A 71,689-nucleotide genomic window follows, 5' to 3' on the forward strand; every position below is an offset into this window, starting at 1 on the left:
GAAAGCCTGTACAAAACGACCCTGGAATAGTCAAATGCAGCTTTACTGAGGATGAATTAAGCCAAATTGCATAAACATCCAATGGTAAACAGTATACAAATGCAATCAAGGTTGCACTCACACTAGGCCATCTGTCCGTGGGCGTCACAACTGTGGCCTGGCAACGGTAGGCTCTTGTACATACGCCATCACGTGCGTATCCAAACAATTCTACCAAACCTTAACCAACTAGTGAAAAATTGAACAAAACTTTAGCACACACCCAGTGACTAATCACCTTGTCCAGGGGTGTTCCAACGTGGTTTACCAGAGGGCCTTGTGGACTTAAAGCCACACATTTGACAGACAGCACGGAATGACGTTAAACTAAGCTAATCTACAGGTTACTAGTGCTAGTGCAATTACATGAGCATTTTGCACAATATTTGTACTCCAATGCTACGTAAAGCAGGCTTCTTCAGAAACCCGTAGCCTGCTACATTGAAGGGCAGCTGTAACAAATCCTGACCCAAGACCGAAAGATGGCTCTGGAAGCCACTACGGCCCACGCAGCAGATTACTGCGTGGACCGTGGTGGCTTCCAGATCAACCCTTCGGTGGACCATTCATACACATGTATTCCGAGGATGTTTTGAAGACACTGGAGTCCCATGGCACTAGATTTGAAGACTAAGTTGGTATGGGGGGGCCCAAAGGGGGCCCCCCCATAGATCTTGTCAGTCATCTAACACCTGTTAAGAAAAACACACACACATCACAAGATACAAATCAGCAAAGCTAGGTTAACAAACAGCGGCGACATGCATGTCAAGGTGCAAAGAGCAGGGATACTGATGGCTTGTGTCTGAGGAGACAGCCCAAAAACATCAACAATTAATAAAGGAAAATAACTTTTACTCACTGCGGTGGTCTGTTTCGAAGTGCCATGTTGGTAGCAATATTTGTCTGGGCTGTTCGGTCAAATGCCCACAAAAACAAACAACAACGCATACTTACAGTTTGTATAAAGTGACAAAGTGATCTGTGATCTGCAATCTAGATCGAAAACGTTCAACCCTCACCAAACTCAACCTCGATTGACACAGGCCGAGGCGAAAAGTAAACCAAACCCATTGTGTTCAGCTTTAATAAAGGGGTGCTTTACAGGTGATCTCAATTAAGAGCTAATCAGATTGAACACTGATCGGCCAGAGACGTTCTTCTTCTTCTTCTATTTGGTTTTATTGGCGGTTGGCAAACAAACATGTGCATTACCGCCACCTACTGGTTTCTTTATGCATCTTTATTTACTATTGTAACCCTGAATGATGTTCTATATATATCTATGGTTTCACCGAGCATGCATCGGAGGTAGCTCGTGTGTGCTTGCAATCGCTATAAATCCCAGGATGCATTTCGCACTCGCAGCAGTACGATGGCGGACAATATGGAGAAGACGCACAACTGTAGCTTAAGTTACTCTTAACTTATATATATATTTATATAATATATAATATAATATATAATATAATAATAATAATATAAGATAATATATAAATATATATATATATATATAAAGTCGTGTGTGTATAGCTTATACACATGACAGGACACGCATATCTTTTCAATTTCTATTCATTCAGAATATTTACATACTATTTGAAAATGAAAGAGGCTGGGATTTTGTTTTATATCATTTGTTTATATTGTTCAGTAGTAGTAGGCCTATATGCCTAAATGAGGCCGTAGCACAGTTAACGGAGGAGCAGAGGTGGTGACGTCATCGAGTCTGTGCTTGAAGTACGGACTTGCCAAGTACGTACTTGCAAGTCATCGAGTCCGTAGTACGCGTGCTAGGAATTGAGAAACGGCCACTGATCGGCCATGAGTCAGACGTTCAAAACGGATATTGGATAGGGTATGATATCAATGATTTGGGCTTTGAGTAGGCCTATATTTCTTAAATATATTTCTTAAATGTTTTCACCCCTTCGCCTTTTGAATATGAAATCTATAATCTCAGCCTCTATAATTTGCCCAACACATATTTTATTGTTCAAATAAAATCTCATCCTTATTTTTCCATTCATATTGAATCTTTACTGTCTTTCATTGTACAACACAATCATCTAATAATTATTCATAACGCTCTTCCATCTCCTTGGCTGCATTAAGACGAGGCTTGGGTCAGAGCAAAGATCGGGATCCACACATGATAAGGGATAAAGTTATTTATTAGAATAAAGTAAGTATCATGAAATCTGTAAAGGGATTAGTGTAGCGTATGGAAGATTAGAAAATGTGTGATTATATGGTTTGGACAGAAAACCAGTACCAAAATCACAAGGACCGACCGAGCCAGAACGGAGGAAACTTACCCAGACAGACAAAACAAATACTGGGAACAAAAAAACATCTTTACCATGTTGGAAATACCCAAACAAAATGCAACAAACCAAACCTGAACAGCAAACCAACATATGTGACCAACCAACTGAACTACTGACCAAACACACAATTCTTTCGACTAGCCTATGTATATGGGCAGTGGAAAGTGTGCTGTGGGGATGTTGAATAGTGTTAACATAAAACAAAACATGGAACCAATCCAAAGGTCCAAAACCTTAAGGAACCACCCTAAACAGAACCCAAGCCCACCTGCCTCTGTGGAAAGAGAGAGAGACTGGCTAAAGCCTGCGTGGCAGACCTGCACAGGTGCACCTCATCAGCTGACAAGCCTCTCAGCCCCGCCCACTGGCTACCTGTAGCAGGTAGGCAAACACAGAGGACCCAGCAGACGAAGGAGAGAGAGAGAGCAGTCACAGCTGTCACAGCTGTTGCCTGAAGATTCTTTGTTTGTCTCCAACAAAACCTTCCAAACAGATGAATCAATGGCTCATCCCAGAAGTGTCAAATTACTTTTGTGTGTTAAAACGGGCAGGCTGGTCGTGGACTCCTGAAAAATACTATGGTTGTTTTGTATGTAGAATAAAATGCCATTGTACATTTAAAAAAAAAAGGGAAAACTTTCACAATGCAGGATTCTGGGAATGCAGTGATGGAATCCCAATAACACCTGTTCCCTAATAAATGGGCTCAAGATTCTGAGTCTGCCTGCAAGAGGTTGTGTGTGTGTGTGTGTGTATGTGTGTGTGTGTGTGTGTGTGGTTGAGGTGACACATTTCCCTTAATGAGTAAATTCGAACCAGTCTTACAAAAGATTAAGAAAAAGGGCCGAACTGAAATGCCATATATATAGCTTTATTAGAAATTATAATGTAAAGATACAGTACAGTTTTAAAGCATAATTGCGATGTAAAACGTCAAAATGTGAATGATGTTTCAAAAACTTGGCACGTTTGAGATTTTATTATATTATATTTATGATCTTCCACCAGAAGGTGATGCTGTTGGACCAAACATTATTTTTCTGACTCAAGAACATTAATATCTTAATATTTCCCTTAAAATATCCACTAAAAACTAGTGGGTTGAACCATATTCATAAAAAATAAACCAAAACTCGACTTTAAAATATTGATTTTTAAAATGATACAGCAAACACCAAAATCAAATTTAACATGCATACGAAACAATGGTAGTGTCTGTTAATACCGCAATACATCTAGTTTAGATTTTTGATTCAGAACCAGGGGTATGTGTTCCCTAGGGGGAACATGAACAGGCTCCAGGGGGGAAATGTACCCATAAAGTCAAGTCCAGAAAACCAGTACGCCAGGCTGTTTCAGTTTGAAACACCTCAAAGCCTCTATAATATTGATCAAGAGACGAAATGCTAATATTATAATACAAGTCTAAAGGGAAACAGTTCTAGGTTGGTGATGAGGTTGGAGGGTTACCTGGGCCGTACTGCTGTGGGGGTACAGGAGAGTGAAAGGTTGGGGAACACTATGTTAAAATAAACAGACAACAACTTAAACAAGGTATAGGAGCGATTGAGGATGACTCATGGCCCCGTGTAGTGTTTCTGCTGCTAAGGAGAGAGAGAAAGAGACGGCTACCTGGTGGTCTCCATGCACACTATATTTGGAACCTAGCAACAGACCTAGCAACGACACCGCCCTGGTGATTAGATGATGTCACTCCCTGAATGCGCTGGGTTAGTGCTGGTGATGTCGCGGTGGCTGTGGATTGGTTGGCCACGTCCATCAGTGTCTATGCTTGAAGAGCGCCTCCACTGTAACAAGAAAAGCAACAGTTCAAAGGTGAGACTCCTGGTCTCGGCTTCCTGTGTGGCGTTTGACGTCACCGGCGGCTGTAGCTAGCGCTGGGCTACCAGCTAACAAATATATATAAGCTCGTAACAAGCTATCATTAACAATCAGCTAACATTGAGCAGCCCACTGTAAGCTATCACAAGCTACTATTAAAACATTAAGCTAACAGCCAGCACCCAACTACCAGCTCGCACCCAGTGACCAAGTAACACCACCTCAAACCGAAAAAAGAACTCATAAACAAATAATTAATAATAATAATAATAAATCAAAACATAAATATAATAACAAAGGGCGAGGTGAAGGAAAGCGTTCCTACTGGTGTACTCCTGGGGCGACATGACGGCGCTGAGCACGGCGGCAAACTGCCGCAGCCAGTCCTGCTGATCGCTCTCCGTCTCGCAGGTGAACAGGAAGCAGCGCTCCGGCGTTACTATGGTGATGCCGTGTTGCCAGGCGCCGTTACAGTAGGCGGTGGCAGGCAGGCCGGCCGTGGCACTGTAGCCGTGGTCCTTGTTGCCGAGGAACACCTCGCCCTTCGCAAAGGCGTCCTGCGGGTGAGGAGGTTAAAGGTCACGTTTGGGGTTTGTTTGTTGGTGCTGCGTCTGCGTTTTAAGCTCTTAAAATTTGTGTTGTTTTTTTTTTACATCCATGACTCCACCTCTCTCCTCTTGGTCACTCAGAATGCACCCTTTTAAAAATCGCTCTTAAAGTCTTCACCCTCCTCACTACTCTGTTGCTCTGCTACTGTATTTCTATGCTCTTAAATGTTTTGGTAACTTTTTATAATATTACTTCTTTTTGTATTGCCTTTATTGTGAGTGAGAGAAGCTCAATATAATGTAAATGTGTTCTGATTAGTTTCTATCCAACACAGACTCTTCAATAACTAGAATGAATAAACAAATTAAAGCTAGTTCCAGTCTTGAGAATAACTTCATAACATTTGTAATATATAATGTGTTAACTGTGAGTGCTTGTGTGACCTACTAGGGGATCTTTGAAGTACATGAGCCGCCTGTGATCCAGGGTAAACCAGCGCTTCCTAAAGCCTTCCGTTTGCTGGATGGAGAGAGACAGACAGACAGACAGACAGACAGACAGACAGACAGACAGACAGACAGACAGACAGACAGACAGACAGACAGACAGACAGACAGACAGACAGACAGACAGACAGACAGACAGACAGACAGACAGACAGACAGACAGACAGACAGACAGACAGACAGACAGACAGAGAGGGACAAAGTTAGAGAGTGACAGACACACACAGTTGTTTGAAAATAACCACTTCATTAACTTTAATCATCTGATTTGATCCATTTATTTTTTCTACAGGTAGATTCTCTCGCTCTTCCACTGTGACTTCTTCCAAAAATAAGTCTAGTAAGGCGTATTCTATAAAGCCCTTCATTGGAGTGACAGTCTCAAATGATGAATCCTTAGCCCTCTAAAGCTCAAATTATCCATTGAACAGCAGCCATAACTACATCCTGGGTCTCTACGTCCTGGGTCTCTACGTCCTGGGTCTCTACGTCCTGGGTCTCTACGTGGTAGGTTTCTACATTGTGGGTTTCTACTTGGTGGGTCTCTACCTGGTGGGTCTCTACATCGTGGGTCTCTAGGTGGTGGGTCTCTACGTGGTGGGTCTCTAGGTGGTGGGTCTCTAGGTGGTGGGTCTCTACGTGGTGGGTCTCTACATCGTTGGGTCTTTACGTCGTGGGTCTTTACGTCGTGGGTCTCTACGTCGTTGGATTGCGGTGATGTGTCTACAGATATACCATATATGCAGACCTCCTCAACTGGTCTTTCGTCAATAAAACAAAAAGCAAAGCAGGAAAGATGAAGCAGTGGTACGTAACCTACGACGACGGGCTCAATGGGAGACAGTGACGTAGCAAAGAACCGTTATATGTAGGTGTCGTGTGTATGTAGGTGGCAGAGGTATAGTTTGGTCCCAAAGAAGGAAAGGAAAAACTCCCTCAAAACCAAAAGGAGAAAACTTTGAGAAGAAGCGGGATCCGTCTTTCTAGGGACAGAGAGTAGAGATGAGGAGGAAAGAAATTAATGAGACACGCAGGGAAGAGATGAACAACACACAGCTGGTCACTGCTGCATCTCCCTGCCTGACACAGATTAAACCAGACCTGTGTGTGTGTGTGCGTGCGTGCGTGCGTGCGTGCGTGCGTGCGTGCGTGCGTGCGTGCGTGCGTGCGTGCGTGCGTGCGTGCGTGCGTGCGTGCGTGCGTGCGTGCGTGCGTGCGTGCGTGCGTGCGTGCGTGCGTGCGTGCGTGCGTGCGTGCGTGCGTGCGTGCGTGCGTGCGTGCGTGCGTGCGTGCGTGCGTGCGTGCGTGCGTGCGTGCGTGCGTGCGTGCGTGCGTGCGTGCGTGCGTGCGTGCGTGCGTGCGGCCGTGCGGCCGTGCGTGTGATTGGGCTGGATAGGACACCAATGCCTACTCAACATATGTGGATATGTGTGTGTGGGAAAGTACTGTGTGTGGGTTACCCCGAGGATTATGGGGCGGGGAGAATGGAAGGATAGCAAGAGGAAAAAAAGGAAAGGAAGAAAGTGAGAGGAATGGACAGATGGGGTAGATAAAGAGAGATTGAAAGAGTGATAGATAGAGAGATCGATAGACAGAGAGAGTGATACAGAGAGAGGGATTCATTTCAGAGCTGCTGAGCTGTACCTCTGATTTGACCGTTTATTAATCCACCATACTCCACCACCTCCACCCTCTATTAAACCAGGAGGGAATCGGATAAAGGATCTCTGGTCTAGGACAGCGATAGGGTTGTGCCATTGTTCAGTACAGTTTCGATCCATCAGCAAAATAAATGCCAAAACAATATGGATAAATGGGCAAACGGAAACATAAACCAACCAGTGAACATAACTTCAGAGAAAATAATAAGGAAGTCAAATATAAGCAGCATAGGGCAAAGTGTGACTGTTCTTTTAAACTCCCAGTCTACCGTGATGTAGTGAGTAAGGTTTGTGCAAGATAAGGCTTTTCTGGCCTCATGTCAATGTGTTATTTTTTTGTTGTTGTATAAAAGGCAGCTAAAACAATCGGGGCAAAATGTGTGGGGAAGTAATAATAATAAAAATAATTATACATTTAATTTAGAGGCGCCTTTCAAGATACCCAAGGTCACCTAGGTAAGCTAAGTAATAGTGTATCGCGGCTCAAGCACATTCTACTTGTTCTCTACCACAGAGAAGGGTCTTGTATCGGCTGTGGTGCCCTTTCTCTTTCTTTAACGGAATTTTCTGGTTGTAACCAATGAGGGACCTTGAATCAAGGCAGTCATACACATTCATGATGAGGTTCTGTCAATGATGACCAACAACAAGGCGAGGGAGTGTTGTGCATCAATGACTGATGCAGGCTTCTACGCACGTGCCACACACGCGTTTCAAGTACTTAGGTATGCCTTAAAGGAAATTATGTGAATGAATTGTGAACGAGAGTTGTGGTTTAGAAGAAGCTGGGGAAGTTTAAGTTTAAAGAAACTTTTTGATGGCGCTGGAGAATTTTCTGTCTTGTGTAACCAGAAATTTAGAGAATTCTTTCAACTAGCAACATCGGACGATGAGGAACAATCCAAGCAGTTTTGGCAAGGAAAGCTACATCGCTAGCTTATGCTGCAATCTTGGACACCCCTGGACTATAATAAGGAACCCATTAGCTGTGACAGACCATTTGCACGTGTGTGTGTGTGTGTGTGTGTGTGTGTGTGTGTGTGTGTGTGTGTGTGTGTGTGTGTGTGTGTGTGTGTGTGTGTGTGTGTGTGTGTGTGTGTGTGTGTGTGTGTGTGTGTGTGTGTGTGTGTGTGTGTGTGTTCTTACCTTGGGTCCAGTCTTCTCCATGTAGCCCTCCTTCAGGAAGTTGCGTGTGAGTTTGGGCATCAGCTAAAGAAAAACAAACCCAAACTCAGGTCCTGAATCGTCCAATGGCGTGCATCTCGGGATGGTGTGTGCGTGTGTGTGCATGGTATGCGTGCGCAAGGTATGTGTGCATGTTTGTGCATGCTGCACGTGTTTTCGTGCGTGTCTGCATTCAAGCGTGTATGTGTGTGTGCGTACAGACCTCGACATCTGTGGCCCCAGGGAAGGCTACTTTTAAATAGTGCAGCTGAATCGCTCTGATGGAATTGAACCAGTCGACGATCTCCTGCAGAAGGAAAATCATTAAAAACCCTTACACCCGTGGTGGGTGTCTTTAACCTCATTTAGAGAGCCCAATCAGAGGAAACACACAGATGGAGGAACGAGACAAGATGCAGTGACAGGGGAGGGGGAGAATGAGAAGAGATTGGTAAAAGCTCAGTGAAGTAAGAACATCAAACACTCAAATGATAGGAACACTCACACATACATATCTCTCTCACTGTTTCTTCACACAAATGCCTTTCAGAAACACAATACAAACACACGTATCCTGAATCACAAACACACACGTAAACGTGACGGTAGCGGGTAATGTGGGAACCTTGCCGCTGTCATGGTAGAGGAAGATGTTTCTTGTGCTGTAGTCCTTCAGGTAGGTGATCTGCAGGCCGTTCAGGTGGCCGATCTTTGCCGGCTGGAAGCTGGCGTTGATGGAGTCCACCTTGATCAGCGCCTTTGGCTCCTTGCCCTGCGCGGAAGTCCCGGAAAACAGTTTTGCTTTGTGTGTGTGAGTGGATGGGGGCGCACGGGCATACAGCCCAATACACAATGGCCTGAAGTTTGTTACATTAATTTGGCCCTTCCCCCCCATGACACATTTAAAATTCCAGGTCAAGTCCGTTAAACCTCTTTACATTTGGTAAAACACTGATAGATCCTGTTACATTTCGTTAAATAGAGAAAAAAAGCGTTTTTTTTAATGTTTTCATTCAATCAATGCTGATTAGAATAAATGTATTCTATTGATTAGTTGTATGGTGTCCAGATTTAAGAGGAAAACAAACACAACAATTCAATAAGGAGGTGTACATGGAGGTCATAGAAGCAGAACACAGAACTAAAACAGTTAACTCAATGCAAAGAAAACTACAGGAATCACTAATGGTTGTCATGTGCTACTATCTGACTTGTCCTGTCCTGCCTAGATAAGGTGATCTGCCGGGAGACAGACACGGCTCCTACTCACGTCAGACTTAATGAAGTACTTCAGAGTCCCCTCCCTCTCTGACAGGACGAATCGTCTGTTGAGGAACTGCCCATTGTCCCGCCCCCTTTTCATCAGCATTCCATCTCTCGTTTCTGTTGGGAAGTTTAAAGTTTTCATGTCTCTGTATGTGTAGGTGTGTGGTTTGACTTTCAGGCTTCAATTACAAGGGACAAAAGCTGAAAACAGTCAACAGAAAAACAAATAATCGTAAATACGTCATTGTGCGTATTTAAGAAATAGTGTGCCAATATGTAAAACTGAAGAAAAATGCCAAATCATCATCATGCTAACAGGAAGTGAGTACAGGAAGTGAGGTACAGGAAGTGGTCTCTGCGGCTCACCTTCCTCATATGTTAGCTTGGTCCCAGGGTCGCAGAACTCCCTCCTCTGATACTTGGCTCTTATCCACTGCTCCCTCAGCACCCTGCGCGCGCACACACACACACACACACACACACACACACACACACACACACACACACACACACACACACACACACACACACACACACACACACACACACACACACACACACACACACACACACACACACACACACACACACACTGAATGAAAGAGCCTCATAAAAACCATGTAACTTTCTCTACGTTCCCCCAAAACGACAACTGTCTGAAGATTAAAACCCTTCTGCCCAGGGATGTTTCCTCTCCAAATCGTTTCAGTCTGATGGGCGAGAAGACAAGGACATAATCTAGTTCTGAACAGAAAAGATGACTGCTCATAAAAAGTTTGCAGATTTAAAAATAACAAACAACTTTTTATCACTTGCAGAATAATCCCCAGAAAATCGAATCACACACACACACACACACACACACACACACACACACACACACACACACACAGGACTAAAGTGCTTGTGCCTGTCCAAATGCACAACTCCCAGTTGAAATGTGTGCACACCTTATTTGAACTATTTAAACTTTGACGTCCTTGTCGCTGACCCACCGAAAGTAACACTGAAACAATTCAATGACCTATTTATACGTTACATATTAACAGAATAACAAGATAACATATTGCGCCCTCACTAATGTACTTGTTCTCTTTCTCAAAAGTTATGTCTTGTGAGTCCAATAGACGCATCAATGAAAGTCCATTGTCTATCTGTATCCACTAGGTCTCAGGGGACTGGCTTACACCACTCTTCCTTGTCCCGTTGGTCAGTTAAATAGGGATGAGGAGAACTGGAAGCACAACGTGGAAGCAATGGGCTTTAAGACCCTGGGTCTCTCTCTCTCTCTCTCTCTCTCTCTCTCTCTCTCTCTCTCTCTCTCTCTCTCTCTCTCTCTCTCTCTCTCTCTCTCTCTCTCTCTCTCTCTCTCTCTCTCTCTCTCTCTCTCTCTCTCTCTCTCTCTCTCTCTCTCTCTCTCTCTCTCTCTCTCTCTCTCTCTCTCTCTCTCTCTCTCTCTCTCTCTCTCTCTCTCCCTCCCTCGCAACAGGGTGGCTTTACGCTGCCTATTGCGCTGGTGGTAAGGCCACATGCAAATGAAGGATAGCCTTATGCTAACAGTAGCCAACTATCAGGAAGTTGCTTCTTGTCCTACTAAGAGTAACTTATAGAGCACTATAGAGCAAAATCAATTATTTTTAAGGAATTCAACCACACCAGGAAGTTGTTGACTCAGACTCCCTCAATCTGAACACAAGCTGCTGATGTGTGCGCAAGATCAGGGAGTGGCAAGGAAAGGACGCCAGGGCTCCCCTCTCGGAGTGGGACGGACACAACCTCCTCCACCATGAGATAGGAACCTACTTAGCAATGTCTCCTAAGCGCCTTGCTAATCTAAACCCACCCTCTGCCTACTGTTTGTGTAACTGTGACTAACAGCAACTTAAGACCATAGATAAAATTGTGTGTGCGCGGCGCGCCTGTCCCATGCGTGCGGGGGCATTGCCATGGCTACTCACTGACAGTCTCTGTAGTTGGGTTTGTAGTAGTACACCGGAACCGCCGCTTCGTATTTGGCCCTCATTAGCTCGTTGCCACCCTCTGACATGAACTAACACACACACACACACACACACACACACACACACACACACACACACACACACACACACACACACACACACACACACACACACACACACACACACACACACACACACACACACACACACACACACAGCAAAAGGGTCAGCCAACTCTTCAGTAGATGTGAAATATGATTCATCACAATAAGAAATAGCTCATATCCCAGCCACAGTAAAGCGTGGGATATTGAATAATAACATCATTTTTATTGTAAAAAACACTTCTCACACTGACCGACACCCAAGCAGGGAGGCTGACAGAAAGCTACGGTATAGAACATATAACAATACTATAATTACACTCTGGCCACTGGTCTAAACGTACAATTACATTCAATCATCTGCTCGACTTCACCAGGCTTAAGATCATTACATGACTTTCTGGATATATTATCCGTATCATATGTTGATATAGCACACTTTTATTCAAAGAAACTTCCCAGTGAGGCTGAGAACAATTAGGGTATATAATCAAAATTGGAGCCACATCAAAATAGAAAAGGCCAGGTTAGCATGGGCTATATATCTCCTTCTACACGTCTGTCCTTCAATTATGGAATATAAAGTAGAAGAACCAATAACCAGGCGAAATATGAATTTGGTTACATGGCTTATGAACTTCAAACTGATCAATGTCAAACTGTTTATCAGTCATCTCGTCCGTAATGTAGACCTTACACAAAAGTTGCTAACCTCTCAACAGCTAAATCAACCTAGCTAGGTACAATATACGCCTAGCAAGGTAGCAGGGTAGTGGGGGGCTGTATAGGCCAATGTTCTGTGGTCATATTGGTCTGGCTAGGTGCTATATGAGCCTAGCTCGGAACCAGGGTAGCAGGGGTCATCTCACCTCCACCTCGTGGTCCTCCCAGCGGGACAGGCTGAGGGACTTGACCTTCCCGATGTCGGGAAGGTTGCGGTGGACCCCCGAGCAGTCCAGACAGATGAACACCCCCAGGGAGCAGGACCCCCACTCTGGGTCTGGGGAGGGAGAGGATGGATGGAGGAACATAGGAAGGAATGGATGGACGACGGATGGATGGAATGAAATATAGATGGAGGGATGGAGGGAGGGATAATGGTATGATTATGACTGGAATATGAATGGATGAATGATAAAATGCATAATATTATAACAGTCTAACAATAATACATTCATACACAATTGCATGAATATATAAATACATACCATACCTGTATACAAACAGACATATGGACATAGTATTGTGATATTGATACCCATATGGTGTAGACTTGGTGTGTTTTTGGAATTGCCTTTTGAAATGTCAAGTCAACAGAGGTTTGTGCTTGCCGAATCGATCCTATCCTTTCACACAGTGTGTGTGTGTGTGTGTGTGTGTGTGTGTGTGTGTGTGTGTGTGTGTGTGTGTGTGTGTGTGTGTGTGTGTGTGTGTGTGTGTGTGCGTGTATACGCTATATGAGGTGTGAAATGTTTTAAGTCTTGACAGACCTAAGCGTTCAGTTTTTGTGCACAGGATATAAACACTGCGAGTAGGGTCGGTGCGTCTGAAGCAGGCCAGCTACTCTCCAAACAAGGCCTCACACAAACGCACACGGAAAATAAACCAGCTCCTACTCAGTGTTCAAACTCACCTGGCGCCCCGCAGTCTGCACAGGTATCGTTCCCCGGCTTGTGGAGCAGTTCCCGCAGCTCCCGAACCGACCTCTCATTCGACGACATTATCAGCCTCAGATAGCTGGATCCCGCAACGCCGCTATGAGCTTATAGTTAAAGGTGTGTCTATCTACTGGGCACTTTGAGTTTATTTTTCCCCCTCCCTTTGACCGCGCCGAAGACGTACGGGGTGTGGGCAAGTCCTCACAGGTAGGCTGTGAGCTGCGAGGGGGAGGGATACCTTTGAGGGGATGAAAAAGGAAAAATAAGGAAAAAAAACATGGGTTCGCGTCAAAGGTTTCTTAACACATACCAGACTCCATTGCTTTCGCTTGTCAATCTTGCATTGATAGGCGTCCAAATAACAACTTAACAACGCATCCTAAAATAGGATCCACATGCATAGTGTCGCCCGGAGTTGGGTTAAATCACTGCCAGCCCCACGTGAGGGAAAGAAATCTCCACTCGGAAGTAAAAGCTATAGATTTGTCCAAACTTGCTTTTCCGCATTGTTGGTGGTTAGACTGATCGTTATTTATTTTACCAACATAAGGTTATAGCGCAAGACGTAGCCAACGTTGATAATAATTGTGGTTTTACGGCCATGTGGAGCTTAAAATGTCCCAGTAGGCCATTTATTGTTTGAGGTGTATAGAAGGTAGCATTCAAGTTGACCCATACATTAATCAAATTCATTTATCAACCCCTGGTGTTGCAAATACACCTACAAAAAACGGTGAATTACACTTAAAACAGAAAATTATTTAACCTTAGACGCACTACTAAATTGCGTGGCTGAATTAAAATCGGTATATGTGTGGTCGCGCCTGTCTTGGTGCGGGACTACCGTGTTTGGCCGCTAGGTGGTGCAAGTTCATCATTGTTTTCAAGACGACTTGCCAGTAAACCGTAACCTCCCCCCAACTTCAACTTCATGTCCACTCAGCATTGAACACCTTTTTGTTCGTCTGATTTATTGAATTAAAAACTAAAAAAGCGACAAACCCTTTAGGCTCCGACATTATGGGGCTGAAATGCTTGTGTGCGTGTGTGTGGGTGTGTGTATGCGTGCGTGTGTGCGCGCGCGTGCGTGTGTGTGAGAGACATGATGCGTGTTCCTGTCCGTCATGCGCGTTACGCGTTTCGTGTGGTCGTACCTGACCATCATTCACCATTCATTTCATGGTGAAGTAGTGTTCACCATAAAATTAACTTAAGTCTAAAGTCAATATAAGTAAGTGTGTGTGTGTGTGTGTGTGTGTGTGTGTTACGCGTTTCGTGGTCGTACCTGACCATTGCATTGAGTTTGAAGAGATCAGATTCAAGGGGACACGCAACGATCTCAGATATTCTGAATCGATCCCAGGCATAAACACAAGGTGGTAATGTACTGTAATTTATCAATTAACAATTATTTATGTAGGCCTACTATTAGAGACAAACACACATTGTAGGCCTACGTTCTCAACTATTTTGAAAACGCGTTGCACCCTAAACTAGCCTATAGGATCAACCCCAAAACAAAGACCTTTAGACAACGTGATATTTCAGCTTTTTTATTTCTAGGGGAAGAGGCTACGAAATGGGGAAACGATAAGTAAAAGACCGTGGGTGCACATCCAAAAGGTCAGCACGCTTTTTGGCTCATCTGCATTTTCTCCGAATCCCCCGCCTCCATGTTTTTCACAGAAACAGCGACATTCTGAACAGCAGATCATATAAAACAACCCGACATGGAAACCTCCACGGGTCAGTTTTACTCACTTCAATCGACTGTACTTTGATAATTGTTATTTTCTATCTCCAATCACATGATTAGTGAGTATTCGACGAGGATGGTGATATAGGCTGGATGTGTTATTCCATTGATGACGTATGAAGTATGACTATCGATGATGAGATGATTTGAACGATTATTTGACCAAGATCGAGTATCTAATAAACATCTGTATAACATGTAGATTTGAAACAGATTTTTCAGAGTGGATTTTGACGTCATTCAGTAGGCTATATTATTAATTAATTCAGTCATTTGGAAAAAAAAATCTTCTAAGAACAGTAAAAAGTCAATTTCTTAATGCATGTGTGCTATTTCATTAGTGAATAGTGAAGTTTAACTATTTGGTAGATTATGGTCTTTCAGGACGTCAACTATGTTCGAAAAGTGTTCCCAACAGTCGCAGTCTGTATGTCAATCTTTGTCACATTGAGATTTTAACACAATTAACACACAATTTAAATGTGGAAAAATTTCGTCGTAGGCTCACGCATATTTGTGGTTGGAAACACACTTTTTTCCCATTACGTTGACTGAATGTTGACGGGACGTGACTATACCGAGAACTGTGACTCTACCGAGAACTGTGACTCTGAGGTCATGCAACTCCCCCTGACAAACATTTTTACTTCCACCTTGATTGAACTCGTAAGCAACATGAAGTGTGATTGCTTAATTCTTTATTAATGCTTACATTCTTACAAATATATAATTATTGTAAGTCGCTTTGGATGAAAGTGTCTGCTAAATGCCCTAAATCTGACCGGGAAGGAAAGTTAATGACAATCTAAAGCGATGGGTGTTTTTGTGCTATGCATAACATATATATATGTAAATATTAGAGCTGTCAAGCGATTAAAATATTTAATCGTGATGAATCGCATTAATGTCATAGTTAACTCACGATTAATCGCAAATTATTTTTCTATGCTAAATATCCCTTGATTTTTTTGTCCCATAATTCTTCTCATTTTAATTCTTTATGTGCATCGGCTTGCCTTGTGCAAATGATTTTTTATTGATAACAACATTGGCATATACTGATCAAAACAGGACGATACAAAAAAAGAGCCTATAGTGCAATTACATTTTTTTTTATTTATTTTTTAAAATAAAATAATTGCGTTAATCGCGCGATAATTGTTTTAACGCCGTTAAAATTGGTTTGCGTTAACGCCGTTAATAACGCGTTTAACCGACAGCTCTAGTAAATAAATATATATATATATATATATATATATATATATATATATATATATATATATATGTAATTGACAGAGCAGCAAGTGGTTTTAGAATTTGTACATTTGTCAAGAGGCAAAGTGATTCATAATCATACATGCAATACTGTATGGTCCATCTACATTACACTTGGCATGACAAGGCAAAGGACCGTAAGTCACCTACATGCTTCAGACATAGACAACAGCAGTGTTAATGACAACAGAGAAAGATGCGAAGGTCTGGTGTTACAAAATAAGGCATAACATGTGATGTGATACAGAAAGCTTTGCAGGTAATAATATTTTTTCGCCTTTTAAAGGCCAACAAAAGACGAGTGTGAAAGGACGTTGCGGTCAGAACAAGACAAGAACAAAAAAAAATAGGTCTGTGGTGCGACGGCAACATTACAGACACATGATTTCATGACCCGAAGGGTCACAATTCTGCTTTTTAGTTCACCTGTTGCGGGGGGACTCTCCCTGGCTGCGTGTCAGCATACACGTGAGGCGTGGCGATACTGAAAATAACAGGAAGGCGGTTTTGGTGGTGAAACCAGCAGACACTGCTCCTCTAACGGGTATCTCTTTGTTCTCCGTCGTCTAGGATGAGGAGGAGCAGCAGAGGTATTTGAACGGCAGTGCTACCGAGCCACGCAGCCTTCTGCTTGGGCCACTGAGGACCTACCTAGGTGAAGACTCCCAGAGGGCCAGAGACATGGGGAAACGGGGATGGCGAGTGGACGCCTCCCGTTGGTCCCTTCAACTGCTGCTGCTCCTGGCCTCGTCACTGTCTCTGGCCACCCACCTTCCCGGTGAGTGATTCATCCTGCGCTCAACAAGTAAACACGGCCCCTTCTGTTGAGGGACTGTGGTGGGGATATGAACAGACACTGTTTTTGGGTTGTAGGTTCTGTTTTTTGAAAGAAACTATGATACTGTGCATTTTTATCGTCCTCCCCCGAGAACTCTTTGATCATAATACAGTTATTAATGATCCATTCTAACTAGAAGGTTAAATACATAGTTAAACAAGTGCTTAAAGACAATGGTTTTAAGAGGGGCTATTTATGAACAAAATATGCATGCATGTTGTCCTTTAAAACAGGACAACAATATTCATAGACTAAGTGCCTGTAAGGGATTAAAATCGACATCTTGTAGACCGAATATTTGAAACAGGAAAATCATATTGTTAGACAAAGGGTCTGTAAGGGATTAAAATCAACACCTTGTAGACCGGCCGGCCACACTAGAAATCCTCTTATGAAAGGTCAATCGTAGGCTACTGCTCGCAAACATTTTCTCGTAGAATATATCTAACTAAACAGAACTCACGGCATAATCCCAACCAGCTTCAGGTTCTGGATTCAGCTCAGGTTCGGTGCGTCTCTGGATAAGCGTTTAATCAAAACAGCCCCAGCGTCCCGGGAAAGCTGTAAAATCACCTTTCTGTCTCCATCCCCCAGGTCTCAAATGTCTGTGTGACTTCAACACCACCATCTCCTGTGATTGGAACAGCTCTTCATGGCCCCAGTTTCCTCCCATCACGGCTGCCACCTCATGCAAGCTCAAAACCGAAAAGATACGCCACGGGTATTCACACAAGTCCCCTCTGGATCATTCGTTTCCACCATTATGATGATATGTTTAACCGTATGAAGGTGTAAAAAACCTGCCGTGTCCTGAGTCTCTCCCATCGGGACGGAGAGTTGAGCGTAATTTATAGTTGCGATGCACTGTTTGCGAAGTGACAGGCAGTCACACACAATCATGGCATTTATATCGGGACTTGGCTATGGACTGCAACTCTATGCTTGCGGACCTTCAAAACTTCAGAAGTGCGTGACACATGACAAATCACTGTGTAATCGATGCGCCAGGGTAGTGATTGCGTCTTTTTCACATCAGCTCATGCCGTTAATGTACGGCCCGTATACATTAGGTTTTACAAGTCCAAGGTACAGTATGTAGAATAAATCTGACCGACAATAGTGAATTGCTACTTCAGTGTAATAGCCACTATGTACAAACAAAGCAGACCACACTAGAATAACATTGAGTAGAATAGTATGGCATAGAAAAGAACATAGAACCTAGAGCTAGAATATCATAGAAACAAACAGCACTTGAACTGACAGAGCTAGAATAACATAGGCCATAGCAAAAAACAAAAAGAACAGGATTAGAATAGAACAACAGAAATTACTATAATGAAACTCTGACACTAATACTGCTTTCATTACAGTGGTAGGCCAACTCGCTTTAAATCAGAATGTGATATGAGGCCCCGGGACCCTGCTCACCCAGCCTTACGAGCATGCAGCCTGGTCTTACCACCACCTCTGAGCCAGGTAACCCTAACTCTCTTTTCTCCCAACCTACCCCTCAAGGTCACCCTAACCCTCTTCCCCCTACCCCTCAAGGTAACCCAACCCTCTTCCCCTAACCCTACACATCAAGGTAACCCTAACCCCCTTCCCCCTACCCCTACCCCTCAAGGTAACACTAACCCTCTTCCCCCTACCCCTACCCCTCAAGGTAACACTAACCCCTTCCCCCTACCCCTACCCCTCAAGTTAACTCTAACCCTCTTCCCCTACCCCTACCCCTCAAGGTAACCCTAACCCCTTCCCCCTACCCCTCAAGGTAACCCTAACCCCTCTTACCCTAACCCTACACATCAAGGTAACACTAACCCTCTTTCCCCTACCCCTACCCCTCAAGGTAACCCTAACCCCTCTTACCCTAACCCTACACATCAAGGTAACACTAACCCTCTTTCCGCTAACCCTACCCATCAAGATAACACTAACCCCCCCATCCCCTAACCAAGGTATCCCCTAACCAAGGTATGTTACGGTGAAACACTTCACCATCACATAATTAAAAGGGACAACAACAGAATTAAGTTTTAAAGCAAAATGCAATTTATTTAGCAAAGCAAACAAACAAACAAGGAGTAACGTGTCTAGGGTATATGTTTAAGTGCGAGATATGGTTGTGGATGAGTGGATGCAGTGAATGCGTCTGTATGTTTAGAAATGAGACTATAACTAATAAGAGTGAGGATGAGGGGAAAGAGTTAAAGACAAAGAACAAAGCAACATGCCCAAGTGAAAGTATACCTAGTACCTGCAACAACCGAAAAGAGTGCCTAATGAGAGAGAGACCCAACCTGCTTAAATACCCCGCCCATTAACCCAGGTGTGATCAATACTGTGACTATGATCACCTTCCCCAAGTAGTAGCCCTGTAGTGGCATCAAAGAGCCTTAAGGGGTGCAGGGGGTCGTCACAGAACCATAATCAGCCAATTACCCCTAACTTGCCAGGTAACCCTAATACGCAAACCCTGACCCTAAGCAAAACTCGAACCCTCAAGGGCTCAAGAATAAGTGTTCTCCTTGTTGACTTTGTTCCCCTCAGGGGTTTAGACACAGTGATATGTGGAAAATGATTCTGGACTGTGAGTCTGTGAACACCACCATCATCTACAGGCCAGCAGACTACAGTAAGTACTAAGCATTACCTAACCCTTTATTCCCTTTACTGCTCATAGCCCAGGGCCAACTTTAACACTGAAAACGCCTTTTTCTTGTTTGGTGTGTGTGTGTGTGTGTGTGTGTGTGTGTGTGTGTGTGTGTGTGTGTGTGTGTGTGTGTGTGTGTGTGTGTGTGTGTGTGTGTGTGTGTGTGTGTGTGTGTGTGTGTGTGTGTGTGTGTGTAGTAAAGCTGAAGACACCCAGCACGCCTGAGGTCAACCTGACCGCCGTCTCCTTATTCTCTGAGGTCCCTAGATTAGATTTCATTGACTGGCGTGACATCCAACTGCAGTGGATAAAAGTGGGTCAACCATGGGGGGTAGGTGTGTGTGTGTTTGGTACACAATTTACCTCAATTCAAAGCAACAGAACGCAATGCAACTCATTGCAACACGTCCTCAATAGGTCCATCACGTGCATTATGAAACTCTTCTTGTCGTTTTTTTATTAGGCTCAGAACATTACGATGGAAGCCGAGTGCAAACCCCTGTGCCAGATGGAGTTAACCGGGCTGGAGAAGGGAGGGCAGTACCAGGCGCGCAGCCGAGTCCGTCCCAGCGAGGCCGTTAACAAATCAGAGTGGAGCGACTGGAGCCCTGTGTTGCACTGGGTCTCTGCCGTCGGGACGGAGGTATCACCGACGACAGGTGAATGAAGAGCCGCCACAGGCCTTCTTCCAGATTGTACGTTGGGTTTACTTATAGGAGGAACCAGATGTGACTGCATGCTATCCAATACCACCACTTACTTGCAGGACTCTGACTTCTTCACAACGGTTATCTCGGTCCCGCCGGTCCATGGAGCCGCTCCCTGGAGCTAGAAGGCGTCCAACAACAACCCTGAACACTTACCCACGTTGTGGGGCCTACCTGTATACGTGCTTGCCTGATAAATGGTTAAGCAATAAAGTTCAACCAAGGTGTGTCGTCAAAAGTAATGACGAAGCAAGTTGAAATTTGACCTCAGATATTTTTAATTTGTTGTGATACTAATAAAGCAAAACCTTTAATAGTGGTTCCTCTCGTTGTTTTGCGGGCATCGGTTGGCAAATGCTACATTTAATTGGAGAGCATGATAAACATTTAATCGACGGCCTCGCCTAACCCTTGCTCATTGTGTTAGTTAATTTAATTCTTCAGTTCACCTACTGAAGTGTCATGCATTCACTTCAGGAAAACAGAATTGTACTGTTTTTCTGAATTAATGACATAGCCTATAGGCCTACAATGTGTGTTTGTCTCCAATAGTAGGCCTACATAAATAATTGTTAATTGATAAATTACAGTACATTACCACCTTGTGGTTATGCCTGGGATCGATTCAGAATATCTGAGATCGTTGCGTGTCCCCTTGAATCTGATCTCTTCAAACTCAATGCAATGGTCAGGTACGACCACACGAAACGCGTAACACACACACACACACACACACACACACACACACACACACACACACACACACACACCACACACTTATATTGACTTTAGACTTAAGTTAATTTCATGGTGAACACTACATCACCATGAAATTAATGGTGAATGATGGTCAGGTACGACCACACGAAACGCGTAACGCGCATGACGGACACCAGGAACACGCATCATGTCTCTCACACACACGCACGCGTGCGCACACACACACGCATACACACACCCACACACTATCCCATTTCTTAGGACCGTAAGCAACGGAACTACAGATCATGACTATTTCACAAAAATGATTCACCCCCGAATGCTGTTACAGTAAACGCATAGGGCCCACGTCTAGATTGTGGTAGTTTTGGACGACAATATAATTAGGTTCACCAAGGGAAGGGCAGAGAGACTCGCAGTTAGATAATGGCCGGGTGTCACCCGCTGCCTGACGTGGATTTACTTGACGCGTCACCTCACTCCCACGTTCGCCAGCTTATTTGTCCAAATCGGCGGTGGGAACGGTAGATTGTCCTCCCCCTCGCTCTCCTCTCCCATCCTCCTCAGACGCAGGAGAAGGATTTGTTTGTTTAAAGCACAATGCAGTCAGAAACGTGCAATACTTTAGATAACAAACAAGAATACAACATAGTATAGACATACAAGAGACATGCCATAGCCTGCATGAATAGGCAATCAAATCAAATGTTCTGAGGCTCTCAGTGTGTAGCAGACGGAAGAATTATAGAGTGAGAAGAACGATTATGTTTTATCATCACCCTTCATAAATTTAATTTTAACCTGTATAATGCGTTAAATCTATGTTATCAGAATAATTTAAGTCAACTGCGTTATTTCTCACTTATAACTCCAGAAACATCTCCTTAGAATAGAAATCAATAACATAATACTTTTATGTGACACTGTAAACACATAATCAAATGTAATTTAAATCCCAAGTGTGGAAAACCAAGCCACACTCCTCATCACAATCGTTGTCCGTTTCTCTTAATGCTTTTCATGACAAATCAGGCATTAAAAAGGGGTTATGTCCAAGAACATTTTACGTGGGTGATTACAAACTGATTATCCAAGGTGTTCTCGGTCAGTTTTATTCCCGTAACCCTATAAATACAGAGGTGAGCGCCGTGGTAATGCTGCACCATATGGCACTTCTGGTGGACCATGCAAATGGCAGGATTCGGAGGGAGAGGGTCTTTAGGGACCATAAAGATTTATTGGTAGGCTACATAAAAATATGTACCTTTATGTCAGACGAGTCCACTTCTTTTTTAATTCTTGGACTGTGCGCTCCGTGCAACTGACAGAGTTCACTGCTGCAGCAACATGTTGCCACTCTGCTTTTTGTTGTTGGCGATCCCAATCCCGTGTCGAACAAAACTACTTTTTGGGCCTCCATCTCACCCACAAGTGACTCCACTTCAACCTCCGTGAAATTTCGTTTTTTTTGCTTTTCTCAGTACTTCTGCCATTGTTTCCGACAAGACATAATACTTGCATCTGAGTCTGTTTTATATGCAGATCGCACTCATGAGGTCATTTGCATTGACCATTTATGGTTAAAAAGGGGCGTGTACAGGGCGGAACGTGAAGCTGAATCAGCTGCGCACACTTGTAGGAACTCTGTGATTTATAAAGCAAAGATTGCGTACGGTGTGCGTACGCAGGGTTTTATAAATCTGAATATTTTTTGCCGCACGCAAAACTTGGCTTTTGGGCGTAGCCTACGTACACTTTTAGTAACGATCCCACGCACAGTTTTATAAATGAGACCCCAGGGGCCTCATGTACTAAGACTTGCGTGGATTTCATACTGAAACTTGGCGTACGCCAAAACCCAGAAACTGTCTTACGCACAAATAAATTCAGATGTATCAAAGTGTGCGAACGCATGGATCCAAGCACGTTTCTTTTGTACATCTCGATCAACGTGGAATTGAGCGCACATGCCGAGGTGCCAAACTCCTCCCTGTCCACGCCCTCATTTAAATATGCAATTTCATTTAAATAGGCCTCTGGACCTGAGATTCACCTCTTAATCCGATCACCTGGCAACACGAACAGAGGCAAAAAACGAAACTTCACGGAGTCTGAGCTCGAGATTTTGCTCCACGAGGTAGAAATGCGCAAGCATATGCTATTGGAACCCTGTCAACAGGGATAAATGCAAAACAAAAGAGAAGTGAGTGGGAGTGTGTTTGCGAGGCCGTCAATGCAGTGGGGTCTCAGCAGCGCACACACTCTGAAATTAAAAAAAAGTGGTCAGACCTCAAGGTGGAGGTGAAGCGGAGGGTTTCTGCCCACCGCCGAAGCGTGACCGCAACAGGTGGGGGGACGGGAGTGGGGGAACTCTCCCCCTTCGATTTGAGAGTGGCCGCTTTGATCGGTGACACAGCTCTCACCGGAGTGGTGGGAGCCCATGAAGGGGACACCGATCATCCCCAAGGTAAATATGCTGAAGTCATAAATGCTGTAATTATACTGGTCATACAATTGGCTGCTTGCAATACACATAAGTCGTGCGTAAAGATGTGTACACGCCCAGGATATTAAATACTTTGACTCGTGTTTATCAACTTTAATTTTTTATTTTTGAATAGACAAGCAAGGAGAGGGCACGGATTGCTCCGTCGGCCCCGGCGTCTCCAGCGCCCTTCGGATTTGACCATTTGCGATGTCCTCTAACGCTAACGCAGCCATTTTAAAAAAAAAATCTTCATCCATTGCGCATGCTTTTATAGCCACCCATATAATTGCAAGGTCTGTTAATTGTTCATTAGTGTGTCTCTGATGTGCAAATCACTCTGAGTCATTGTTTTCACCTTTTTTCCCAGTTTCCCAGCGTCACCTCTAAGTGTCGCCAAAGGAACAATAGCTGTAGAAACGTGCGTACGACAGCTCTGGAGCTGGCGTGGGGACCGCACATTTTTATGTCATTTCACGTTTTGTACATCTGAACGTGAGCGTGGAAAAGGACGTACGCCACGTTTTTGTGCGTACGCAACCTTAGTACATGAGGCCCCAGGTCTTTAGTAGCTGAGTCAGAGCAGGTTATGGAGTTAATGATCTGGGGTCGGCCCCTGTCCTCACTGTATAGAGTGAGGACAGGGGCCACGCTCACACGCTCTCTCTCACACACACACACACACACACACACACACACACACACACACACACACACACACACACACACACACACACAGCTTCAATATTATATAATGGTGTGTGTGAGAGAGAGCCTCTTTATTTGGAATATTTTTAATGGGGTCTCGTGTTTTTGGAGGATTTCATCTTCATGTCAGGCAGTCAAGGCTGGACCGTTTCTCAGTCGAGACCCACTGGAAAATTACATTTTCTATAGACCTCCCCCCCCCAATACTTGGCCCGTTACCCGACCCATGCCCGCGATAAATCACACACGAGCAAAAATCATTCAAATTAATGTGTTTCATTTTTATCTCACACTATTGGAGCACGTAAACCCCCTTGCTCTCCGCCTACACAGGGGAGACGTTCCCTCCAGGGCCGATGCTCTCTCGGGGGCAAGTTGGGGCAACACCCTTCACTTTGACCGGCAGGTCATTTTGACCTTACTCCCTAGGTCGAAATATGGTCAGAATGTAGAGGCCACCGATTTTTTACAGGCAGGGTACTTTATTCTTACACACAACCGGACTCGTTCATTACTTCACTAAACTGACACGATAATGCTTGCTCTCCTCGCTAGTCCACTCACTCGCTGACGTCACACACACACGCACACAAACACACACACAGCCAGTGATATGCATACGAGATTGGCCTTCTTTCTCGTGCTCACAAGATATTTTCTCGTGAGCACCAGAAACTTTCTTGTGCTTACGAAAAACGTAAAAAAATATATATATATCCCATGACCCTTTATGGGTTCCGTACTTTTATGTTGTGACAATAAATCAATAAAATATTTTTTATTTTTAAACTGACTTACCTTATTATTTTAGTGAGGACAGCAAATAACAAATGTTAGGAAATCTGTTTATTTTTTGTAATGTGTTTCTGGAATTTCATATATCGGCCGATATATCGGAATATCAGATTTTTAAACCACCAAATATTTATATCGGTATCGAATTTAAAAATCGGGCTCTAATATCTATAAATATATACATACATACATACCTACATACATACATACATACATACATACATAAATACATACACATATTTATATATATATATATGTATGTACAAATATACACATGCATTTATGCTAGTGCTGTCAGTTTAACGCGTTATTAACGGCGTTAACACAAACCAATTTTTATCGCGCGATTAACGCTCTTTTTGCTTAACAAACGTTGTCGATTTTTCACCTGCTGTCTAGCAATTGCTAGTCACATTAGAAAAACGACAACACCATACCGGATCTAGCTACACCGGAAACAAAACAACGAGCACACCGCACAAACTTGTTGGGGCAAGGATACGGAGTGGGTGAAAAACTTCTTAAAAGTGTGTGTGTATGTTTGTGTGTCACTCTGTTCGAGCCTGCACGAGAGTTCAATGTTGTCATTAGCTGTTACGTCTTTCTGACCAATCGCAGTTCAAGGCCAACCTAGGCTGTACAACTTCGGGGGGGCCGCTCAGTTTCTCCTCTAGGCAAAATCGACTTGGTTGCGATGTTGACAGTTTGTGAGTGTTGAGTCTGTTGAGTGAGTGAAAGGTTGCGGATGCACAGCTCAGGCTGCTGGACGGCGCTGCAAGGAACTTTTATAAACGCAATATTGTTATCCCGCAGTAATCAGCCCGACAGCCCCGGAACGTTAACGGCCCACCGGGAATTCCAGACACTCCCGATTACCACTTGTGTGTGTGTAGGCGTTATTCGATAGCCTGGTAATGTGTATAGGCCTACGTATGGTAGGAATATTCATGCTGGTTTAAATAATAAATGTTATAGTATTTCCCTTCTTTGCTGAGTAAGAGTTTTGTTCGAAAGTTCAGTGATAGAAACAAATAAAAGCCTGGGCTATTGAGGTTTTACGGTAGGCCTACCACTGTCATGCACCTACCCAATGTCCATTGGACCGGGTTGAATTCACTGCGGGTATCACTTCTTACTGTCCTTCTCAACACTCTCTGATCTCACTAAAAGGCTAGCAGCCCGAAATCAAGGGATATTTAGAATAGAAAAAAAATTGTGATTAATCTCGAGTTAACTATGACATAAATTCGATTAAATATTTTAATCGCTTGACAGCACTAATATATGCATACTGTGGCAGACGCCAGGGAGGAGGAGTTAAAAGGGAGAGCAGGCTACCACAAGCCAGAGCTAGGGCAAACAATGTACAGAGAGGATTGGATCATAAAGGAGGTGGATGACCCTTTTCCCAACCTGGTTGTGTTTACTAGGTGAATAAACCATCCTAAGTTGAACCTGCTTCGTGTGTTGTGTCGGTATTGTCTATTCAACTTGGTTCCACACCCACAGACCCGCTACAATACATGGATATGTAGCACCCCTGTAAAAGGGGTGAAATTATCATTAAATTAATTAATAATCAGACGACGCTGTGTCTCTTCTTCATAACATGTGTTGATCTGAAGAGCAAACACACTGCGCCCCCTACAGACCTGATGCAGACCAGAGCAATTGGTCGCCGGCTCACTGTGATACACAAAATAGGAAAATACTGAGAATGGTTAAGAGCCAAAATAAACACATTAAATAAATACCTTTGACTCAAAATAATAGCTTGTAGAAACCGTTTTTTTTGCATCAATCAATATTACTATAAAAATCAAAATATATTCAGCCTACTACGTACACACATATACCGTATATATATATATATATATATACATACATACATATATACTCATATATGCATATACATACATACACACACACATATATATATATATATATATATATACATTGTATATATATATATATATATATATGCTTCACATCAATCACACAACACCTGTGGTCCATCTATCCGCTTGTCCTGTGCACACACTTGCTCGAAAAAGTAGACATGGGAAACAAAACAGTTTCTCTTTAAGCAACTATGTCGTTTTTTCTTTTCATACCATGCTCGGGAGTCATTTCTGTTGTAAGTTTTCCCCCTATCCATTTGTTGAATAATGTTCATGTCCAGTCTGTCTGGGCCAAGTTGTTTGATGGCTAACCTCTGTTCCAATTTTAACCTCTCAAATTGTTTTTTTTAACAGAAACTCAACACTGTTAATCACACGTGCAACACCACTCGCCATATCTGCATCTGATATAGGAACGACAAAAGATACTGGCGGAATAATTTGAGTTAAAACAACAACAGTTCTAGAATATGACCAAGGGGCAGCCAGACTACTTTACGACCATATAGGTGTCTTTTAGCGCGGATTGCAATTCTTATTGCAGCTTGCAGGGTTATGCGACAAACACACGGAGCAACGCGATTAGGTTGTTAACAACCTGGAACTCTAATATTAGATAAGTGACACTCCTCTATACAGAGCTATTGTCAATATTATATTGTGGACAAAAGGCGAATTACGGAGTAATTTACTAAAACAAAACTACATAGGCCTACGCCACGTTTTTGAAACGTGGCGTAGGCCTATGCCGTTTTTTTGGGCCTATGCATGGCCCCGCCCAAATAGTAGATCCGGGATGGGTCTGGGGCAACTCCCCAACCAAGACTTCTCAAGGAACAAAAGTGAGGGAGCGAGCAAATTCGCATGCCACATAGCATAGGCCTTAATAAAAATATGTTGATGATGATCTGAAGTCGACCAATGGCCACGCGTTCAGAACTCGTAAATCATGAATATCTTGTTTTTCAGGCAGGACCTGTCACTTGAATTGGAGAGGAACTGCTCCGCGCTCAGTGTTTCCAACCAGGTGAGGAGAAAACGTCTCTGTGGCTGCAGCTGTGGTTTCACGTCTGGAGCAATGCAAGTTAACCAAGGTAGTTAATGCTTTTTTTTTATCAGAATCTTGAAGTCAATGATTCCGAACGTAACTTTTTCTTGTAACCAAACTAATTGGTCTAGCCCATAATTGGTACCATCGGCTTCAATTTAATGGAAACTGTTTGGTTTATTTTGGATTAAGCAACATTTTAAATGCATCAGAATGTTTCAATTCGGCTAAATTTTCATCGATATCGAACATAAACGTGTAACCAAAGGCAGATATGTAGTCATCGACAACGACACAATTTACTCGAAAGTAAGTTTAGTTTCACTGTTAGTTTAACAGAACTTACCTATCCGTCGCCTTTCTTTTATTAATTTGGCTATACTTGAATGTACACAGTTATCTTAATGGGTAGATCTATAAATGTAACATGATTATGTTTTCATAATTTAGATGACTGCAATCTACGTCCTGCTTGATAAATTCAGACTGGAGTCCTACTATAAAAGATTTTGTGACATCGGTGTAAAAGATGAGAGGGACTTCATCGACAGTGTGACAGAGGAGGATCTAGAACAAATAGGTAAGACAATATATAGCATACATTAAATACATAGCATGTAGTTAATCTTAGCATCTAAGTCAAAGCTGTTTGGCTGCAAGGCCTAAGCCTACTGCAAGGCCTACATTATTGTAGAGGGAAACCAAACGCCTGGATGGTGGTATCCAAGTAGGCTTAGCCGCCGAGTTGCTTTGAGTGAGCAGGATTAAATGACTAATGGGCTGGACGATTGTCAATCACTTTTGGTTCGACCAATCAGAAGGCTTGAGTGATGCGTCAATTTAATTTAAATCCAACCAATGGTCTAGAGTCAACTGTCAATCACTTTTTAACCAGGCAAATAGTTTCACACAGGAGGCAGGTTTACAAAGTCATTCTTACTCATGGATTTGTCTATACTTTTGTCGAGAGCTGTCAGGGTCTGCCTACATTCGAATCAGAACATGGCATACTCTGCAAAATTGCGCTTTACTTCATATGTAAAATGTACGGGATATATAAAAGTGGTTCATAACAATTTATGATTTCTTAAATTTGTATTTAACTTATCATACATTGCTTTTCATTAACTTCACAGCCCATTGTTAGATATACTATTGGCTAGGGTTACTTATTTGCAACACAAATACAGCCTAATAATTTTTTTAATCGCACCTTATGATGGAATAATACTGTTGAAGTTATCATTATGACTTTCTGCATTTACTAACCTCCATACCAAACGTATTTAACAACCTTTACGGTTGTTCCCAAAGATTTACCTTAGGTTTACCCCTTATTGGTGATAAAAAGTCTTCATGGACCAGCTCATATGAAAACCATGAAAAAAACCACATGCAGTGACTGAGCAAAGAGTGCCAGCGCCCCCTTTTGTACACAATGATTACTGCAGGAGGGCCATGGCAAGTTGGAAACATTGGAGAGAAAATGTCTGCTCATGCTCCCATTTTGTTTATTCAGCAAACACAAATGAACACAATGGAAGTGTCTATTATTGTTAATGCGTCTATTTTAAGAATAAAATCCCAAGTACCACCTGCAGTACCCTTGTGTAACACCAATGGTAAGCACACGACAGATTAAAGACACTGCTTGGTTTGTTCTCTGGTATTGCACTGGGAAAAGTGCACTCACTTCTGTTGATTCTGTTCTGGGCCATCATTGATCCCCACTATCCCCACTTAGGAAAGGCTCATCTGATAGAATACATGATCAACCACTGTCGGGCAGAATGTTAATCGTCCTGCAGGAGGAGTTTCAGAGAACCACTCACAGCAAGCAGGCTACCTGATCCGTGGCTGCCAAATCTCTGTGGTGGGATAGGGAGCCAGAACCCAGGTCTTGTGATCAGCAACAAAAGCACTATAACAGACGCTCCCTTGACAGAGTTAAGGGTCACAGACGTAGTCCTGGGCTTGACCCGGCTCACTACCCTGGTACTTGGAAAAAAAAGTGGACACCTTCTTGCCCGGTGCTCCCTGTCAGGTAGTGGCAGACTTTGGCAGCCCAATTTCTGCATTGAACAAAACACCATAGACAACATCGTTTTCAGGCTCACCCATAACCTGTTGGAGGAATGTTGCTAAGCACACCACTGTGCAGTAGCACTATAATACTGACAGTATCGTGTTAAGGCCAATCCTTAGAAAGAATGCGACGAGACAAAATGTCTGGTGTGTTGTATAATGCAGCGGCCTGCACAGCCTGCAGGGGCAGTGCTTTTGTCATCCTGACCCTGTTGATCTTCGCTTACTTCAGGGTCTATTGGATGCAGGTAGATTCACAAGGACAATCATCTATAATGTCTTTGCACTGTCCCTCTTTTGAGGAGATGAGGTAGGTAACAATACCTAAGTTGCTCCTACCCTGCATCTTTAGGGCACCACTTTTAGACCTTCTCTTAGTGTTGAGCTCCCCGACACGCCCATTATGAACCTATGGGGCAGTCTGACCTGAGATCCCAGTCTCTCAAGGCTGCTATCTCTGTTGCTATCTTTACTCTGTTCAGCAAGAGATTTGGAGAACCTCATCTCTTCTCAGTTGGCAAGGAATGCTTGCTGTGGAAAGCCAATGGCACAAGTGTTTCCCTAAAGGTAGTAAGCAACAGGCTGTGAATTACTTAGTGGAATTGGGTTATTCTGCCCTACTCCAGATCTCTTGGGAGGTGACTTGTCCAGACTTGTGCAGACTTGGGTTAAGGCAGCCCGAAATAATGTTGAGCGCATCAGTAAAGGAAACACACGGTGCTCTTTGTCTGCTATGCTAAAGGTAGACTAGGGCTTCCCTTCTCCAAGCAGTCCCTTTTCCATTGGATGAGGGAGGGAATTTCTCAAATATGGATGTGTATCACAAATTCCAAAACAGGCTTGAGTCAAGTGGAGAGGAATCGCTTTGAAAAACTGAAGGACCATGTGCAAAGGCTCAGAGCCAGGCCAGATCCAGGCCATGAACCAGGATTCTTTAAGAAGATGGAGGAATTCAGTCTTCAATACACATACCCGCAGTGTCCTGAGCCAAGATATATCAAAGGTAAGAGTGACGTGTCTGTATATTAATAGCTGTTTTGTACAAGCACAAACTTTTTGCATAAATAATAATTATTGCACAAAGTCTCGCTACAGGTTTACATTGAAGAATAGATAAAAAACTTGACATCAAGACAGGATCACAATCTTACTACTATAATAGCAGGCCTGTCGCATCAGTTACTCAAGTTACTCATATGCGCATGTGCCAAGCAGCCTCCAGCTCACACACACACACAGCACGCGCAAACGCTTACATACACCGCAAGCACGCACATCCACACCACATCCACACACCGCACACACACGCACACGATGGCTCCGCCATCGACACACGTGCAGGTTAGAACACACAAGCAAACACCGCAGCGACACTCGCCCAGGTAAGCCGTTATGTTTTTAAACAAAACTGCTCTGCCATCGACACACGCGCCCAGGAAAGAACACACACCCACACACTAGTGTTGGCTCGTTCGTTCGCGAACCGGTTTGAATGAACGAGTCTTTAGGACGAACGAAGCGAACCGGTTCGTCTCTCTCGTTCGTTCGGTCGTCTCTTTCACCATTCGATTCACCGGAAACTCGACTGAACGAATGAACGAGTTTCCGGTAGCACTAACTCCACTGAGTCTGACTGACTCAGCTGAGAACCGTGCAATGGCTTTATCACTAAAACACTTTTAGTGATAAAATGTCACCACAATGCCTTAAAACCATCAACGTCATTCATGTTAAAGGGGACCTATTATGCTTTTCGACTTTTTTGACCTATAAAGGTTTTTATTATTATTGATAGTCATGTTTAACCATACACAAAAAACAATGTAGATTTTCGGGAAACTCTTCCTCTCATCTGGGCACATTCAGCATTCTCTGTCAACGCTCGGTTTCGTCCTTCGCCCCCGTCCTCCGCCCCTCGCCCCCCTCGCGATGTACGTCATTATTTGACACTTTAGTATGGTTAAATATGACTATATGACATTATAACAACGTTTATAGGTCATAAAAGTCGAAAAAGCATAATAGGTCCCCTTTAAGTAAAAGGAAAAACCTTGGACACGAGAAGTTAACAGAGCCATGTGTTATGTATCCATGACAGTGTTTACGGCATGCCCGTATTTTGATAGCATGCCTGTATTTTAATGTAACGGATGACGTGTTTCCGGTGACGTGTGTCCGTTGGGATAAGTTGGAGTAAACAGTTGAACTCATGAGGCTCCCGTGTTTCGCGTAGTGTTTTGCACACACAACATTGGCGACGAGGATGGAGTTTTCACTCCCACCACCTACACCTTTCCTTACACTACCAGGCGAGCCTCCGGTACCGTGGATTCGTTGGCTGGAGTCGTTTGAAACATACCTCGCAGCTCTCGGACTGGAGGATGCTAGCGACCCGCGACGAAGAGCACTCCTTGTTCATTGCCTCGGTACTGAGGGACAGCGCATTTTCAGAACCCTGGGACAGGCAAAAAAGTACAGAGAAGCTACAAAACTCCTTGAAGCACACTTTGCTGCTCCACAGACGGTAATTCTCCGCCGAATAATCTTCCGGCAGCGCAGGCAAAAAGCGGGTGAGTCAGTACAGCATTATATAGCCGACCTCCGCAGCTTAGCGGTTTTCTGTAAATTCTGTGAAATGGAGCAGGAGATGATAAGGGACCAGCTTGCAGAACACGCAGCCCACCCCAAAATTCGGGAAAAGTTAATTATGTCGCCAGATGATTTGACTCTTAAAAAAGCACTGGAAATAGCCTTGCAAATAGAAAAAGCTACTGAGCTGACATCACAACTAGCTTCCCGCGCTTCCTCTCAGCCTGCATTGACGCAACATGTCGAAGATTCTGAGCGCTCACCTAGCCCTGCATCGTCAGACACAGACCCAGGGATTAACTACACATCCCACACACGTAGCCAGCCACGTCGCAGTTGTGGCAACTGTGGATCCTCTTCCCACATGAGCAGAGCCCCAACATGCCCGGCCAGGGGAAAAGTCTGCCAGTCCTGCGGGAGAGACAACCACTTCGCCAAAGTCTGTCGCTCTGCGCCGTCCGTGCTCGGCCCACGGACAGGCCCACGACAGGCTGTGGCTAGCTCATCAGCCCCAACACCCATACACTCTGTCAGCTCTGCACGTGCGTCCTTCAAGACGTGCACAGTGGAACTAGATGGGGTCTGTGTTCCTTTACTGCTGGATACTGGAGCGGCTTTATCCCTCCTCAACTGGGCTACAGTCAAGCGCTTCCTGCCCCACATCACGCTGCAGACGCCTTCGGCTGTTCTCCATGGATATGGCAATTCTAAGATCGACTTAGTGGCCTCCCTCAGCTGTCCGGTGCGCCATGGCAACACATCCTTGGCTACCTTCACTTTTCAAGTGGCACGCCATGGAGCTAACCTCATGGGGCTGGATCTCATCACCAGCTTGGGCTTCACGTTCATGGACAGCGGTGGAGCAACAATTCACCAGGTCAGCTCACCATGGGAACAGCGATGGCCAGCACTCTTTTCTGGCCTAGGCTGCATCTCAGCTTTCACCCATCAACCTCTGCTTCGCAAAGACATACACCCTGTCATACAGCCTCTCCGCCGCATTCCCCTGGCACTACGCGATGACGTCTCAGCAGAGCTGACAAAGCTGTTGGACTTAGGCATCATTGAGTCAGTCAACGCCTCGCCCTGGATCTCTAACCTGGTCATCGCGAAGAAGAAGTCAGGTGGTTTGCGTGTGTGTGTGGACCTGAGGGCGGTTAACAAGGCCGTGGTGCCCGACAAATACCCGCTGCCCACAGCAGAGGAACTGACCTCTCAATTTTACGGCTCCAAGATTTTTTCAAAGCTTGACCTCCGCCAAGGCTACCTGCAGGTACCCCTGCACCCAGACAGCCGTAACCTCACCGCTTTCGTCACACACGCAGGCGTTTTCCGCTACACCAGGGTGCCGTTTGGTCTTTGCTCCGCCCCTAGCTGCTTCCAGAAAATAATGTCCACCATCTTCGCTGGCATCCCAGGGGTGGTGATATTCCTGGATGACATAGTAGTACACGGATCAACGGCTGCCATCCACGACCAACGACTCACACAGGTACTCGACACGCTGGGTTCCCATGCCCTCACACTGAATGGGGAGAAGTGTATTTTCTCTGCGTCCGAGGTGGAGTTTGTGGGGTTTCGCCTGACCCCAGAAGGCCTCAGCCCACTGCACTCTAACGTGGAGGCCATTCAACGGCTGCCCATGCCCTCCAGCCCTGCCCAAATTGCCTCCTTCCTGGGCATGACCGCCTATTACTTGCGTTTTCTTCCTCAGTATTCTTCCACCACTGCCCCTCTACGACTGCTCCTTAAAAAAGACGCCCATTGGGCATGGACCCCTGCCTGCGAAGATGCGGTCATGCAGCTGAAGGCCCAGCTCATCGCACCACCAGTACTCGCCCACTTCGACCCACCCAGCCCGACGCTGGTCACCTGTGATGCCTCCAACTACGCAGTGGGGGCTGTGCTGTCTCAGCTTCACAACGGCACAGAGCGGCCGATTGCTTTTGCCTCCCGAGCTCTTAATTCGGCAGAGCAGAAGTACTCCGTGGGGGAGAGAGAGGCCCTAGCCTGCGTCTGGGCCTGTGAGCGGTGGCATATGTACGTGTATGGCCGGTCATTCACATTACGTACGGACCACCAAGCGCTTACAGCCCTGCTGGCCACATCTGGTTCTGGGCACAGGCCTCTGCGCATCCACCGCTGGTATGAGAGACTTCACCAGTACAATTTCACACTGCAGTTCACACCGGGAAGAGAGAATGTGGTGGCGGACTTACTGTCACGCTCCACCCCACCTCCAGCTGTGGAGCCGACTCCAGACAACAGCGACCTGGACCTCATTCAGCTCCTCCACTCCCCTCTCGAGGCAATAGTGTCACTTCAAGATCTCCAACAGGCCTCTGAACAGGACCCAGTGCTCTCACAGCTCCGCACTTTCATCCACTCCGGGTGGCCTCCAGCCTCTGGCCTACCAGACAGTCTAGCTCCTTTCCGCCAGTTTAAAGATGAACTCTTTTGCTGGAACGACCACTGCGTTGCAAGGGGCCATCGCACAGTCATACCCTCCGCTTTACAACCACGTGTCTTGTCCATGGCTCATGAAGGCCACCTGGGCATTGTCAAAGTGAAACAGCGCTGCAGGGAAGTGGTCTGGTGGCCAGGAATCGATGGCGATGTGGAGGCTATGGTGAGAGACTGCACAGCCTGCCTGGTGAGTGGAAAGACCGGCCCCCCACCAGCTCCTCCCCTTCAGCCACTGCAGTGGCCAGCTGGGCCTTGGGAGCACATCCAAATGGACATTTGTGGTGAGCTCCGTGGCGTCCCACATCACCAACGGTTCCTCATCGTGGCCTATGACCTGTACTCTAAGTGGCCTGAGGCAGTCTCTACAGGGTCAGTCACCACACAGGCAGTCATTGACTTTCTGGAGGTGCTTTTTGCTCGTTGGGGCATGCCCACAACAATCACCACAGACAATGGGCCGCAATTCATCTCTGCAGAGTTCACAACTTTTCTGAGTGAGCGGGGGATCAGACACATACGCACAGCCTTCTATAACCCTCAGGCGAATGGGGGTGTGGAGCGCATGAACCAGACGCTGAAAAATTGTATCAGAGCTCACCTAGCAGAGGGGTTTCAATTCTCAGCAGCACTCCTGCGGACCCTACTGCACTACCGAGCTGCTAAACACACTACAACAGACAGCTCACCAGCACTTCTGATGTTGGGGCGGGAGCTATCACTACCCCTGGATCGCCTTCGTGTTCCTGCTCACCTGACATCACAGGGGGCCCAGCGGGAAACAACTGATCAGCTACGTGACCGAGTCTCAGCACGACAGCAGGCAACTAAACAGCGCTTTGACCGGTCCCACAGGGCCAAACACCCAGCTTTCACCATTCTGGACTGGGTCAGGGTCAGGAGGCCCACAAGGGGCCATAAGCTTTTGTCATTCTGGTCAGCGCCTTTCCAGGTGACTGAGCAACTGGGGCCTGCCACCTTTCGTCTCTCAGATGGAACGCGGTGGCATGCACGCCGCCTCCGCAAAGTGGCCACACCTACCGCGGCAGACCTGGAGGCCAGCCGAGATCCTGATCCGGACTCTGGAGGCCCAGTCAATCCTGCAGCACGACCAGTCCGTGCCCGTGCCAAACCGGGCTACCTCAGGAATTACTATGTTTGAATTTATTGAATTGCTATGCTTAAATGTATTGAATTTATTGAATTACTATGTTTAAATGTATTGAATTTATTGAATTACTATGTTTAAATGTATTGAATTTATTGAATTACTATCTTTGAATGTATTGAAGGAATTGCATTTTATCTTGCAGGTTTTATCCTCATCAAGACTGTTCGAGTTACTTTAGTCTGGTGTTCTAAAGCACTTTACCTTTTAAATAGCCTTGTCATAATATGTTCGGGCCGTACTGAAGTCATTAACAATGTATTCTGATTATCTACTATAATTACCCTATTATTGTTATTATATACTATAATATTCGTGTTATATCTCACTCAGGGATGTGGGTTGGATCTCCCCTGGAGAGGGGGGAAAATGTTATGTATCCATGACAGTGTTTACGGCATGCCCGTATTTTGATAGCATGCCTGTATTTTAATGTAACGGAGGACGTGTTTCCGGTGACGTGTGTCCGTTGGGATAAGTTGGAGTAAACAGTTGAACTCATGAGGCTCCCGTGTTTCGCGTAGTGTTTTGCACACACAACACCGTGTACTAGGCCCTCTCGAATGCCGGGCCGAAACAACATTTGTTTCACTCGACTTCAGCTGCCCACCCCTTCTTCTCCATCATTTTTTTAGTACATGGCATAAAGATAATTATGAGCCTTTGATTGATTTCCAGTAATTTTTTGCGGAGACACATTCCTGTTCCCCACTTGTATAGAGTGGCGAAGTCACGCCCCTTCCGGTAGGGCTCATGGGACCTATGAGATCGAAAAATATGAATGGGTGTCAATGGAGAGAAAATAATTATTTTCTGGTCCCGGTCTTTATATGCCCTGGATTACACATATGTTGTTTGTGGATTTAAAGGATAATTTTTCATGCAAGAGTTCGACCGTTTATTGTGCAATTGTTCAGATAAAGGCTGTAGAGAAAACACAACGAGAAAGACTACACGGCTCGTATGTGACGTCACGCTCCCTGCGACTGGTGTGGAGAAGACCGACAATCTTCCCATTGGCATAACTGAAACTCTGCACGTGCCCCGACTTATAATGGTTTTCACCTCTTTCGATGCTTTTATCCTCCCCTTGGATAAAGCGGTGAAGTGGGGCAGAGAGATCGCCATCTCTGTGCCGAGTTCCAAGGGCGGGTGTGGTGACGTATATCATATGCGTCGAGAGCAGCGAAGAGCTGTAGTTCACAAAGCGGCCTCACATAAAACCTAAAATTATCAAACTTCTTCACGAACATTTTTAGTTTTCTTTGCATGAAAAATTATCATTTAAACCCATAAACAACATATGTGTAATCCAGGGCATATAAAGACTGGGACCAGAAAATAATTATTTTCTCTCCATTGACACCCATTCATATTTTTCGATCTCATAGGTCCCATGAGCCCTACCGGAAGGGGCGTGACTTCGCCACTCTATTGGAGTGAACGGAGATATCTACTTCTGGGCTCTATGAATCGAGGGACCCGTAAACAGCTGCAATACCAGGCTTGGCCGCTGAGCACTGGTGGATTGCGGAAATATGCACTGTTCCCGGGGGCTCTGACCCATGGAGAAAGATAAAAAAAATAAAATTGCTTGAGTCTATATCCTGATGATCAGGGGTGAGTTGCCTAATAACGAGATAACAACTCAGGCAATTATATCAGCATCTTTTTTTTTGTGATCACAAATTAATTAATGTTTCACCTTAACAGCTACTAACTTCAATAATCTTGAAGAAATAATTGCATTTTTTTCCCAGGCTAATGACAATACCTAGATCTAGATCTAGATCTCAAATCCAAGAAAAAAAGGGGAAGAATCCCCTTTTTGAAAAAAAAGAAATTGTTTTTTTATCTTCCTACCGTTGCTTTGTTGCGATTGCTTTGAAGTGGTTGAAGCATAGGCGGTTTAAAATAGTGGTGAAGACACAAAGATTAGGGATAATAGTATTATTGATCAGTAATAAAATGTTATTTTTATGTTTACATAGTTAAGTGTATATCCATGTTGGGAACATTGGAGTTTGCAATCGTGCAGTTTTGCCGATACGGTATTCTTTGACAACACTCTGAGGCTGTTTTGTTCACGTCCGAAGCCATTTTGAATGAGACACAATGTTGTATTGTGACAACTGATACCTAAACTATTGACTTTATACCCAAGGCATCATAAATTCATTTTGGGGTAATGGCCTCAAGTTAATAATCTAGTATGTTTTTAAGCTCTCTTGCATACAAAAATAGACCCTAGGTCTTAAGTAACTCCCAAGTGTCCTTGATTCCTAGGTCCATTACAACCTCCTCCTCCATGATTATTTCCCCATGTAGATATTTTCAGTAGCCTTGAGAAAATGTATTTTGGCTGCCATTTACTTTATTTATCTTGATAAACAAAAATAATATAATTAACCTTTGGAATTAACTTTTTGGTGAAGCAATGGCAAACATAAAAACATTCCAAAGAGGAACAATAAATATGTCATCCCTGGGTCACAAGAAAATCTAAATTATTATTGAAAGATCTTAATCAAAGAGTTACATTAAAAACACATAACATAACAGCTCAGATAACACAACGCATGATTTAAACAACATGCAGGCTAAGTAGATCAGCAGAAGCAGCGTCAATAGCAATCACCATATAAATGATAGAAAACATTGCATCAACTAACTAATATTCATTCACTAAACAATGGTTTGGAAAAAATAAATGCACAATTCTCTCTGGAAATGTTATCGAAAGACATTTAATGTTAAGACCATCTCAAAATACTGCATTTATTACTTAGAATAAAACAAATGTTATCCATGTTGTTCAAACTGACAGGAACTTGACATACGTGACTTAATGCCGGCTCGTTCGAGGCTCTGGGGTATGGGTCGTTTGGGTTGGAGAACAGGCTGATTAATGTACTTGATGTGAATATCATGTGTCTGCCAATTCAGTTTTCCTATGGGAGTAATGGAGCCAAGTAGGTTACTAAACATACTGGGTTATCCCTGGTTATCCATATGAGGTTTGCAATATAATGGCAATTCATAATTTGTTCCCCTTGTAGACATGGATCCTGTACAGAACACAGTTGAAGATTTAATGCTAAGGATTTGTCATGTTGAACATGTTGGCAACAGTAAAGGTGTTTGTCTGTACACGTTGGACGGAATGCCCCTAACTAATGACCCCTTCCTCAACACATGTAAGAACAGCATTTACCTTTTGTCTAAATCATGGATACAAAACTGTAGGTACTTTTATGAGCCCTAAACAACATTACACAATTATTTATATATTATGAATCCTGAAATATTGATGTAATCAGCCAGTACTCTTCTGTTGATCTTAAACGCTTAACCCTAATCATATATGATGCACGATACATTCATAAACATGTATGTTTTTACCCTTCCCCCAGGGTCCTTAAACGACAGACATATCAAGAACAAAGATTTACTCTATGCAATATTTACACCCACTCAGAACCTACTAAGTAACATTGTGATTAAAAACAGAGAAGTTAGAGATACTCCAGGAGAGAATACTGTTCGATGTCACATAATGCTCAAGGTGGGTGTTTAATGCACAATATCTTGTTTTAAGAAGACCCAATCAATGTATTCCTGATAGACACTTGTTTCATTCCTATTAGTTGCAATACAATATAAATTGTAAGTTAACATGTCATTTTTCTGTCAATCTCTCGGTCTTCCACCCCCAGGGAAACTTTGATATCTCTGTCAACTTGACAACAGACACAATTAATGATTTGAAAAAGAAACTGTCATTGGAAAGTGGAGTCCCAGATCATGCTCTTCATTACCAGTAATCCCAAATCTAAATTGCTTTTCATTTTCAGTTGGTTTTTTGTATTAAAATATTGAAATGTTGTCCTCACAGCTCGAATAATTTCTTATCAGGCTCAACTTTATTTTGACAGAGGGAACCATGGTGTTTGCGAGATATTGGAAGATTGTGGCATCTCTGAAGACAGAAGATCATCAGTTAACTTTTCATTGTCTACGTGTCATGACAAACCCAAAGACAATAGCGCATCGTTCAGTAATGATGTTGACCCGTCTGTGCCTCAAACCAAAAAAGGGCAGAGTGTGTTCCTCGCTTCACTGTATTCTGTTGTAAGCCACATTCAATTACATGCAATTTTTATTGAATAATATATTAATCGTATTCAATAATTCCTATGTTAGTAATTTCTATATTACGAGTCGTTCAAGCTGGATATGGCTTCCATTACAAACCTTTTATCAGTATTATTTGCAAAAAACCAAATGCTTTTGCCCTCTTTTAGAAATCAGAAAAGTGTGGAGGGAATTTCCTGAAGGTCGTTGCTTATATTCGCAAACTAACTGGCTGTAACCCTCTGGCACAAAGTTTGTACCAGCTGGTCTGCAAGAATGAGATTGTAACCAAAACTCAGAAGGTATGTGGTACTGTTAGCATTTAGCTATCTTTGTGCTTGTTGTGCCACACCACTCTCATGCATGATACATGGATGAATGTTATGATTAATATTCCAGACTCAAAGTTCCATATAAGTTCCATATATCCACATGCATATGCATTATGGTTGTATTATCTTCCACCCTCTAAAGATAGCAATCTTTGAGGGACTGTATGTGCTGTTTAGAGAACTTTTGCCAAGGCCTGGACAACGCACAGAGGAAAGACCAATAGAGGACATGGACGTCTTTGAGTATTCAACACACTGTTGGGCATATCTCATAGCGGCATCAGAGGTACGTTTCATACTACTAGCTGTAGACCTTGTCTTGATATTATTTAGCTTGAACGTGTCGATTGGAATGCCAGAAACTCATCCCTCTATCAATTGTTATTAAACAAATTCAGCCTACTTTTATTTAAAGATGATGTCCAATTTCCTTAAAAATGTATGACCTTCCTCCTATTTAACCAGAATGAGTCCGAGGTGCGTGAAAATTATGCACCAATCAAACTGACATCTGAGGAAGGACTTCGTTTTTGTGAACCAGTCAATGTACCTGGAACACCAGTTGTCTTTGAAAGAGCTCATGTTCTTCAAAAGATCAGAGGTAAATTGAAAAGTCTACAGAACCATTTTGCACAATGTAACATACTAGTAAGCAATTAAACAATACTTTACAAAGGGCAGGGAGCTCATAGGATTGATCTACAATGAAAAGTATTTTTTGTGATCATATGTAATCGTTTGCAATATTCTTAGCTTCATTCACATTGCCTTGATTCTTTTGAAGATGGAGAGAGAATTCCAAACTGCTCTGAAGTAGACTTGCAGGAGAGCTCACTGAAGAGAGACATTGCTCTGGAGAAGATCTTGCTCAGCCTGCCTCCCTCCTTCAAAACATACTTTCTCTGGATATCTCATGCTGACATTCCTGGAGGGAGGTCTGTAGCAATTTAACAAAGATATACCATTTTGAATATAAAACTGACTTGATTAAGCCACCTCTGCTTGGCCTCTTAACGCAGTATTTCTGCATTGTCACGGAAATATCCATTGGATAGCTATATTTGAGTGTTTTTAATATTCAAATTGTAGGGTACCTACTTACACAGAACTGTTAAAAGTAAGAGGTGTCCCATTCTGGAAAAATAATGTAGACAATTGGAATGTTATTGACCAATCCGGTCTTTTACAATGCTGATGTAAAAAGTATTAGTACCTCAGAAGTTGTGGTTTTTACCTTACAGAAAGTTGCCATGGAGCAAAGGCAGCAAAAGCTAAATTGGTAAAGTCCTTGTTTCTGCTTAAAGCTTTCAGGTGAATATGAAGAAGACTTTTGCCCATATGACAGAGAATATGTCTAAGTTCCCCTTCCTACAAGTGACTCCTCCACTCCAACTCAAGGAAGCAGGCCAATCTGGGCCATTGCCTGTCCTTCTGAGTGAAGGTACTGCATTAAGTAAAATTAAAGAGAATTATGTTGTTATGTATGTATGTATGTATGTATGTATGCTTACACTAGGGATGAAATGGTAACAGGTTTTTCGATAAACCAGTCGATTCCGAACTCTCAGGATAACTGTTTCAAATGTCTTATCATTGAAACCATGTTTGATAACCGCACTCCAAAAATGTCCTCTCCAGCATCAACCACTAGGTAACATTACGCCGGCATGTACATTTTTTGCATGAATGAAAGACATTCTGGAAGGCATGAGCCTAGTGAAGACAAGTTAATGCTCTGTCCTAGCCAAATACCAAAATATCCATTGTATTTAGGGGATTCAATTATAATAGTTAATCCAGGTGTTCAATTGTTTAGCGAATGGCAGTAAACTGATGAGGGGGATTATGATCAGTTGGCGTGTCTCGGTTTAAATTTAAAGCATACTTAGTTTTTTCTATGATTGCTGAGGGAAACTTAAAGGGATACTTCACCAGTGGAGTTATGAAGGTTATATGATGGAAATAATTATATTTATTATAAATGTGCAAACATTTTTGCAATCAGTTCATCCTAGCCCGAGAAAAGACAGAAAGTGGTCCCTCTGGCTCAAAGTAGGAAATTCTCCAACTACGATAGTGCATTGCGCTCGCTGCACTGCTCGTTAGTTTCCGTTTGGAGGGGAAAGGACCCATTATACTAGAGTGTGTGGTGGCGCGAGCAGTATACAGTAGCTCAGCATATCTAAGTATTTGTACTCAACCTTTTCTCCCCAGTTGAAATAAGTGTTTATCTTATACAATAGGCCTACTTTAGTATTACAGCACTTGAGTTAGTAAACAAATCACCACAACCGACATGAATTTGAAGTTTCAATCATGAAAAAATATGAACTATTTACAAAAATAAAACGTGTAGGTAAGCGTTTGCTACATTCAAAATAGTCACAGCTCATCTTGAGCATCTTCCGTCTCCTGGTAGCCATGGTACTGCCCACCTGGTGGTGGGTAATTAGCTCTGATGGCCTGGACAACACAGGAAGCTGATACTGTCTAAGAATGAAAGAGAACAACATTGGCAAAGCAAGATGTGCCTTGAGTAGCATACAGCATTACACAGACATCAAGCTAACGTTACGTAGCCTATGCTCTGCCAATATGATTGGCTACTTTCGGATAACTACATTGTCACGTTCCCCGGGACTCAAAACTATTGTGGCCAATATGTTAGCAAAAAAACACTACTCTATGACATATCCCTCAGACGTAAGGAAATATGTATCGAATACCCAAATGTTCAGATGAGGCATAAAGCCTGGGTGAGAGGTTACACACATGGCCCCGTCCTCGCCAGATTCAGCCATTTACTCTAGAAGAAACTGGCATCGCTGAAATTCGCTGCAGCACAGGGACTCTTTGTTAGTGTCCATAGGCGAACAGAGCAAACAGGTACACCACCAGTTCACTCCGGCGCGCTCCGACTCCTCGTCCTCGGCAACAGGCAAGGGTTGTTCAGCTGCAGCCGCAGCAGCCTCCACCTCTATTTGTCTCAATTCTTCCTGTCTGTATTCTGGCTCATACAAATATAGACCTGATTGTCAGAATCCAGCAATATATTTTCAATATCCACTTTGGCTGTTTCCCATTGCAAATTTGCTTCTTGCTATGGTCGCAGGTTTGTGTCGGTCTAGTTCTTGAGCTAAGCGGTGAATAAAAATGCAGACATTGGGCCCTATTTTAACGGTCTGAAACGCAAGTGGGAAGCGCAAAGCGCAAGTAGCTTTGTGGGCGGTTCTACGGCTGCGGTTCCATTTAATGATACACGCAATACATTATAAACATTGTTTCTTATCAGTATTGTATGCTATCCTAATATGCATGTGTCCCCGCAGTAATAGACATTGCCATTGATTGTATTATGCGTTACGTGTTTAGTTTGCGTGTATTTAAACAGAGCACAAATGCGCGCCCGCATTCATTCATTCTTTTTAACACTCACTCGCGGTAAAACAAAGTTTTTCTAGATCAAATACTCATCAATCCTAAAAGTTATGGGCATGTAGGCCTACACGATGTCTCTGTCAAGACAATATGTGTTTGCTGTACTGTGTTTGCAGATGCATTGATTTAAAAGTACAACTTATTACCGCTGCATCAGCTGTTCTTTCCCAAATAATTTACCAAGAATGTGCGGCTAGGTAGATGGGAGAAGCAAAGTGTATGCGCGAGGTGCACAAGCAATCCGTATGCATCGCATGCGCATGTATGCATGCGCCCTTAAAATAGCATCTGAACAACGCGCCACTGACTTTAAACCAGGTATTTCCTGGTCAGTAGCGCAATGGTATTCAGAAACGGCAAAATACCGTTTGCGCCAGAACACGCCTCCTCCTTCCGCCGAACCGCCCCTTGGGGCGCATGATCAATCCCTAATTTACCGGCGAGTGGCGGTGGTGGGAAAAGAACGCTCTGCGCCAGTTGTAAACTAGCAACAACACATGCGCCAGTGACTAAGTCACTTGCGCCGGATGCAAGATAGGGCCCATTGTGTTTACACCTCGTACGCAAGCTTCCGCCCGCCTCATTCCTTATTGGTGGGCTTACAAATTTGCGGAAGCAGTGTTTTTTAATCCTCGGCCCTTCTAGCAGTCAAGCAAAGTTTTACTTAGACAACGTCAAACTCGCCAATTGACTTCATGTCAGGAGAACTTTAGATCAGGAAGGCTGGGCTAAGGGAAGATTGGTTAGACTGAGGGATTTTTTTATATATTTTTATATTATGATAGCAATTTTATAATGATGAACGCCGGTTCTGAATCTGTGAAGTATTCCTTTAATTGAAGATGGTCAGCCTGTCTGCAGAATATGCAGAAAAAAAAATCGTTGCGAAGGGCTCCGCCTTCACTCATTTTAATGCACATTTCATATGGTTTTCATGTTTCCATAAACTGTTGAATATATATTATTTTAATGTTTATAAAATCAAACTTTTTTGTCACAATGGACTTTTGGTCACTAAACTAGTTGTATCAAATGTTCTTACAGTTTGAACTCTAGTATACACACACACACACACACACTTTTTAATGATTTGTGGCCAGCTAGCATAAGTACTTTCTTGTGCCACATTTAACATATTTACCATTGGATAAGCATACATAGTCTCTAGTGCATGAATTTCATTAACACTTACTTCTTCTTGTGGCAGATAATCTCGGTATTTGTCTGTGCAAAGATAAATTGCACCCACAAGTGATTCATGTCTGGGATTTTCTCATTGGCAAAGAACTCCATCTGGATTTGGAGGAACTGGCCGCCAGGTAAGAAAATCAGTTACACTTATTTACTAACAATACTCACTCATGTGTGCACAACATAGATATTGCCCTATGTGGAACATCAATTTAAATTTATTTGATGTCAAATAAGCCAATTTGCTAAATGTGACCATTTCGATGTTCTCAACTGAAAAGCTGCGGACCACTTTTCAACTGTTAAATTACATTATAATACTTTAACATATTTGCTATTTTTGAAAGTTAAGCTTAATAGTAAATTGAATGCTATTAGCACTTTTGTAACCAGTGGCCATTCAAAGCACTTAACAATCTTGTCTAACATTCACCCATTCATACACTGACGGAATAGTCAACCATGCAAGGCAACCGCCAGCTCAACGGGAGCAGTTATGGTTGGGTGGCTTGCTCAGGGAGACCACGACATTCAGATAGTGGGTGTATCCATGGATCGGACTAGTAACCTTCTGGTTACTAGTCAACCTGGAAAAAAATATTTTTCAGGAACAATTGTCGATTTGTAGAAATTCTGATTCTCCTGCTTTGCATTTTCTTTTACACAGAACTGGTAATCTTTCGGATGACCAGTCATTTATTACTTGCAGAACTCCGAAAGAAGCAATACTGGTAATAGTTTACTTTTATACTTGCATTTTATGTCATGGTCATCTGCTAACTGAATATATAATAGAAGTATAGCAATGAATTTACATTGCAATACTGGTAGAATCTTTTTTTTTTTAAGGTGCTGATGGATACCAGTTCCTCCATGAGGGATGAATGCTATGATGAACTGAAAATTAGGAAAATAGATGCTGTGAAGGAGCTATTTGACAGCTTTGCAACAAGGACCATGGCCTATGATTTACATCACGTGATCGGCTTTGTGAGTTTCAGCTCAGTCGTGAAACTCATCCATACATTCACAGAAACACTGGAAATATTCAAGGTAGGTTTCTAACATTATCTCAAGAAAGTTGTAAACAAATATGTTTTATGTCAAATTAGAAAATATGGAAATTAGAAAACAACATTTGATAGGCTATATATGTAAACAAATTCATAAAATGAAATCAATGAATTAAATAAATAATATAAATTAATAAATTAATGCATGTTAATCATTCCCATAAATAGCATAATTTTCTTTCATTAGATAACCTTGTTCAGAAAAAATCAGCATCAACATTTTGAGAGTGTACACTTGATTAAAGGATACAAAGATATATACAGCCCTAACCTTAGACCTACATTTAACAACAGGAACATCTGCGTGACCTTAAATTACGAAGGAACACTGTTCTGTACGATGCCCTGCAATATGGAGTTAATGAAATGGAAGCAGTGAAGAAGAGGTTCCCTGAATGTAGACTCCGCATTATTTGTCTCACAGATGGATATGATCATGGGTAAATTCTGTGTTTTTTCTAACAAAAAAGTTTTCAATGGACATGCTCTCTCAAAACCTTACACAAGGTCAAACAACAACCACAAAATTGCATTATAATTTCAAATCAAATCCAAACACATGTACAGGGAGGTGTATATTGTTTATCAAATACCCATACTCAGTACATCTTGTCTCCAAATGTTGGTGATAAAGATTTTGTATGAACTTTTTACTACAAATTACATTTATTGATACTTGAGTTTGTGATGTTATGTGAATACTTGCCCACACAGATCAACAGTAAAACCTGAAACCGTAGCAATAAATCTGATCAAATCCAACATCATTGTTGATTGTATCCTGCTTGGAAACGTTGGTAACAAAACACTTCACGGAATCAGCAACGTCACAGGTATAGCATCACTAGATACGGTAACTCAGACACACATAGTCGAAACATAGGCTATACTAAATCTATTTTTACTTAACAACCTTATCTTGATTTAGGGGGTTGCTGTTTCAATCCACAAACAAGCACAGATGGCCTCAAACTTTTTGAAAGTGAGACTGTTCTTTCATTGAAAATGAGAAAACCCAAGAAGAAACTTGATCCGTCGTCCATCACGAGTGGGGTTAGTTTCGTTGGATGGAATACTAGCTATATATTTTTAAAATAACACTAACACAAAACTGACAATTGTTGTATTATTCTAAGTTATGCATTTCATCTGTCCACCAGACTGTTTTAAGAAGCATCTTCGCAAAGCACGGCTATGATGTCCTCCCCGAGACCTCTCTACCAAGCGAGTTCAACAGCACAGTGACTGCTGCAGAGAAGTTTGTACAAACCAACCCACCATTCGTGTTGTGTTTTGCCTTTCCTTCCATGTCGAGCACTCTTGTTACAACCCCCCACCACCCACCCCCAAACTGAACCAATCACGCACTTCTTTCCAAACAGTTCTTTGAAAAAGAAGATCCAGGAATCTAAGACAAGGCCCCTAATGGAGAAGGACAAACGTATACTAGAGGAGTTGAGAAGCCTTCATTGTGACCCTCATCCCTACTTCAGCATCTTCCCATCCGAGTCAGACTTCAGTAAGTGAGAATCTTGGCCGCAGGCAAGGCTTGTTTCTGGATTCACCGTCATCATTTATCAAACGTCTTTCATCGAGATTATATTTACACACTATGCATTAATTGTGATATACTGATGCAGTTTATGAATATGAGGAGAGCTGAAATACTAGTGTCTTATTCTTGGATCATTGGAATCATCAAAGGATATTTGATTCATATATAGATATCCTATTTATATTCTTCTAGATTAGCCCCTTAATTCTGACGTTCAAACTGGATGATATGATCATTTATTTTTAGCTGTGTGTTCATTCCAGGATGCAAAGTTTGCACCCTTGAAAAAGGCGAAAGGCAAGGGGGAAGTTAACCTTTTTAATTTTAAATCTGGCATTCACATGGATCATGTAGATCCATTTGTCGGGCCTCAAATGTGTTTTGATTCATTACTCATACGTGTGATTCTAACTTGTGTGTGGCTGGTAAAATTTACGTGTGTGATTTCTAACTGGTATGCGTGATTTTTAACTGTCCTGCGTGCTATTTATGGAACTGTTATGTTTGTGATTTCTCAATGTTTTCAGATTCATAAATGTTATGTGTGATTTCTAACTGTCCATAGCGTTTTGGAAGATTCTGCTGCAGGGTCCCCCTGACACGCCTTATGAGAATGGCACCTTTGAGCTGTACTGTCAGTTTGGTCCGGATTATCCCGTGAAACCTCCAACACTCCGCTTTGTGACAGTCGTATCCTTCAATCTGTATTGCATTTTATATTATTGGTGCAAAAGAGCCCAGGTACAAGACAATACTGTTTATAATTCTGTGTTTACATTTTCCTAATATAAGCAAAGATGTACCACTGCAATATCAACAATTCTGGAAGGATATGTCACAACATATTTGACCGCGGCTACAACGCCCACATCCCCATGAAGGAGATCCTAGAGGCCGTTTATGGACTGCTCATCGCCCCTGAGGCTGAAGATCCACTAGACAGGTTAGATCATCCAGCATAGATTCAAACAAAACATTCAGAGGAAGAAACTGCAGCTATGACTGATTGAGTTTGTAGTTATGCATTTTAGTATTGTATAATTCCGCAACCTAAAATTTAACTAAAATAAAACATTCTAATTTAACTAAGCAAATTACTGATGCATAATATCATTCACTTATATATTTTTTCTCTGTTTGAAGCATTTTGGCTGAGCTATTCCAGTCAAGCAAGACGGAGTATGACCGAAAAGCCAAGGACCATACAACGAGAACCGCAGCCAAGTCCTTCAATGACATGGAGCAGGTGAAGTTGTTATGTTACATTCTTTATAATTCTTTGTATGTGTGTGTATGTGTCATATACACACACACACACACACACACACACACACACACACACACACACACACACACACACACACACACACACACACACACGCACACACAGTGGCGGAGCTAGAACATTTTTAGTGGGGTTTCCAACTTTTTGAGCAAGTTCAATGTTGTAACTTAATAACTTTACTGTCCACATTACATTGTTTTCACATTACATTGATTTGCTTTAAGTAAATTAATCAAATGCTTTAAAGGGGACATATTATGAAAACAACACTTGGGATTTGGGGTGTTTTGGGTCGCTGGTGCTCCCACACACATGCAAACTGAAATAAGTCTGTACATGATTTTTTGTGTGAGATATGCCTTTCTCAAAGTACCACACCTACAGATACCATCAAGCGAGTCAGTTCAGGGTTCAGCACCCCCTCCTGCGTAGGAAGGGGGCAAATTTGAATATCACCACCCACTTCCCCGACCCCCCAATCAGAGCATAGATACGATTTTGTGGATCAGTGGACTAGCGCTGGGCAGAGATGTTGGCGCATTTCAGAAGCAGGGAGATTCCATACAAAAATAGATATCTAATCTGTCGGTTCGCCATGTGACTGACCGGCAGGGAGTCTGGCGGAGCTGCCGGACTGCCGCCGAGCTCCCCCCGCCGGAGCTGCCGGACTGCCGCCGAAGCATTCCCCCGGCAGTCCAGCAACTCCAGCTTGGGGGGCTCGGTTCAATCTGGATTTAAGAGAGTCAAAGCCAAAGCTCCCTCCCCCAATTCTTCTCAAACATGGCCAAGATAGCCCCCACTACGAGTCTTTACTTGTTGTGGACGTACCAGAGACATCAGACGCAGTCTTTATGATTCATAATATCATCCGAGGCGCACATAGCTTTTGGCTGAAACATTAGATATTATTTTATATAGATGCTATATAATATATTATTATTATTATTTAATAATATAATAGTAGATAGAGCTCCGGGAGCTCCAGAAGTTTTTTCCCAAAAGCTATTTCCAGCAAACAGTTTCAAAAACATGTTTTCTGGAACTCATATACAACATTTACTTGTTGGGAAAACACCATATTATATATATCCTTTAAGAATTGAGTAGGTTTTTTTTTTGGCATGAGAATTCAGTTATCTAGGCAGAATGTATCGCTGTTTCTCTGCTTGATGAATAAGAGCTGTACTTCAGCATATTCTACCAGGGTTTGGGCAAATTTTGATATTGCGATTTAATCACTGATCAATCATAGCATATCATGAGATTTATCCGATACATTTTGTGATCGATTGACATAAAAGAACATGCACACATTTATCACTGATCAATCATAGCATATCATGAGATTTATCTGACACATTTTGTGATCGATTGACGAAAAAGAACATACACACACACACACAAACACACTTTGAATTGAATGTATTTTTTATCACCTTGAAGGAATTGGTTGGTCGGGTTCCTGTTCCGAGGTACATACCCCTCCATCTAACATGTCCACTCACTGGGAGGATTTTTGTGGATCCTGTTAAAACAAAGTATGCAACAGTCTACGAGCGAAAGGCCATCGAGAAACATCTTAAAACGTAGGTTTTTAATGAACTCAATCCTGTTCAGATTATTGTAATGATGGTTTGAAGATGTAGACTGATGTAGTACCCTGGTCAAATCTCTGCTTGGTGGTCGATTTGGAAAGTCTCCACTTTGAACTCCAGTCAACTTTACCCTAGACAGCCGCGAGCCTTTCTGTCTTCTCTGAAGACAGTAATCCTGTGTACTCTTACAAAAAAGACATGTCTTTCAGGAAAATGTTTGAGCCAAAAATTGGGGAAGACCATCCGCTCAAGGCAAGTGATCTCAAACCAGATCGAGATATGAAGGAAATGGTGAAGAAATTCAGACTTCAACAACTTGAATAACCATGATCTCTTTGGCTTCTTTGGCCGGTACACATTGATTCCTCCATGTGTTCTGGCATCATGGATTATTTTTTAAGATTGTTTTTTACATTTTAAAGATCAACCAATAATCACTCTTGACATTCTTGTCAAGAGGGAATTGTCGAAAACTTTCTGATATTCATTTGAATTATAACTATACTCAATTCATGTTTTTTTAATATAGATCTCTTTAATTAGACCTTCTTTCAGATAAGGAGCTACAGATATATTTCCTAAACTCAGACCATACTATGTGATAAACCTGTCTAGTTCCAATAATTTGTAGCACTGTTGATTGTCACAATTTTAATTTTCTATTTTACACTACTATATCGTTCCATGTGAATTATTTTGGTACCTGAACCATATTTTTAATGTGTGCTTGAAATATACAGGAACCGCAATCTAATACTTATAGAAATTGGTCATCAGCTCATGTACCAAAGTAAAAGATCTTGCCCCATATGGAACCTGGTTGTAATACAAGCTAATCTTTGGTTTATTTTGGGATTCTTTGTGCAATACAATGTTATTTTATTCTAGCAATGCTGAAGCTCACAGAATTTAATTTCAGGATTTATAATCAATAACAGCCATGGGGATTAAAAAGTATTTGTTCCTTTAAATATAATATTGCATATTTTGCAATAGTTATTGGTCAATATTATATGAGTTCACATCATTAGATGTGTTTTATTGAATGTTTGGGGGTTAGACTCCCAATGAGACGGCATGATTAAAATTTATAAACGTTATTTTATATCATTCAAACCATGCCAAATGGCTGCAATTGTATTTGAAACATGAAATTGGATGAAGCAATTTATGAGAAAAACGAAAAACAGAGTGCATCATGTAACTAAATAAACCCTAATAAAGCCACAATTTGGAAACCAAGATAATATGCTGCAGTTTCTACATAAAATGACTAAGGCTGAGGCTTCAGAGGGCTGGTGCGGGTCTTGTGCCCAGCCACCCACACTTGGTGGCAAACAACTGGGACTCAAAGTTCCTCCCCTTGTTGTTTATGCTCTCCGTCATTCCCAAGCAGTTGAACATGCCCTCTATGCACACCTTAATTTAAGCAATATCACAAAGAGGGAGTACTGTTGTACTGAATATCAGCACGGCTGTGATTCGGTCATAGGTACGAGGCCGTAAGCCGAGTGCTGAAGATAATCACAGGCGTGCTGTGATTATCAGCTTTGTAGAAAAATGTCACTCACGATTAAAGAAAATTAAGACATTTACCCACCTTAATATAATTTGACAGAATATAAGCAAACAGCTCGACACTGGCAGGCCAGAGCAACTGTGGACCAAAGTAGTTTAACAGCCCAACCAAATCGCCTCACCGCAAGGCGTCTGACCAAATGGTGCCCTCCAGTGGTTACCTTTGGTAATGTAGGTGGTAGTTGCTAACCTCATCCATAAAAATAGACTGTATAGAAAAACATTTCACACTTTATAATATGTCTTAATTAATTCACAACTAATTTAACGATGTCAAAAACTGACATGGTCGTCTGTTAGCGTGTCAAAATGAAGTTAAAATCTGAATTTTGACACTTTATTTTTTTACTTCATCTCATATTAAAGGCGTCCATAAGCGAATCAAAGCAATCAGTCTACGACTCAACTCTGCAATTCAATTTGGTCTTTTAGCTACGACCAACGGCGAAAATCACCGTCAAGCTGAATGTGCTATCTCTATCGGTGCCTCTGTCGGCCCTGGGTAGCCTCAGTAACTGTTTTGACAAAGGAATCAGCTCAAATTCTGGATGTTTCTCATTTCTCAAGATTCTATATATCTACCGTAAACATCAGTGCATACATCATTTCAATGCCACATGGCTTGAACAAATCCATATGCCAGCCTTAGGCTGGGGCCATACTATAAAAGCATACAATAAAGCTTTTTGAATCTTGAATCTTTTGAATCTTGAATACTACACATTTTGGTTAATCTGAAATGACTACGAAACCATCAGTGCATCTTTGATGACTGCAGGGCCATCCTCGCCCATTATGGACATTAAGTGATGGCAGCACCAGATGGGAATAAAGATTATGGGTTCAAACTTGTCATCAGTTTCATTCAATTGTCAATGTTACAATTTACCACATTCAAACTTAAAAACTACCCTTCAGAATACCGAAATATAATCCCTTTGAAACAGAAACAACAGAACAAAAAAGTCTGTATATAAGTTTATAAGTAAGTGCACTTACTTGGTCTTGATATTTAACAAATCTAGCAAACAGTATCGTAAATATACATATATAATTCCAAGCGGTTGTTGGACCCGGGTCTGCTAACAGGAAGGTTTTTTTTGCCACCCATTGACTTGTGCCGAGTTAATAATAATAATAATAATAGATTAAATTGATATAGCGCTTTTCTCTCACTCAAAGTGCTTTACATAGGGGCACAAGGAGGAGGATCTGAGGGCCCGGGGGGAGGGGGGTTGGTAGAGGGAGAGAAGGTCAAAGAGATATGGGGGGGTTAAATGGTGGAGGGCTTTGTAGGTAAGGACCTGGGGCCGTATTCACAAAGGATCTTAGGGCTAAAAGTAGGTCCTAACTGGCGAATTTAGGAGTAACTCCTAAAAAGAATGGGCGTGTCACTCTTAAATTTAGGACTCCTAACTTTTTTCACTAAGAGCAATTCACTAAGTATTTTAGGCCTAAAAGTAGCACCTAAGTCTAGGAGAGCTTAAAAGTCCTCCCGAGGACTCCTAACTCAGTAAGACCTATTCACAAAGAATCGTAAATGCCTGCGAGACGAAATGTTAGGGTATTAAACTTGTTGTGGAGTTAATGCGCGATGCAATAACATCCCAGACTAACAGGAATAATCCGATTAGTACCGAAATAAAATGTTTGGCCATACTACGTTATTTAGCAACAGGTGCAATGCAACTTTTCAATGCCGACGATTAAAAAATATCGCAACCATCAGTCAGCCGTGCCATAAACTTTCCTTTGGACATTCAACAATTACACAGGATCAAAGCCAACTTCATGGCAATTGGTATGCCCGGTGTGGTCGGTGCTATTGACGGGACGCACATACAAATAATTGCGCCATCAAAAGACGAGGACGTGTTCGTCAATAGGAAGAAAGTGCATTCCATCAACACGCAGGTTGTTTTTGATGCAAATTTTAACATAGCCTACTGGATGTTGTTGCAAAGTGGCCTGGATCTTCAGCTACCCATGATTCGCGCATTTTAATGGAGAGCGGTCTGAGGCAGCTTTTTGAGATGTACCAGTTGGGTGTCACTTGCTGGGAGACAGTGACTATCCATGCAAGACGTGGCTCTAGACACCCTACCTCAATCCACAACTGGGAGCACAGTTAAAGTATAACATGTAAGTGATTACGCATATTACGCGCATATATCCTACGTGTAAAACACATCGTATTGGCTCTTTGACGCCTTTTATTTGTTGAATCCATATTTATTATTGTTTACTAATTTCTTCCATATATGCTAGAGCACACAAGCATACACGAAATGTTGTGGAGAGAGGAATTGGGCAGATGAAACGTCGGTTCATGTCCTCCACGGCGAAATACGCCTCACCCCAGAGAGGGCAAGCACAGTCATTACTGTATGTGCCATTCTACACAACCTCTGCAAGCGGAGGAACATTCCACAGCCAGACGATGATGATGATGATGATGATGATGGCGATCAACATGACAATGAATTTGGCCGGCATTTAGGGATCACTTTGAAAACACATTTTAGGTAAACACCTTGGCACAAATCAGTCAACACTTGTGTAGTTCCTAACATTTATTTTCTTTTAAATGTTACGTATTTTTATTGTTTGCTTTCTCTCTCTCTTGAACGTGCAGGCTACAACGTCATTATCGTGGTCTGCGCAAAATTTTCATCATGCGTGTATTCTGCTAACTGCACTATAACTACTTAATATGAATTCATTTCTAGCCTAGGCTATTTCCTTGTTTTTCGGTGATTCAGTGGGCTTGTCTGAACAACCAATCACCGAACTGACTGCTTCTAAACTCGTGCACGAGAATTGACGTAATCCATAGCAACGGCGCGTCACTCTTAGTTCACTCTTTGTGATTTATCCTTAGTAAGAGTAGGTCTCAGCGGCTTTGTGAATAACTTTTAAGAAAAAACTCCTACGTAAAATGTTTTAGCGCCAGTTAGGAGCACTCCTAGCGGTAAGATAAAATGCGTTGTGAATACGGCCCCAGGAGTTTGTAGTGGATCCGGTGTGAGATGGGGAGCCAGTGGAGATTCTTGAGGACTGGGTTGATGTGGTGCCACGCTTTAGTGTGAGTGAGGAGACGGGCTGCTGCATTCTGGACCAGTTGGAGTCTGTTGATGGAGGTGGTGGAGATGCCGGCGAGGAGTGAATTGCAATAATCAAGGCGGGAGGAGATGAAGGCATGGATGAGTCTTTCTGCAGCGTCGGGTGTGAGGGAGGATCTGATCTTTGCGATATTACGGAGGTGATAGAAGGAGGTTTTGACAGTGTGGCGGATGTGGGGTTCAAGGGAGAGGGTGGAATCAAAGATTACGCCAAGGTTGCGGGCCTGGGGGGAGGGGGAGACCGTGGTGCCATCAGTAGTGAGTGTGGGGGGGTTTGCAAGTTTACTGAGGGTGGATTTGGAGCCAATGAGGAGGAGTTCAGTTTTGTTGCTGTTAAATTAAGAGGTAGACAAACATTACACCTTTAAACAACATGCTGTATAGTTAGTAGGTAATTGTTAAACTATGAATTACATTAATTAGTATGTGTAAATGAACTATATAATGAGAACACATTTTTAATTCAAATGGAATGGACTCTCCCAGGCACTCCAATTAACTATCACCTGATTAGTGAACTCAATTGACGATGCTAGTGTGAGTGTATATCTGTGTGTCGCCTGTTTCCTAGCATATCTCCTGTTTCCTCACACATCTCCCGTTTCCTAGCATATCTCCTGTTTTCTGTCGTATCTCCTGTTTCCTAGCATATCTCCTAGCTCATTTCGTGTCTCCACCAGCCTTCTCCTCTGCTCTGCATGGTTTCTTATAATATTTACAAATTGTATGTGGTTTTCTTACAAATAGCAATAGCAAACAGAGTTACAGCTTGTTTCCTGCTGTGCTTCCTAGCCTATCACCTGTTTCCTAGCGGTTCTCCCGTCTCCACCAGCCTACGTCTTTGGTCTGCATGAATTCTCAGGTGTAACTAGGTGTCAGGATCTCTCCTCCACGCCTCCTCGTCCACCTCTCTCTCATTCACCCTCATTACCCTGTGTGAACCCTTCCTCTGGTCTCCTCCCCTTTCTCTCTCACTTTGTTTTCTGAACCCAATGAAACTTTACTGTTTAATGCTGCGTTTATCAGTGGATGTTTTGCTCGTTAATTGCTCGCTAACTAGATCTGTCAGCAGACTAGTTCTGCACTCCTCTCCTCAGGCCAAGAACTGAAATGGGGAAGACGGAGATACTCTATATTGAAGCACTTAAGAGATAAGAGATCAAATAAATCATTTCTTACACCCTACCTACCCAAACGCTCTCCGTTCTGTTATAATTGCTCTTCTCCTGTTCACTGTGCGTCCTCGTTTGCCGTCTTCCCCCCTACCCAATTCTTCTTCCCACCTATATTCTCCTCTCTTGCCCGCCCTCCTCTCAACAGCTCCTCCATCTCTCCTCAACACTCCCCTCCTCTTTCTGACCTTCTCTCTCCTCCCTCAGTGTTTAAACATCACGAAAAGTGACTGCTCTGAAACGTAGTGCCCTGACACTCCTTCAATCAGTTTAAATAATCACCACTCCTCTTTAATCACTTGCCTTGTAATATCTGCCAGAGAGAGAGAGAGATTCTTTTTTCACATCTCCATCTTCCCATTCAGAAGCTTAAATGCCATTCTGAATTCAAGGTTATATATTTAATATATTTATATATATATATATAGAGGCACATTGGACTTTGGATCGTATCTCAACAATGACACCATATTGGATAGGCAAAGACTGGCCTGTAAACATAAACAACTAAATGGTTAAGGTGCTGTTAATGGGTAAAAAACACTATAATGTTTACATTTCTCAACAGATATTAAGTGGTCATTTTTATTTAGAGGGAGTATATTCTTTGACGGAAACGCAGAAAAACACATGCACATTATGCATGTGTGTGTGTGTGTTTGTTCCGTGTTCCACAATATTGCTCATTCAGAAAATTTTGGCACAAGAGATTAAATCCACAGAGCCAAAAAAACAGTCATAACAGAATAAATCAATCACGCACACGAAGACAGACAGACCACACACACACACACACACACACACACACACACACACACACACACACACACACACACACACACACACACACAGCCCACAGACAGCTCAATTTGCTTTGCATAGCAAAATATGTTTTCCTGTTATGTTACAATTAAAAATAAAATTTGATTGAGACATGAAACATATGCGAGGCCGCATTTGGAGGTGTTGAATAACTACTTGAGACATGTTGTTTTGAGGAACAAATTCTAAAATGATGTAACATTTGAATATGCAGAACAAAATATTTGAGCGTTAGAATTGGACGGTGAGGAACATTTGAAAACTGTTTTTTAAATTTGAAAACGTTTCAAGATCGTTGCAGAATATTTTAGGATTCGCAAGGTCATTTCAAGATCGTTGAGGACCAATGTGAGGAAACATTTGGAGAGATTTTGAAGATCAATTGAAGGTCTTTGCGGAACAGTATAAGCCGTTTGTTAGGATGTGGAGGAGCATATGAAGAGTGATGGGGAGGAACGCATAAAGAGATGGTGAGGAACACATAAAGAGATGGTGAGGAACACACAAAGAGATGGTGAGGAACACATAAAGAGATGGTGAGGAACACACAAAGAGATGGTGAGGAACACACAAAGAGATGGTGAGGAACACACAAAGAGATGGTGAGGAACACACAAAGAGATGGTGAGGAACACACAAAGAGATGGTGAGGAACACATAAAGAGATGGTGAGGAACATGAAGAGATGATGAGGAACATGAAGAGATGATGAGTAACACGAAGAGATGATGAGGAACATGAAGAGATGGTGTGGAACATGAAGCGATGGTGAGGAACATGAAGAGATGGTGAGGAACATGAAGAGATGGTAAGGAACATGAAGAGATGGTGAGGAACATGAAGAGATGATGAGGAACATGAAGAGATAGTGAGGAACATGAAGAGATGGTGAGGAACATGAAGAGATGGTGAGGAACATCAAGAGATGATGAGGAACATGAAGAGATGGTAAGGAACATGAAGAGATGGTGAGGAACATGAAGAGATGATGAGGAACATGAAGAGATGATGAGGGACACTAATGCATCAGCTAGATGATTATCCTCAGAGGGTTCAATACGGTTATGGATTATGAAATGGAGTAGGACGATGGGGATGGGAGAGGACAGGAAGCTGATGTGGGCAGCCCGGCAGAAACACACAATGTGTTTCCAAATTTGGTTGTGATGCAACTATATGATTCTTTTTATCATCTGTTGATGAGGGGTTACGTTGGGAACAAACTTTGCGCCACATTCAACTATGATCTTGCCTTAATGCTCAAATAAACACAGAAAAAGGACTCAAATCTAAATGCCATGCCAGCTCAAGCGGTGAAAAAGTGCTGACGCCAGTGTAGATATCGACACTGGTGTGTGTGTGTTTGTGTGTATGGACTTATATGAAGTGTCAGACAAGATGCAAGCCGATAATATACAGTAAATTGCATATTTAGCAAAAGAAAGAGGGGGTAGTGTGTCTGTTTGTGCGACATTAAGTTGTCTATGTGTGGCCTTGCATGTCCTACCTTTCTTCGAAATGTGTATGTGCTTGTGTGTGTTTATCCAATTCAAGAGTGGTTAAATTGGAGTGTAAGTTCTTGTTGGTGTGTGCCATCATATGTGCAAGCAAATTCATAATAATTAAAAATAGTATATAGTATGGGGTTGTCTTATACATATGGGGTGAGTATGTGTGCCCCTGTGCCTGTACTCGTGTATATCATTACAATAGCGAGCAGAGTAATGCCATGTTTCCTGCTTTGTCGCAGAGATATGATACCAGTGTATTCCTACAGTAGCCAGTCTACATGGTGTTGATGAGGCCTATACTAAACTTTTCACTTTGTAAAAGTTTAGTACTGCTGTTTGCCAATTAGATCCCAGCCCTCCAGCAACATGACTGGTTGAAACAGATAAGACGCGAAGTAAAGTTAGACGCAGCATTCACCCAGATTTTGGACTTGTCTAATATAAGACTTTTATTATTATTATTATTATTAATCTCAAATCCCATTTATGACACAATATTAGTGACATGAGAAATATTTATTCCCTCATTCATTTTCCTCTTGGGGAAACTCATTAAAACGTGATTTCCCATGAGTGCTTTCACCTCTTGGGATGAAAATTGGAAGAAACTATTTGGCAGCGCCTACTGACCTTGTACTTGGTAGAAATAGTCTCCTAGCAAGATAATTGAACTCCAGCATGTAAATACAGGAACTATTTCTCCCCAGGAGAAGTGTTATAAAAGGGGTCATTGTGACCGGCTGAGGCACCCGAGAGGAAAGAAGAGTTCAGAGTGTTCCAGAGTCTGCACCCTCTGAAAGAAAGGCCCTCTAGACGATTTCTAAGGAAAACCACAGAAATACATAAAATCAGAAATATGGAGGACTCTGTGTGTGTGTGTGTGTGTGTGTGTGTGTGTGTGTGTGTGTGTGTGTGTGTGTGTGTGTGTGTGTGTGTGTGTGTGTGTGTGTGTGTGTGTGTGTGTGTGTATAAGTTTGTATGCACATGTGTGTGGTAGGTTCACCTCATTTTCGAATTAAGATTATTACTTTAGTAAAAAGAGAGCTATATGTGTGAAAAATAAACATCTTTAACATCTTACGCACAATTACACCTCAACATGATGTGTCATACACCTGTTAAGAACCTTACCCGGATACACTGATATTAGGTTCACTGGTTCAAGAATGACCACAGAGACACTTGGTGTCACCCAAACCGGTCCTCACCCCAACCTGCACTTAAACAGCAAGGTGCCCCCACCCCAACCTGTCCTCACAGCAAGGTGCCCCCACCCCAACCTGCCCTCACAGCAAGGTGCCCCCACCCCAACCTGTCCTCACCCCAACCTGTCCTCACCCCAACCTGTCCTCACAGCAAGGTGCCCCCACCCCAACCTGTCCTCACCCCAACCTGTCCTCACAGCAAGGTGCCCCCACCCCAACCTGCCCTCACCCCAACCCGTCCCCACCGCAAACCTGAGCTCACCTCAACCTGCACCTTGATGGCATTCATCTTAAAAAATGTATTGACTGCAAGTTGCTTTGAATAAAAGCGTAAATGGATGAGCTCAGGGGACTTTTTAATATCATAAAAAAACAAAACAGAATTCTCTACAGCTGAAACGGATCACTAGCGGACACCGGTTGCGATCCGTGTGACTGAGCTGACCCACGTAACCAGGCTGCGAACACTGACTCAGAGGCCAGTGTGTGACAAGCATCCCCCTGCTGTCGAATGCCACCTGTTTCCTCCTGACCTTGGTATGTGTACGCTCCTTCCCGCGTGGTCCACATGCTGAGCAAGGGACACGTGTGTGTGAGCGCATGAAATATGTATGCGTGCATGTGCGCGCATGTGGGTATGCTACAAATATATATGTGAAAGTCGTTGTGAGTTACATATGTCTGTGTGTCCGTGCATAGAACATATCTTACATTTGTCTGTGTGTGTGTGTGTGTTTTTGGGGGTGTGTAAGCCAATTCTCCCTGGGCAGGTGTTGTGTGTGCTGAGCATATGTCTTTGTGTTTCAACATTATTCCATGTGAAGGTGTGTGTGTGTTGGTGTGCATTTGTTTGTGCAGTACATTTATCAGCATACAGGTGTGGATGATGCTGGTGTGTGTATGTGTGTGTATGTGTGTGTGTGTGTGTGTGTGTTGGTGTGCATTTGTTTGTGCAGTACATTTATCAGCATACAGGTGTGGATGATGCTGGTGTGTGTATGTGTGTGTATGTGTGTGTGTGTGTGTGTGTGTGTGTGTGTGTGTGTGTGTGTGTGTGTGTGTGCTTGTTCGTGTATTGGAATGCATGATCGCATGTGAGTCCGACTGACCTTGGGGTTCGGATTGCTTTTTTCTCTGTCCAATCAGCACATTCCCAGGCACATAAAGGCTAATGCCGCTAGCTACCAAACCTCTGGGAACATCAGGGCTTAGCATACACATGCTAATACAAGCTGTCTCTCCTCCAATCTCTCATCATCACGCTCTTTGATTTGTTTTTAATTTATTTTCTCTAGCAGATTCACCATACTCTTTTTTTAAGTTATTTCTAAAAGTATAATTTATATTATTGTTGTATTCGTATGGATAGGCTTGAGTTTCTGTCACACATCCACATTCACCTCTATCTGCTCTCACCTGTCCCTCGTTAGGGCCCTCGTTAGTAAACAGCTGTCTTCCCTCTGTTCCAGGTGGTAAGGTGTGTGTGATGTTATCACCCCGATGACGAAGACAAACATTGACGTTCGTCCTTGTCCTTTGCTTCATGCAATCATATCTCTTTTACCAATGGCCTAATAAAAAGGGTATCAATGGGTATTTTCCCTGAAGGTTTTCAGAATGAATGGACAATATTTAGAAATGTAACCATCTGTGGAGGTAGAGACACCAACTCAATTGTTTGCTGAAGGCTAGGTCCCTTTGTCATCACTAAGGGTTGAGAAAGCTCATTTTCCAGCATGCATTCCTTTAAGATGCCCAAAGGCCTTCTGAAGTCATGGAAAACAGAAATACATAAATAGTAAGCAGTGAGAACTAGTACTAACACCATACACAATTGCACACAGGTTGTGCAAGGGATTCGTGTGTGTGTGTGTGAGTAAATGTGTATGTATAATCCAGACGTCCATTACCTTAATGATCCATCCAGAGCCATTAGAGAGAAATGAGGGGAACAGCCATCTCCTCATCTGTCTGTCTCGCCCCACATATTGTACACACATGTTGGCATACTACACACACAGACACACACACACACAGGTTTACATGGTAGATGTGTGTTTAAGTCACGCCACTGCCACCTCCCTGGTTATTAAAATAAATAGCCCACTCCCTCATTGACTGTGTGTATGTGTAGGTGCACTGTGTGTGCGCGTGGTGTGGGTGTGTTGCATGCATCTGTGTAGCGTGTGTGTGTGTGTGTGTGTGTGTGTATGCATGTGTGTGTGTGTGTGTGTGTGTGTGTGTGTGTGTGTGTGTGTTTTAGGGGTAGCAGGTAAAGTAACACAAGATAGTCTTCTTGGGACACTAATTGCACTTATTATTCTGCTAGCGCTTTGTATCTGTTTTTAGTGAATATGTGTGTTTTAGTGTGTGTGTGTTTTTGTCTGCCTGTACACACATACACACACACACACATACACACCACATTGTATTACACCGTATTGAGAATATATAATTTTTCCTTTATTCTCTTAGATCTCAAAGACCAGTTGACAGATCCTTTTTCATGGTCCTACTAAATGTGCTCAAATAAGTCAAGGACATTGAGGCAGCCAAAACAGTGCAGAAAAATGTCCTCACCGTTTCCTAAATATGCTGGGAATTCTGTAAATAAAGGAAATAATGTTCTGTCGTCCGAGCTGGGACATGGAATCTAATCATCTTCATCACTACCATCTTCACATTCACTACCATCATCATCATCTTCATCATCGGTGCGAGAAGAATAGAACAAGGATCGAGGAGGAGGAGAGGAGGAGCGGGTCGCTCGTGAAAAGCTAGCTAGCTTTATTAGCATGGTACTAGAATGACATTTACAAAACAAACAAGGAGAGAAAACACATGCATTGAAGAGGAAATCAAAAGGCGGCAAGAGGGGGAAAGAAGGGTTAACACATTCCACCACCTCGAGCCACATGACGTTCCACCACATCACCATTCGAAATGACCTCAGAGCTCCCGGGGATGAATTTAAAATCACATACATCTTTATAAATATACTCTTCCGTAGCCACATTGCCTACCTCACCGTGAGTCTACCGTACCCATATTGCATATCTCAAATAAGGGGGGAAAGTCAACCGCCATTTGGCGATGCCAGCTCTCCTTTCTAAATCAATGCGAACAGAGAGCTGAGGATAGGACAAAGCAGGACGAAATGATAAAACAGGAGGGCAAGAGACCCTCCCCCCCATCCCACCCTCTCTCTCCTTCATCTATCTGCTTCCAAAGGTTAATGAAATCAAAATGTGGGAGCATACTGCGCTTCGTTGCGGTGGTCTTGTGCAGTGAGTGTGTGTATGTGTGGGTGTGCGCGTGCGTGTGTGTTCTCCTGCATTTGTGTAAAACTGATTTCAGTGTGTGCTACTCTTCACCTGAGTTCCACCTCCAGTGGATTTATAAATAACTGCCTCCAGTCAAAGTATTAATCGCCATCTCTTGTATGTCGTGCTTTCATTAAAAACTTGGTAAAACAGGCAGGAAACAGTGCACAGAGTGAAACATGACAGTTGGCCCTCGATGGCTGCCGTACTTCTGTTGCTGCCCATTGATTAGACTATCTGCTTGTAGATTAAGCAACTATTTATTCAGTATATCAGCTGTCCCTCTCCGATACTGTCTCTCTCTCTCTCTCTCTCTCTACACTACGGCCCACATCAAGTACAACAGTCTTCATTCGTCTTTCTGACGGTTGTATTTGTCTTCTTTTAGGTATCTGTATAGTCCTCGTATTCTTATCATATATATATGTATAGTCAATAGTTCCATCACTAGTAGATATCGGGTGTACACATTCAAATGATTTCCTTCCATTGCCTAAGGAATGGGGATACCTCTGGTACTGCCACGATGTGCTCAACATAATCTCCATCAGAAACCAGGTGGACTAAAAACTAACTGAAGTATTTTCATTGGTGGGGTCGTGCCAGGGTCACACTGTGGTCATGGCACTCATGCAGACCTGTTAGCTGTTCCTGTTTTAGCCCTTTCCCGGCAGAGCCGAAGGAGTGATGGTGTAGCATTGCTCTGCTCCTTCACCCTCACCGGTTGCTTTGAAGCAGCGGTTCACCCATCCTGCTCTTTGACCCCGCCACCCCCCCACCCCCCCCCCCCTCCCTCACCTGCCTCCTCACCCGTTACGGCTATTTTCAGACTAGCCATTACTTTTTTTTGCCCTCCTGCTCTCCTTTTCTTCTCCTCATTGTCATGACTACATCGTCATGACTACATCAACACAACTCCAACACTCTTGTCAAGCACAACGTTAGAACACATCAAGTGGAACAGCGGCTTTCCCGCCCCTGTGGAATCGGCTAAACAGGTAGAAAAAATATTTAGATGTCGATGCTACGGTTGGTGACGGTTCTTACAAAAAAACAAATCAAAAACCCTAAACATCTGTACAAAGTTAATTTGTTATTCAAAAAGGATCCCCAGATGATTATTCAACTGCCTTTGAACAAAGTTGTGTTTTTGCGAGGGTGAGACTGAGTGGTGCGTCATGCTAGCCCTGTTTCAAAGAGAAACATTCATTTTGTATCTAGCTAGCTAGCTAAGCTCCAACACCACACCGGTGCTGCTAAATTCTCTTCCAGTGTCTCCAGCAATCAATCCTCCGAGCTAGGGTCTTCATTACGCTAACGCTCCGCTAATCCCGTCTTCTGCGGTAAAGACGAGACATTCAAACCACGGCAGCCAACCGACCTTGCGCAACCACGCGAGGTGTCAGCGAGAGAGCACACGGACATCTCGCCGTTCGTGATGAGCAACAGGAATAGGAAGTTTGTCAGCATTGGCAGGACCTCACGGACAGCAAGTTAATAGTCTCTCGCCCAGCCATCCGCCATCCCAGAATAGCAAATGGAGGGAGAAAGTAGTGAGTTGGAAGAAGAGGAAAAGAGAGGGAGAGAGGTATTTCATCTGTTTTTTCTGGGGCTTGTGTTCGCTATTTGGCTGTCGCTGCCTCTGTTCACCATGCTAAATCCGCCATCTTGCTCTCCCCGGTACTGTTCCCAGGGGTTGGACAAGTAGCCATGGGCATCGATGCCGCAACACTGGCGGCCATCTTGGCTCCGTGTGGACAGGTTGGCCTGATTGAGGGAGCCGGTGCTGTTACACTTCTTCACCACAGGGGGCTCCAGAGAGACCGGAGAGAGCAGCGACGTCAGCGAAAGGCTGCTCAGCACATCTGAGAGGTGCTCGCTGTTGAACGCCTGGCTGCCGGCACCGCCACGCCCAGACCCCGTGCCCGCCTCCTCGTCCGAGGGATCCATGGAGTCCTGGCGGAGGCCCCCTGGACTGATGCTGCCCCCACAGCTGCTCTGGCTCCTCTGGTGCCCCCTGGTGGCCTGGAGGGTCAGCGCAGTGCTGCGACCCCGCAGCGTGGCCGAGCCCTGGGCCTGGGCGGTGTGCGGTGGGGGTGTACGGGTGTAGGAGAGGGGCTGGCTGGGGGGCAAAGGGCAGAGCAGGGGCTGCTGGAGGCCCTGGTGTCCTGTCAGGGTGACGCTGAAGCTCAGCCCCTCCTCCAGGGTGGTCTGCAGGCTGCCGTTGGAGCTGGCTGTAGCCAGGGAGGAGCCGCTGTGGGAGGGGTGCTGTGGAGACGAAGAGGTGGAGGAGGAGGAGGAGGAGGAGGAGGTGGAGGAGGAGGAGGAGGAGATATACAACAGTAAGATCAAGAAAGTCGGTAGTCAACCTTTATGCTGTAAACAGAAAATAAATATGATCTACCGGAAAAAGAGGGAATACAAACAGAAAGCCTACCCCTGAAATGGAATAAGGAGACGAGAAAGTGAAGTAAGAGCGAAGTGTGGAGATGAGTGTTGACTTTGCTAAGTGGGTCACAGCAAGGCTCAACCTCATCCTGACCAACCTTGATGCCACGTAACAATGAACACGACGGAAACGTTTTTCGTCAAACAATGCAGAAAAAACCCCAAGGCAAAACAAAATCCTCTGAAAGGAGTGTGAGGGTAACTGAACAGGAGAAATAAACATACAGAGATCGAATGAGGAGATAAAACGGATTAAACAGATAAGTAAGCTGGATATCTGAGGTGTGGACCAGAGCAGCCTGGGCCAATTAGCTCAGTGCTACAGAGCATTCATCTGCCAGCTGAGGACCCCACGCAGAAAGAGAGACATAGAGAGAGAGACAGAGAGGGAGAGAGAGAGAGAGAAAATAATAATGGAAAAGAAAAAAAGGCTTTGCACAACGCGTTCCCAGGGTAACGAGGAAAAACCAACAGAACAAAAGGGCTATTTAAGTATGCTTGTGTTTGTTTCAGAAGTCAAACGAGAGTGTGGCGCAAACAAATACGTCAAGAGTCTTCTTGAATGCGGCAGGAAATTAGCCGAGATTGCTGTGTTTGTTTTGGTTTCTTCTGGCACTCTCGGACACATCAATGGTATGGTTGTGACTCATCATCATATGTGTTACACAATAACTCTCCTTATAGTTGTCTGATTATGAGGGGGTTTTACTCCTAAAAAATTCTGTGAAGAAGAGGATCCTATATATATATCCACTGAGTGGCTTACTGACCAGATAGAGGAATTTGAAATGAACACGGATCGACACTGGGCACAGTCTAATGCAGGGCTGTAATGTTGTAGGGGGGACCGTAATAGACCAAATGGGGCCGGACACAAAACAAGCCGTCAGTTGACCAAGCTTTCCCTCTGGGTACATTGGAAATAATCTTTTTTAAACCGCTCTTGCTGTATACACATTGGGCTGGGTTTCCATTCATTTCAGTGAATACATGTTTCCTCTTCCAAAACCCTCGAAACATAACTATTGTTCTGTATTAACTTTTCTTCTCTTTGACAGGGACAATGTCCAAGTCAAAGTTAATAGCAAGCACTTTCTCAGCCTTCAGAAATATTTGGATTAGTTTTGTAGTGTGGCATGAAAGTTCAACCAAGTTCTAATCGGAATTGCAACAAGCAATATTTAATCATTTCGATATACCTGTTTGTCTTTTCTCTCTCTTGAAGGCCAACTCTGAGGCCTTGTTTTAAACATTTTGTTTTAAACATCCTATTCTAGCATTTTGCCCCCAGGGCTGGGCTGAAGCCCTCCGAGGGCCAGAGCCACCGGTTGGACACCTGCTCAACCGGTGTGAATGTGTACCTAGTTACTGTATTCAGGGGGTCTGGGGCTTGTCACCTGAGGGAAACAAACCTTTTGACCTGCTTTCACATCAGCCAGTACAGAAAGGTAACACACATGCCTCAGTGTTTTGGAACAGGAATGGAATTATCGACAGAAATGAACAATCAACCAACGATCCCTCCCTCCCTCCCTCCCTCCCTCCCTCCCTCCCTCCCTACATCCCTCCTTACTTCCATCCATCCCTCCCTCCCTACATCAACCCATCCTCCCTACATTCAACCAACCCTCCCTCTCTCCCTCCCTAAATTTGTGATGGGAGCAAATTAACCTCAACATCTTCCCTAAATGGATGGAACGTCAATGTAGCGATTGACTCGAGTAAAGCAGTAAAGTTAAAAACAGTCAATGAAATGTTAAATTCCATAGGGATGAATCAAAGAAATAAATAGAAAATTACCGAAACGCAAAGGCAGTGCAGGAAGATCGTGTGACATTCAGAAAAAATGTAATTGAAAAAAAAGATTTGGGGGGCGGGGGGGGAGGGGCGATGTCACACAATCTACCACTACCTTTGCGTTTCGGTATTTCTTTTTGTTGCAAATTTCCTATATATTTCCATTGCGATCGACCGGTCATCGTATTGGGCACCCCTGCGCCATCCCCTCATCCCTCCATCCCCCCATCCCTCCCTCCCTTCATCCCTCCATCCCTCCCTCCATCCCTCCATCCCTTCATCCCTTCATCCCTCCCTCCCTTCATCCCTCCCTCCCTTCATCCCTCCATCCCTCCCTCCCTCCATCCCTCCCTCCCTTCATCCCTCCCTCCCTTCATCCCTCCCTCCCTTCATCCCTCCCTCCCTCTGTCCTCCCACCTGGGAACAGAGGTCCCTGCTGTGGACGGCCGGGGAGCGGAGGGAGGCCCAGGAGGCGGGGGAGGCCAGCCTTGACGGGTCTATCCTGCTCGGGTCGGCGTCTGGCGGCGGGCTGCCGTGCGGGGCCACATGGGCCGGGTGGAAGAAGTCCGCCGGGAGGGGGAAGGCGGGCAAGGCTGAGCCCTCCTCCTCCTCCTCCTCCTCCTCCTCCTCCTCCTCCTCCTCCTCCTCCTCCTTCTCCCTGACTCCTCTGGCACCGCCTGCTCCCAGGTCGCCCGCTGGAACACACAAGGTGGATCAAGCAAAACCCCGTGAATTCACTTTATGCAGGCATATGCCGGCCGTTAAACAGGAAGTAAACAGGAGGACGTCTCCCCTTTAGGTTCCGATGTTTTCATGGGCGCTGTCCTTGAACAGCGGAGACGGACAGGAAGGGGATTTGGAGAAGAGAGGGATTGACGTGTAGTGTAGGTCCGCGTTTTGGAGTTCAGCCAGTGGTCGCTAGAAGCTGTATGGCCTGCATGGTTAGCAAACCAGTGGGTGGAGCCACTGCTTTGCCAGTGTCTAGCCTTTTAAAATGCAGGCGGTGACCTCCCCCCCCCCTCCCCCACCCTCCCTTTGGGGAGCTGAAGTTTCAACTTGGAGAGCACTCCGGAGGTTCCACGCGGTGCAGGTCGGGCTACTTTGGGACAAAGTGCTGAGTGCGCCATAACGCGTCATTCATCAACGTCAAACAGGGATCCGTCACCCCCCCTTACCACCCCCCTCCCCCCACCAGACGTCGCCCATCTATCACGGAGGTAATTGATCAGGAGGTCAGTCAGCGTGGAGACGACCTCCACACCGGTTGATGGTCGTATCTCCGCGCCCTGCTGCCGCCGCCGGCCGCTCAGGTGGATCTCCTCCCTCACGTGAGCGCGATACCGATCAAGGTCGCAGCAAAGTCGGGACGTAATCAACCGACGCCGCTCAAACAGCAGCGGAAAGGACGCCGATAACGGATAATGAGGAGTGCGGACGTAAGGGGTTTTATTAATGCGACGCTCGGATTATACGGACCGTGTGGAAATATGCAAACGCAACGGAAGGGTTCGCTAATGGGAAGAAAGGCTGTTCTGCTCCGGTGGAATGAAAGGTAAATGCAATCCAAAGATGGTTCCACTACAGTGTGCCTGGCGTGAGTTTCGCAGGTTCTTAGAGAACCCACGGGTCCTTTTTAAAGCCTGGGTTGAATCAACGTTCAGCCATTCAAGGTCTTCTATCAGCTCTGAAATTAAAGGACGCAAAAGAGAACGCGGGCAACGGGTTGGATATCCTTTTCACAGATTAAGAATCCATTCCCTCAAACGGCTTTTTGAAAATGATTGATTAACTTTACGAAGGGCCCCCATATACCACCAGGTTTATTATGGGATGGCCGAATGGATAGATCAACCTACCAGCCTACCCCAGTTGACTGTGCCACCTGTCTGATCGACCAATCATACATCTGGGTGGACCACTTTGATAACGTCCCTACACGGTACACATGGAAACAGCTCGTCAACAGCCGAGACCACACAGCTGTGTCACAGAAGCAAAATTAAGGTCTTTAAATGTCTGCGTCCAAAACTGGCGAGTAGCCTTTGAAGTAAACCAAAAATGTCAGCTCTTAACCAAGCTGTGTTAAATGAATAACCCTGTCTAAAAAACGTTGACATTGTTATAAAACATGGCACACCACCAGTAGTGGTGTGCCATGTTTTATAACAATGTCAACGCACACCGGGTCCCATTTTACCATTTTGGGTAGTACGTCACTTTGCCTGGGCTGAACTCTATTCCTGTTTAAGCGACACAGACATTTCTGAAAAGTTACAATGGGATTTAAAAGGAGAGTGAATCACTTTAGCAATAACCCTAAGTATCAGATATTAGTTCCCATATGACCACGACTCAGGGGTTCTGTCTCAGAATCACTGCATATACAATATGAGCAGTGTTCCCATGGCGATGAATCAGTACTTTAGTGCACACATTCTTGCCAGGCCGGCAGTCTCATAAATCTAGGGTGTACTTCGGCTTGGCAGGCTTGGTGTGTGGACTTGATCTGTGTTCCAACAGCTTATCCGAAGAGGAGGCGGCCTGGTAGTGTCTGTCGTGTCTCTCTGGGTCTGTCCTGAGGGAGGGGAGCCCAGATAGGGCCGATGGTATCTAGGTTTCGACATGTGGTCCCGGAACAGTCAGGGCGATCTATTGGACATCCCTTTTCCTCTTTGAACCTAAACGTGCTAGCCTAAGCGATAGCTGCATACAGAAAAACTCTTTCTAGGTTTTCTTCCTTTTTTTTTTTTTTTTAATCTCAGACTGATTCTCCTACCTTGAGTTTCTGTGAGGCCAGCGTTGGCGTGCCGTGCTGCACCTGAGCGTCCCAGCGAGGTAGGGGCGGAGCGGGGCAGGAGCCCTTCCTGCAGCCGCCACCGGAGACCCTCCTCCCCCCCACTGCTGTCCGGGCTGACGGGGTCAGAGCCTCCCCGGGACCCCACCTCGCGCTGCTCCTCTGGGCTGGGACAGGAGCTACCGCCCCTCTGGGGCTGGTGGTGACAGAGAGGGAGAGAGAGAGAGAGAGAGAGAGAGAGAGAGAGAGAGAGAGAGAGAGAGAGCGAGAGAGAGAGAGAGAGAGAGGGGGAGAGAGAGAGAGAGAGAGAGAGAGAGAGAGAGAGAGAGAAGAGAGGAGAGAGAGAGGAGAGAGAGAGAGAGAGAGAGAGAGAGAGAGAGAGAGAGAACGAGAACGAGAGCGAGAGCGAGACGAGAACGAGAGCGAGAGCGAGAGTGAGAGTGAGAGTGAGAGAGAGAGAGAGAGAGAGAGAGAGAAAGAGAGAGCAAGAGAGCAAGAGCGAGGGAGAGGTTATTTTAGATTGATCACTTTATGATCAGGGGGAAAAAGAATCTACCACCACACAACAGAGAAATAAACGTGGGAAAACAGATCCAGCGCATAAAGGCCCAGGACTGTGGGTTCCAGCACCCCCAGGGTACAACAGCAATAATGGCCGCAGAGGTTTGAAGGTCTTTTAGAGCCCCGCAACCTCACAGAGCAGCAGCACGGCATTAGTGGGCGTCGTTTCCAGACTGGAAACACCTTTGAGAGAAGATGGCTCCCACAGTGTCCACTGGGTTTTCCATTCAACCATGAGTGCCCCCGAGATAGTGGTCCTGCGCGCTAGCAAAGCCCCCATCACCTGCCTCATCCGAGCATCCGAGTGGTGGCTCAGCGGTTACCTGGTTGGCTTAAACCCGATTAGCTACCGCACTGCCCAAGGTAATGGAAATGCAAATCTACTGGGTAAAAACAACCCAACAGACGGCTGGATAATTTATACGCATCTGACTACAGCAGCTTCTTCTGAGTAGTGCATAAGAATGACCAAAGGGCAA

General features: G+C 43.7%; 4 protein-coding genes across 6 annotated transcripts in view; 2 read left to right on the forward strand and 2 right to left on the reverse strand.

The window, feature by feature from the left end:
- Positions 1 to 3,219: 3,219 nt before the first annotated feature.
- Positions 3,220 to 13,932, reverse strand: zgc:92360 (uncharacterized protein LOC436988 homolog). The gene is made up of 11 exons (XM_060047384.1): positions 13,056 to 13,932; positions 12,292 to 12,422; positions 11,316 to 11,407; positions 9,724 to 9,806; positions 9,362 to 9,474; positions 8,717 to 8,863; positions 8,315 to 8,398; positions 8,074 to 8,136; positions 5,208 to 5,279; positions 4,537 to 4,768; positions 3,220 to 4,177 (listed from the first exon to the last, which is right to left on the reverse strand). The coding sequence occupies exons 1-11, from the start codon at positions 13,141 to 13,143 to the stop codon at positions 4,149 to 4,151; spliced, it is 1,134 nt and encodes a 377-aa protein (XP_059903367.1). The 5' UTR covers positions 13,144 to 13,932; the 3' UTR covers positions 3,220 to 4,148.
- A 735-nt stretch (positions 13,933 to 14,667) lies between these two features.
- On the forward strand, positions 14,668 to 20,626 carry LOC132454168 (uncharacterized). The gene is made up of 8 exons (XM_060047385.1): positions 14,668 to 14,826; positions 16,682 to 16,889; positions 17,544 to 17,670; positions 18,323 to 18,428; positions 19,503 to 19,587; positions 19,803 to 19,936; positions 20,069 to 20,264; positions 20,372 to 20,626. The coding sequence occupies exons 2-8, from the start codon at positions 16,793 to 16,795 to the stop codon at positions 20,377 to 20,379; spliced, it is 753 nt and encodes a 250-aa protein (XP_059903368.1). The 5' UTR covers positions 14,668 to 14,826; positions 16,682 to 16,792; the 3' UTR covers positions 20,380 to 20,626.
- Positions 20,627 to 27,914: 7,288 nt separating this feature from the next.
- On the forward strand, positions 27,915 to 51,219 carry LOC132454214 (uncharacterized). Of its 3 annotated transcripts, none has more exons than XM_060047435.1 (25): positions 27,915 to 28,015; positions 28,420 to 28,549; positions 30,893 to 31,057; positions 39,334 to 39,471; positions 39,688 to 39,839; positions 39,991 to 40,094; positions 40,210 to 40,405; positions 40,579 to 40,710; positions 40,883 to 41,026; positions 41,206 to 41,341; positions 41,525 to 41,675; positions 42,045 to 42,181; positions 45,386 to 45,497; positions 46,037 to 46,100; positions 46,219 to 46,422; positions 46,737 to 46,882; positions 47,157 to 47,275; positions 47,371 to 47,495; positions 47,603 to 47,700; positions 47,825 to 47,961; positions 48,563 to 48,687; positions 48,795 to 48,940; positions 49,141 to 49,243; positions 50,726 to 50,868; positions 51,087 to 51,219. In XM_060047435.1, the coding sequence occupies exons 2-25, from the start codon at positions 28,420 to 28,422 to the stop codon at positions 51,199 to 51,201; spliced, it is 3,222 nt and encodes a 1,073-aa protein (XP_059903418.1). In that variant the 5' UTR covers positions 27,915 to 28,015; the 3' UTR covers positions 51,202 to 51,219. The 3 variants fall into 3 exon arrangements, with proteins under 3 accessions (XP_059903418.1, XP_059903417.1, XP_059903419.1); XM_060047434.1 differs by having other exon boundaries at positions 27,927 to 28,004; positions 28,418 to 28,549; XM_060047436.1 differs by lacking the exons at positions 27,915 to 28,015; positions 28,420 to 28,549; positions 30,893 to 31,057; ... (1 more) ...; positions 39,991 to 40,094; positions 40,210 to 40,405 and having other exon boundaries at positions 39,450 to 39,471.
- Positions 51,220 to 62,728: 11,509 nt separating this feature from the next.
- The window catches only part of LOC132453739 (voltage-dependent T-type calcium channel subunit alpha-1I-like), a 65,500-nt gene continuing 56,539 nt past the window's right edge, over positions 62,729 to 71,689 (reverse strand). Inside the window, 4 exon segments of the mRNA XM_060046684.1 lie at positions 62,729 to 65,878; positions 68,273 to 68,488; positions 68,519 to 68,550; positions 70,632 to 70,845. Coding sequence (XP_059902667.1) covers positions 65,204 to 65,878; positions 68,273 to 68,488; positions 68,519 to 68,550; positions 70,632 to 70,845 — 1,137 coding nt within the window. The 3' untranslated portion in view covers positions 62,729 to 65,203.

The sequence above is a fragment of the Gadus macrocephalus genome, chromosome 3 (assembly GCF_031168955.1).
Source record: "Gadus macrocephalus chromosome 3, ASM3116895v1".
NCBI lineage: Eukaryota > Metazoa > Chordata > Actinopteri > Gadiformes > Gadidae > Gadus > Gadus macrocephalus.

What these genes read in the sequence shown, in the direction of transcription:
- zgc:92360 (XM_060047384.1), bottom strand. Translation starts at nt 13,143, where the DNA reads ATGTCGTCGAATGAGAGGTCGGTTCGGGAGCTGCGGGAACTGCTCCAC. An exon ending in CCCAACTACAGAGACTGTCA is followed by an intron (nt 9,807 to 11,315) that starts GTGAGTAGCCAT and finishes GTGCGCGCGCAG; the next exon opens with GGTGCTGAGGGAGCAGTGGA. An exon ending in TGGAGAAGACTGGACCCAAG is followed by an intron (nt 5,280 to 8,073) that starts GTAAGAACACAC and finishes CTCTCCATCCAG; the next exon opens with CAAACGGAAGGCTTTAGGAA.
- LOC132454168 (XM_060047385.1), top strand. Translation starts at nt 16,793, where the DNA reads ATGGGGAAACGGGGATGGCGAGTGGACGCCTCCCGTTGGTCCCTTCAA. An exon ending in TACCACCACCTCTGAGCCAG is followed by an intron (nt 18,429 to 19,502) that starts GTAACCCTAACT and finishes TGTTCCCCTCAG; the next exon opens with GGGTTTAGACACAGTGATAT. An exon ending in AAGTGGGTCAACCATGGGGG is followed by an intron (nt 19,937 to 20,068) that starts GTAGGTGTGTGT and finishes TTTTTTTATTAG; the next exon opens with GCTCAGAACATTACGATGGA.
- LOC132454214 (XM_060047435.1), top strand. Translation starts at nt 28,420, where the DNA reads ATGACTGCAATCTACGTCCTGCTTGATAAATTCAGACTGGAGTCCTAC. An exon ending in GCCTGTCCTTCTGAGTGAAG is followed by an intron (nt 42,182 to 45,385) that starts GTACTGCATTAA and finishes TTCTTGTGGCAG; the next exon opens with ATAATCTCGGTATTTGTCTG. An exon ending in CCTTCAATGACATGGAGCAG is followed by an intron (nt 49,244 to 50,725) that starts GTGAAGTTGTTA and finishes ATCACCTTGAAG; the next exon opens with GAATTGGTTGGTCGGGTTCC.